Source organism: Muscardinus avellanarius (assembly GCF_963383645.1).
Source record: "Muscardinus avellanarius genome assembly, chromosome: 21".
Taxonomy (NCBI): Eukaryota; Metazoa; Chordata; class Mammalia; order Rodentia; family Gliridae; genus Muscardinus; species Muscardinus avellanarius.
The window spans coordinates 7,611,327-7,672,017 of record NC_137807.1 but is presented as its reverse complement, the minus strand read 5'-3'; the positions used below and the strand labels follow the sequence as shown (position 1 = coordinate 7,672,017).

The 60,691-nt window shown below is 48.1% G+C and overlaps 1 protein-coding gene across 1 annotated transcript; it reads right to left on the bottom strand.

Moving 5' to 3' along the window:
* Positions 1-3,959: 3,959 nt before the first annotated feature.
* PTPN11 (protein tyrosine phosphatase non-receptor type 11) lies at positions 3,960-58,347 on the bottom strand (the record flags this gene model as incomplete). The annotated part of the gene is made up of 16 exons (XM_080717764.1): positions 3,960-4,029; positions 6,747-6,859; positions 13,024-13,175; positions 13,626-13,693; positions 15,154-15,308; positions 16,766-16,897; positions 20,301-20,459; positions 20,805-20,884; positions 22,498-22,594; positions 36,415-36,528; positions 39,171-39,287; positions 40,062-40,254; positions 45,572-45,763; positions 47,606-47,728; positions 48,035-48,138; positions 58,315-58,347. The coding sequence occupies 16 exons, from the start codon at positions 58,345-58,347 to the stop codon at positions 3,960-3,962; spliced, it is 1,902 nt and encodes a 633-aa protein (XP_080573890.1).
* Positions 58,348-60,691: the final 2,344 nt, after the last annotated feature.

Sequence of the window (60,691 nt, the reverse complement as noted above, 5' to 3'; positions counted from 1 at the left end):
AGATAACTTCCTCACCGCAAATATAAAATCCTATGCTTAAATTTTAAAATGCTCGGCCAGCTATGGAATACTGTGCGTATTTAATGTCCACCAACGACACCTGTCCCCATCACCTCTATTCCCCTATTCCTGACTAGTCTGGCCCTCGGCCTTGTGACTTCCTCATAAACCACCTTCTTAGAACTTTCATTTCCACTATTTCCTGAAACCCATACCTTGAGCTACCTCCATCCCCCAGCCCCCTGCCCAGTGAGCTCACCTGAGAACCTGCCTTCACCTAACCCACGACAGACGCCAGCGACCTAGGGACTATGGCCACGAAGCTTCCTTGGTGTCAGTTCCCATGGCAACGGGACAGCTTGCCGACTTCCTGGAGGGAAACCTAAGTGGGATCGATGCGCCGTAACATACGAAGCTGGCCAAGATCAGGTATTTCTGTTCCAGGTGCAGAAACCGCTGGCCGTAAGCTACTGGCAGAGATTGTAGGCTACAACGCAGCAGATGTGTCTGGACAATCAAACCCTTGTTTGCTGGTGAAAGACTTTGCCCCCGAAGTCCAGGGTCAGAACATAACTGCAAAATGGACAGCGATTCAGTGCGATGACACAGTAAAAAGGGCAGGACGTGAGATCCTGGTGCAGGTGCGGAGCTGGCATCTCTTTCTTTTGCAGGCTCAACAAGACAGCAGTCATTACAGCCCCCAGTGGGTGACACCTTCCAGCCACACCTGTCTCAAGCAACTCTATGGTCAATGGACGTGGGGAGGGCCGATGGTCATCTCGTCTGTGCAAACGGCGGCCACTGCAGTCTCGTCCTTCCTTCAGGAGCCAAAGCAAGAGGAATCTGGGTAAGAAGACCAGGATGTCTCGACCGGGCTGCCGCCGCCTGTTATCAGTTACAAAAGTCAACCTGTGATGCTTTTACTGAAACTCTCAGTGAAAGATGATTGACACGCGAGGCAAAGAGGGCCGCCTCTGGAGAAGGCACTTACGGTAGAGCATCGGCAAGTCCCACTGCGCGGTCAGGACAAGCGGGAGTCCTGCCGGCACCGCGCCGCCCGCTGCGGCCTGAAAGCAGTGGCGTTAAGGAGCCACGGTCTGCTGCTCTGTCCTCAGACGCACTGTCCCTCCCTCCCACACATCCATCCTGACAAGACCAGTTTTCCCTAGTGACAGTTCGGAATATGTGCTCAAAGCTGGAAGAACTGGTTCAGGGGCTTCTTGAAGGCTCAGACTGGCCTGCAGCTTACCTCAGCTACTGGAAGCTTCCCAGGTCACGAGCAGCCTGACGCTCGCTGACCAGAGCTGGCTCCCACCGCACTGGCCATGACTAGCTGGGACCGGGAACCCCCAGTGCACTGCACCCCACTTCACGCCCTCCTCCCGAATCCGGGCTGGGCCCGTGGCCTGTTTAACTAAGAAAAAGCAGAGGGAGGCTGAGGTCTTTCCAGGCCTCAACCTGAAGAGGCCACTCCTGCCTGGGAGTGCGTAGGCGCGCCAAGCTGCTGTGGCAGAGGCCTCCCGCCCTGCTGGCCGTGCAGACGCCACGGAGGAGGGGACGCTGTGCAGAGAGGAGCGCGGCCCCGTGTCCCAGCCAGCCTGCCAGCCACAGGCACAACAGCAGAGCCGCTCGGGCCGAGGACGGGGACGGCGTCAGCCACACTGGGTAACGGAAGCCCCGGGCACTCAGAGATGCCTGTCTTTCTAAACACAAAACAGTCGCTCAAAAGCAAAGAAACTACGGCAGCTACTTTCCCATCACAGCCTGCTCTGTCAACAGCTGAGCAGTACCTGGTCATCACACCTCTTATCCGAATTCTTACATTTCCATGAGTTTTCCCCTAGGACTTGGTAATGGTGATGCAAATGGTAGACAGTCAACTCCTGACAGCCTCAGACACTGGCCGAACAGTCATTGGCCACAGAAGAAGCCACCAAAGTGAACTGCCCGCCACTGTTAAGTGCTACCACTGAATGTGCCCAGAGTCCACGTGCTGGACGCGAAGCCCGAATGCATCGGTGCGCAGGCGTGACCTCGAGGGGGCTGGAGTCGCGAGGGCGCCGCACCCCAGCTTTCTCTGCTCGCCCGCACCACGGACACCTTGCGCCAGGTCACGATGGAAGGCCCTGAGCAGCGTGGCCCCTCAGGCCTGGCCCCTCCAGGGCGGAGGGGCAGCCTCTGCTCGCCAGAAGTGAGCCGGCCCGTGATGCCGTGCCAGGTCACGTACACAGACTGCGACGGTGAGTGCGGGCAACCGCAGTCGTCTCACTCCTCCGCCACGAGGCCGGCACCGAAGGTTTCCACATCAGGTCTTCTTCCAAGTGTCACGCCATCCCCCACGAAGAGAAAATACTTAAACTGCCGAGGTCACAAAAAGGAAAGAAAATGCCTGTAACTAGAATTTGAACCCCCATGATCTGCGAAATTAGCACAATTGAACTTTCTCCTTTTAAAATAAAAATTCTATAAAATGTAACACTGTCTACATTGTAGAGATGATTTCTTCTTATCTGAGGAAATGGACTGCTGAGTTAGAATACAGTGGTCTTTAAATGGATTCAGATTTTGCTTATCAACAGGTAGTCAAGCACAACACGAGCCTTCCAAATCCAAATTCCGTCTTCACATAAACTTTCGCATCTGTTCTTGATCTTTTAGGGAGAGGGTGAAAGTCCACATCTAGAGAAGAAATAAATAAATTAGAATTTTTTTTTTTTTTTTTTTTTGGTGGTACTGGGGTTCCTGGAAGCCCTTCTACCTCCGGGCTACACTCCCAGACCTATTTTATATATCTGAAACAGGGTCTCTTACACAGCACGGCTGGCTTCGAATCTGCGTGATCCTCCTGTCTCCGCCTCCCAAGCGCGGAGATTACAAGCGTGCGCCACCACGCCTGGCCAATAAATTAGAATTTTAAAAGAACATACATCTAAAAGCTTGGCAAAGTATGTGTTTGTGCGCACGCATGCGCGTGCTGGGGACAGAACCCTGGGCTTCCCAAGTAATTCGTAACTGTTTGCAAAGTATTCCATAACTGCTTTTCGTTTTGGTTTGGTTTGGTGCAGGGGATTGAAGCCGGGGCATTCTACCTGCAAACTATACCCCGGCCCTGTTTTATTTTTATTTGGAAACGGGCTCACTGAGCTGCTGAGCCTTCAGAATCGAATTTTACAAAAGACTCTCTTTGTTCTCACCCTATACGTTCTTCTCCAAGCTGGATTTTGCCTACAGTTCATTAAGCATTAAAATCAAATGCAAAATTGTGCAAATGGTAGATCTACCTTCAAATAGTTTTTCAACTGGAGATGTAGCTAGTGCTTTGAGTCCCATCAGGATTTGTCTGGTCTTGAAGGCCAGGTGGGAAGAGAACTGGGTATCCAGCCTCCCGTCCTCCCGGCACATGGCCAGTGCTCCCCGGCACCGACAGACCTTGCCCGGCACAGCCCGGCTAGCAGCTCTGTCAACGCCGCAGGAACATGGCTCTGCTCTCCCTACCACCACCAGCCGCCTTCTGGCCTCACCCCTTGTACAATTAATTCTGCATTTGATTTTTAATGCTCAATGAAGTGTAAACTAAATCGAGCTTGGAGAATGACGTAGAGGGCAAAGACTGGGGAGACTGGTCTGTGCAACCCGACCCGGTACACTTTGCCAAACAGTCTCAACTGCCTCCTTCAATGTGCCACAAATCATAGAAACAGTTCGTCAAGAGAGCGTTGGCTTTTTTTCCCTTTTTTTGTTTTGTTTTCATGGTACCAGGGGTTGAACCAGGGATATTCTGCCTCTGAGCTACAGCCCCAGCCCGATTTCATGTTTCACTTTGAAACAGGGCCTCCCTCAGCTGCCGAGTCTGGCTGCAGACCCACGCTCCCATCTCGGCCCCCCCAACCCCCCGTCCCGGGGCGCCGTGAGTTGGGCGCCAGAATCCCGGTACCTCTCTGGCCGAGCCCCAGCTGGCCTCATCGGAAGCTCTTCTGCTGCTGCAGCAGCCCCACGTTCTCGTAGACTCGGGCACTGTCTTCTCTCATTCTGCACAGGAAAAGCAGCACTTACAAAGCGCAGGCTGTGCGGCGCGGACTCACCCGAGACTTGGCACTCGCCACATTCTCTGGGAACAGACACCTCCTGCCCCCAGAGCCGATGTTCCCGGAACGGATATGACACGACACACAGCGGTAGCCTACGTAGTGAAGAGGCAACAGGGCCCCGGAGCCCCTGTGCGCCCGGGGTGCAGAGGGCTGTCTCCAGGCGGGCGGGCTCGGGGTATGTGTGTGGGAGGATGCAGGAGGCGGCGCCTGGGTTAGCCTATGAAGGAGACGTGACACGTACGTAAAGAAACCACTGTCGTTTCCAGTATCGAAACAGGCACAAATAGAAGCCGAGGCGAGAGCACAGGAGCAGCCGAGCCACGGCTGATTAGCGGGCCTCTGGGGTTCGGCGCAGGTCACCAGGAGACACAGGCGTCTCGGGGCCTGGTGTGGCGGGCCCAAGCACCAAAGACCCAAGATCAGAGCGCTCCAGGCAGGCAAGGAACCCAGCGGCTGCAGGTGCCGGCCTGAGAAGGGCTCCAGATGGGGCGTCAGAAGGCAGAGGCCTGTCAGCCACAGGCCTGCTGCTGGCGGGCGGGGGCTGGAGCCCGATCTGTCGCCCGGCATGGGAGGACGCTTTGGCACGGGAGGACATTTTGCTGGAGTTTTGGTTGCACTGCAAATTACTGCAGGTCATAATTTAAAATATCAACTTCACCAGGTCAGCCCACTGGGACAGAAAAAAAGCAGGCAGGGAAAGGGGCAACTGGGGAGGAGAGCACCGCTGAGGGAAAGGGGCGACTGGGGAGGAGCACACTGCTGAAGCGCAATTCCATTTCAATGTAAAACAGAAAGCGGATGTAAATACAAGCCTCTGCCTATTACCAAGACCTTTAGATACCGGTACTAAAGCCAGCAGGGCTTTAAAAATCCACATCAGAAGTCAAGAGAGACAAGACTCGTAGGGGAAAGTAAAAAGTAAATGTTATACTGGAGTGACTTTAGAATATATAAAAAATAACAACTTCCAATCGCTAGTCACATGATTGATTTCATAAATGTTTTCCTATCGTGTTTTGATTTAAACAAAACTAGGCAAAGTTTTTCTGGAAAGAACCAGAGTAAAAATTTTAGGCTCTGCAGGCTTTCTATACATTTCTTTTGTCTGTTGTTGGTTTTTTAGTTTCTTTGGTTTTTTTTTTTTTTGGTAGTACCCGGGATGGAACTCAGGGGCATTCTACCTCCAAACTACACCCTCAGCCCTATTTTTTATTTTCTATTTTAAAAAGGGTCTAGCCAGGTGTCGTGGCTCACGCTTGTAATCCCCGCGCCTGGGAGGCGGAGACAGGAGGATCACACAGGTTCGAAGCCAGCCTTGCTGGCCTAAGAGACCCTGTTTCCAAATAAAATATAAAATAGGTCTGGGAGTGTAGCCCAGAGGTAGAAGGGCTTCCAGGAACCCTAGTACCACCAAAAAAGGAAGAAAAAAAAGGGTCTATGTTGAGGAGGGCCTCACTAAGTAACTGAGGCTGGCCAAGAACCTGTGATCATCCTGTCTCAGCTTCTCAAATATTGGGATTACAAGCACATAGCACCATGCCTGGTTGAATCCAGGGACATTCTATCTCTGAGCTATACCCCCAGCCCTTTTTTAATTTTTGAAACAAGGTATGGCTAAGTTGCTGAGGCTGGCCTTAAACCTGCAATCCTCCAGTCTCAACCTCCCAAGTACGAAGATTTCAGACATGTGCCACCATGCCTAGCTTGTCATATATTACTTTTTAGAATATTTTTTGTTGTTTTTGTTTGTTTGTTTGTTTGTTTGTTTTGGTGGTAGTGGGGATGGAACCCAGGGGCTTTCTACCTCCAGGCTACACTCCCAGACCTATTTTATATTTTTTTATTTGGAAACAGGGTCTCTTTTTTTTTTTTTTTTTTTGTGGTACTGGGGTTCCTGGAAGCCCTTCTACCTCTGGGCTACACTCCCAGACCTATTTTTACATTTTCATTTTGGAAACAGGGTCTCCTAAGCCAGCGCGTGCAGCTGGCTTCGAACCTGCGCGATCCTCCTGTCTCTGCCTCCCAAGCGCGGGGATTACAAGCGTGCGCCACCACGCCCGGCTGGAAACAGGGTCTCTTAAGCCAGCTGAGGCTGGCTTCGAACCTACGCGATCCTCCTGTCTCCGCCTCCCAAGCGCTGGGATTACAAGTGTGTGCCACCACGCCCGACTTAGAATATTTTTGTTTAAACTTGGCTTGGACTGCTGACCCCTGGTTTAAACACCCAGAACAGATCCTTGTTGGCTAGAATAAATCTCCAGGTCCCAGTTGTGCTGACACATAAGCAGCCACAACAGATCGACTTCTCCACTCAAGAATCTTGACACGGCAGAAGCAATGCCTCTTCTGTGTCCTCTCGTAACAGTCCCCACTCCTGCAAGAGGAAATTGGGTTCTTCTCGGAGGACCACCATCTGATGTGCGGAGCATCCCACAGAATCCTGCCGAGCAGAGGCCAGCCATCGAATGCAGCTAATGAAGACGTATCTTTGATGCCCTCGACGCGACCCACAGACACTGCCAGCCACAGATCCGCCAAGCGTCGGGCAACAACAGTGTGAGGTGAAAGGCACACGCCGCTGCAAGGACCTGCAGTGAGTGGGCTCAAGTCTTCTTACAGCACCGCGATCAGGTAAGAAGCGCCTTCATCACTACTTACTCTGCACAGGGCGGCGTTGGGGTGCAGGGCGGCAGGGGGCTCTGGTCACCGCTCGTCTGGTCTGCCAGGGAATACTTAATATTGGTATATTCGTGACCTTTCCTCTTGCTTTTCTGAAAGTTGCAAAAGTACAGAGGTAAGAAACAGACTTTTTAAAAAGAATAAAGCAAAAAAAAAAAAAGGCATTTTGCTAAAGCAAAAAATAAATAAATAAATAAAACAGGTAAGATCCTTGAGAATGCTCCTATGAGCTGAGCACGGTGGCACATAGATGTAGTCCCAATACTGGGGAGGCTGGGACAGGAGGCCTCCATCAAAAGCAGAAGTGACTGGGATGTAGCCCCAATCCTCGTACGCCTCAATCATAGCTTGAAGTAGCCCCAGCAACTTAGCAAGACAAGCAACTCAATCAAAAATAAAAAGGGCTGAGGGTATAGCTTGAGTTCAACTCCCAGTACAACCTCCCCCCAAAAAAAAGTGAGAGAAAGAGAGAGAACACTGATCTGTCAACCAAACTGCGAGAAAATGCACTTACTCAATGTAAGTACACCACATGAGTGAAAGGTCTGCTTGAACTGTGTAATTCAAAACCAGAGAGTCGTATACGACCACTTACTACACTGAACCAAACACGCCTGGCCTCCGAGCTCTGAGGGATGCACGCTCCCTGTGCCATGCCGGCATCCAACATTGCAGAGCTCATTTGTAATCCATCTCATGATTTTCAGGTTAAAAGCCAGGAAAACGGCTCCGGAAGCACACTCACTCCACGGAGACGCGGCACGCAGGCAGGAAGGATGGCGGCGCTCTTCCAGGAACCACAACGCCGCCTCCCCCTCCACCCAGAAAAGACCCCAGCACGTTTAAACTTTGTTTCTTTAATGATGCCCTAGGGTAAATAGGCAAACAACAACAACAACAACACAACTAAAAACCTCCTATGAATGTAATCTCAGCTCAGACGTGGAAGGAATGTGTCTGGTAGGACTCCTGGCTGGCTGAGTGGTCACCTTTCCTATTCTTATATTCACCTAGCCAACAGCCAATCCTAAAAACTGAATTCATCAACGGGGCATCGTGATATAATGCTGCCTTCGTTTTAGGATTGCTTGAGGCAGGACAGAGAGCAAAAAGGGCTAGGAATACAGCTCAACAGGACGGTTGTATCAAATACTGATTGCTGGGGGAGGGGATCCCATCTGCGGCAAGAGGAAATCCAGTCCCATCGCTTTTGGTGCAGGCTTGGTTAGTGAAAGCAGGACTAACTGGCAAGTATTCAGTCACAATGATAGGGCGCTGTTAGGATTAGCTAGAGAATGTCAGAGCTGACCTAATGAAGTCGTGAGGGATGCAGTGGACTCACTGGTAGGAACCCAGGGGTGTTCAACTTTTGAGCTATAATCCCAACCCTTTTTATATTTTATTTTGAGGTTGTTAGGCGGTTTGGGTTTTGGTTTTGGTAGAGGATTGAACCCAGAGGCAGTCTACCTGCAAGCTACACCCCCAACCTGATTTTCTTTCTTATTTAGAAGCAGGGTCTCACTAAATTGCTGACAGCTTCACTAATTTCCAAGGCTGGATTGGAACCTGCCATCCTTGAACGGTCTCAGCCTCCCAAGTGCTGGGGTTACGAGTGTGTGCCACCACACCTGCCTTATATTTTATTCTGAAACAGGCTCTCACTAAGTCCCTGAAGAACCTTGCTAAGTTGTTAAAGCTGTTCTTGAATTTGCAATCCTCCTGTTTCAGCCTCCCAAGGATGGGATTAAGGCGTGTGCCAACACAATGAACTTGGTATTCTTAAGAATGTCCAACAGAGGCCAAGCTTGGTGGCGCACGCTTGTATTCCCAGCACTTGGGAGGCTGAGACAGGAGGGGCACAGTTCGAGGACAGCCTCAGTTACTTAATGAGACCCTTTGCAACTCAGTGAGACCCTGTTTTCAAATAAAGAATAAAAATAGGGCTGGGGGTACAGCTTGGAGGTAGAATGCCCCTGGGTTCCAACCTCTGTGCCACCAAAAAAAAAAAAAAAAGAAAAGAAAAGAAAAAAGAATGTCAAACAGAACAAAGGAATGTAATCTATTCATATGGTGAAATAATATGCAACAGTGAAGAGGAACAAGAGGAAGTGTGTGTGTGCATCAAAACAGATTCCATAACAGTGTGCGTGGAAAACACAAGCTGCACAACAATAAGACAGCAGGATACCAGCCGGGTGAACATCCCAAACACATGAAAAAGTGTTACACGCTGCTTAAAGAGGTTTGTATTTAAAAATGTAAAAAGAAGCCAGGTGCCAAGGTGCACACTCGTAATCCCAAAACCTGGGAGGCTGAGACAATTAAACCGCAGGTTCAAAGCCAGGCTCAGCAACTCAACAAGACCTCCAGCAACCTAGGGAGACCTTGTTTCAAAATTTAAAAGGCTGGAGATGTCGCTTGGAGGTAGAATGCCCCTGGGTTCAATTCCCAGTGTCACAAAAAGAAAAAAGTAAAATCAAAAGAAGCCTAAGATTTTTTTTTTTTTTTTTTTTTTTTTTTTGTGTGTGTGTGTGTGTGTGTGTGTGTGTGTGTGTGTGTGTGTGGTACTGGGGTTCCTGGAAGCCCTTCTAACTCCAGGCTACACTCCCAGACCTATTTATATTTTTTTTATTTTGGAAACAGGGTCTCTTAAAGCCAGTGCGGTTGGCTTCGAACCTGCGCGATCCTCCTGTCTCCGCCTCCCAAGCACAGGGATTACAAGCATGAGTCACCACGCCCGGCAAGCCTCAGATTTTTAGCACTGGAATCTTGATTTAAGAAAGAAACAAATTTTAGCTGGGCGTGGTGGCGCACGTTTGCAATCCCCGCGCTTGGGAGGCTGAGACAGGAGGATCGCGCACGTTCAAAGCCAGCCTCAGCTGGCTTAAGAGACCCTGTTTCCAAATAAAATATAAAAAAATAGGTCTGGGAGTGTAGCCTGGAGGTAGAAGGCCCCTGGGTTCCATCCCAGTACCACGAAAGAAAGAAAGAAAGAAAGAAAGAAAGAAAGAAAGAAAGAAAGAAAGAAAGAAAGAAAGAAAGGGAGAGAGGAAGGAAGGAAGGAAGGAAGGAAGGAAGGAAGGAAGGAAGGAAGGAAATAAATTTTAGAAAGATACAATATAGCCAGGTCAAGGTGTTAAGAAATAATCTTTAGAAAGATACAATATAGCCAAACATGATAGGAAACAATCCTTTAAAAAGATACAGTGTAGCCAGGCAGTGTTCCACATCTGTAATCCCAGCTACTCTAGAGAATAAGGCAGGGAGACTACAAATTCAAGGCCAGCCTAGGCAAGTTAGTGAGACTTTGCCTCAAAATAAAAATAAAAAGGGCTGGATGTAGCTCAGTGATAAGAATGTTCCTGAGTTCAATCCCCAGGATCTCCAGAGAGAGGAAAAGAAAGACACAGTATAACTAAAAATTAAATATCAAGGGGTTAGGGATATAGCTCAGAGGTGGAATGCATATCTGAATTCAAGAGACCCTGGCTTTGATTCCCAGCACCACCCCCAAAATAACTAATTCATTTAACTTAATTTTAAATGAAAGACTAAAAGAAAATATTATCTTAGCCGAGTGTGGTGGCGCACGCTTGTAATCCCAGTACGTGGGAAGCTGAGACAGGAGGATCGCACAGGTTCGAAGCCAGCCTCAGCTACTCAGTGAGGCTCTCAGCAACTTAGTGAGACCCTGTTTCCAAATAAAAATATAAAACAGGTCTGGAGGTGTAGCATGGAGGCAGAAGGCCACTGGGTTCCATCCCCAGTGCCACACACACACACAAAAAGAATATTATCTTAAAACTTATTCTGAGCCGGGCGTGATGGCACACGCTTGTAACCCCAGTACTTTGGAGGCTGAGAAAGGAGGATCACAGTTCGTGGACAGCCTCAGCTACTTAGTGAGGCTGTCAACAACTTAGTGAGACCTTGTTTCAAAATAAAAAATAAAGATAAGAGTGGGGGTATAGCTCAGAGGAGAATGCCTCTGGGTTCCATCCCCAGTACCACCAAAACAAAAAACAAAGAAAAACCTTATTCTGAAGCCAGGGTAAGTGGCCCATGCTTGTTATCCCAGTACTTGGGAGGCTGAGAGAATGATCACAGGTTTAAGACCAATTTGTCTCAGCAACTTAGCAAAACCCTATTTTTTTGTTTGTTTTTTGCAGTACTGAGGATGAAACCCAGGGACATCCTACCTCTGAGCGACACCCCTAGCTCTATATTTTATTCTTTTTTTTTTTGTGGGTCTGGGGATGGAACCCAGGGGCATTGGACCTCTGAGCTATACCCCCTGCCCTATTTTTCTTTATTTTGAAACCAGGTCTCACTGAGTTGCAGAGGGCCTCACTAAGTAGCTGAGGCTGTCCGTGAACTATGATCCTCTGGTCTCAGCCTCCCAAATGCTGGGATTACAAGCGTGTGCCACCACGCCCAGCTTATATTTTATTCTTTATTTGGAAACAGGGTCTCACTGAGTTGTAAAGGGCCTAAGTAGCTGAGGCCATCCTCGAACTGCGATCCTCCTGTCTCAGCCTCCCATGAATACTGGGATTACAAGCATACACCACCACACCCATCTTGCAAAACTCTAAAAAAAAAAAAAAAAAAAAAAAACAGGATATGGTGGTGTACACCTATAATCCTACTACTTGAGAGGAAGGCTGAGACAGGAGAATCACATGTTGAAGGACAGCCTTATCAAGTAGTGAGATTTGCATCAACCTATCAAGACTGTTTCAATAATGAAAATAAAAGCCAGGTGTTGTGGCGTAAGCTTGTAATCCCAGCATCTGAGAGGCTAAAACAGGAGGATTGGGTTGGTAGACAGCCTCAGCTGCTACTTAGTGAGGCCCTTTGCAACTCTGTGAGACTGTGTTTCCAAATAAAGAATAAAAAATAGGGTTGGGGATGTAGGTTTGAGGTAGAATGCCCCTGGGTTCATCCCTAGAATCAAAATTTTAAAAAATAAAAAGAAAGAGAAAATAGGGCGGGGGGTATATCTTAGAGGTAGAATACCCCTGGGTTCAATTCCCAGTACCACACAAAAAAATTAAAAAAGCCAAATAGGGCTGGGAGTATAATTCAAGAGGTAGAGCACCCACTGGTTCAATCCCTAGTACCAAGAAAACAAAATGAACAAAGATATCCTTATCTTGAGCCAGGCAAGGCGGCACAGGCCTGTAATCCCAGCCCTTGGGAGGCTGAGAAGGAAGATCGAAAGTTCAAGAAAAGTATAGGCAACTTAGTGGGACTCTATCTCAAAATTAAAAAATTTAAAAAGTCTGACAATATGATTCAGTGGTAGAAAATACCTGGGTTCAATCCTTAGAACAAAAAAAGAAAAAAAAAAAAAAGCTTATTCTAAAGTTTGAAAATCTTAACTCATTTTAAAAATAAAAACATAGCCAGGCATGGTGGCATACACCTGTAAACCTACAACTTGGGAGGCCAAGACAGGAAGACGGCAGGTTTGACAGTCTCAGCAACTTAGCAAGGCCATCTGCAATTAGTAACACCCTGTTTTAAAAATAAAAACTAAAATAAGGCTTGGGCTGTAGCTCAAAGGCAGAATGCCCCTGGTATTAACCCCAGTATCACAAAAAATAAAATAAAATAGGAAGGAAGGAAGAGAAGGAGGGATAGATGGGTAGATAGATGGTTGGATGGATGGATAGAGAGGGAGAGGATCTAAAAATCAAGTGTCAAGCTGGGAGTGGTGGCGCACGCTTGTAATCCCCGTGCTTGGGAGGCGGAGACAGGAGGATCGCGCAGGTTCGAAGCCAGCCACGCTGGCTTAAGAGACCCCTGTTTCCAAATAAAAAATATAAAATGGGGTCTGGGAGTGTAGCCCAGAGGTAGAAGGGCTTCCAGGAACCCCAGTACCATAAATAAATAAATAAATACCAAGTGGGTTAGCCAGGCATGGTGGCACACATATGCCCACACTTGGGAGAATGAGATAAGAGGATTACAGGTTCAAAGTCAGCCTCAGCAACTTAGCGAGACCCTGTTTCAAAATAAAAAATAAAAGCAGCCCAGAGATAGAATGCCCCTGGGTTCAATCCCCAGGTCCAAAAAAAAAAAAAAAAAAAAAAAAAAAAACCCAAAATAAAAATCAAGTGGATTTAATATCTTTAAGTCTTCCCCCCCAAGCACGTGCGAGCACACACACAGAGGAACAGACAGCTGTGATCTTCAGGAGAGAAGCGCAAGCTGTGCAGGAAGGAACGGAGCCCCCAGGCCCAGGCCACACCTGCTCCTCTTCAATCCTGCGCTGCAGTGTTTCGATGTAGTGCTGCACGGCCATGTAGATGAAGCGGTACTGCGCCTCTGTCTGCACCATCCCTGACCTCTGGGACCGCACCATCTGAATGGTTTTGGGAACGTCGATGTCACAGTCGACGCCTACAAAGTAAACACCATGAAACAGCAGGAGACACCGCAGAGCCCAGGCGGGGTTGTTTCACACACAGCTTTTAGCAGACTTGAGGAAAAAGAAGAATCAATGTTCACTGCTCCAGCCCGACTCCTTCCCGGGCTCTGGCGTGGGGCTTCTGAGCATCCCTGACGGCAGAAGGCCGTGGACAGGGCTCCCTGACTTCCCAACAGCCTGCCCGTGGCTGGGGGAGACAACACTGCACAGGCCACTGAAGGCCGCAGCGATGGGTCGCAGTCTGTGCCACGAGTTCAAAGAGCCATCACTTGGTTCTCAGGTGAACAGAACACAAGTGGAAGCCTTTGGCCCAGATTTTATGCAAAGTTTTTCATTCCAATTCTCCAGCACTCTTTTCCTGGCACTCTTCTTTCGTAAACTACAAACAGGAACCGTGACGTCTTGCCCTCCCAGTGACCTACCTTTCTCTCTGATGATGTCGATAAGGATATCAATCACAATGAAGGTCCCTGTCCGGCCAATTCCAGCACTGCGGGCAGAAGGACAAAACGGGGAAGTGGAGTCACTCATGGGGTTTCGGACTCAAAACCAAGCTATCAATATTAACGGAAACAATGTCCGCTCTTGTTAGTATTTATAAGATGGTTTATTTATAGCTGCAAACATTCTAGCAAAGAGCACAGGGCTTTGTAGCCGGCTCGGCCCACACTCAGTGCCCGCTTCTCCAGTCCAGCGCCGGAGGCAAGTTCCTTCTTCCCTCTGACCCTCTGTCCCCTCGTTGTGAAATGTCTCCTTGAGGGTTGGTGTGAGGCTCAAACATGAACAGTTCTAAAAAAGCGCTTAGCTCAGAGGCTGGCACCAAAGGAGTGCTCGATCAAGAGCAGCTTTAAAAAAAAAACTGAACAGGGTAGGCCTGGTGGGGCACGCATCTGTAATCCCAGTACTCAGGAAGCTGAGGAAGGAGGATCACAGGTTCAAGGCCAGCCTCAGCAATTCAGCGAGGCCTTGTTTCCAAAAAAATAGAATAGGGCTGGGAGTGTAGCTCAGTGCAAGATGCCTCTGGGTTCGATCCCCAGAACCACACACACACAAAAGCTGAGTGCAACCTCCCACACATCGACCTGCCCGCGCTCTGAGTGAGATTTAGGAAAGCCAACTTCCCTCAGCATGATCACGGGGCCCTAACTGGGGCTCCGCAGCCCACAAACCCTGCCATGGAGGCCTGGCAGCTTGCAACAAGGGCCCGGGTGGCAGTCAGAACCTCCTGAAGTAACCAAGTGCCGTGCTGGGGAAACACGTTTCATTTCCATGGGAGAGGAGAACAGAGTCATAATCAAAGGCATGAGTCCTAAACTCCTGCACGGAAAAAGAAAACCAAGCCGGGCACGGTGGCGCACGCTTGTCATCCCAGTGTTCTGGAGGATGAGACAGGAGGATCGCTTTTCGCGGCCAGTCTCAGCTACTTAGGCCCTTTGCAATAGACCCTATTTCAAAATAAAGCATAAAAATAGGGCTGGGGATGTAGCTCAGAGGTAGAATGCCCCTGGGTTCCAATGAAAGGACTGAAAAAAAGAAAAGAAAAGAAAAGAGAGAAAGTAAAAGAAAACCAAGCAAAAATAACTAGATCAAAGGATTTTCGAGAATGAGGCCTGTGTCCACCCCCACCTGGCAGTCCTGCAGGGCCTGTAGGAATTCACCTTGAAGTCAAAGTGTCCCTTAATGCAGTCTAGCCATGCCTCAAGCTTCCCTAGGGTTAAGAGCTGGGTGGGCTGGCCGTGCTGGCGCACGCCTGTAAACCCAGTACCCAAGAGGCTGAGGCAGGAGGATTCACAGGTTGGGGGCTAGCCGCAGCAACTTAGCAAGACCCTGTTTACAAATAAAAAAATCAAAAGTAGGGCTGGGGGTGCAACCCACAGTAGACTCTCCCTGGGTTCAATCCCAGCACCACTACAGCAGAAGAGCCGGTGGGTAGTGGAAGCGCATGCTCACCTGCAGTGCACCACGACAGGGCCTGCGTCCATGATGCTCTCCTGCTTGTGGTGCACCTCCTCCAGGAAGTCCAGCACGCCCCCGGGGTCGCTGGGCACGCCATGGTCCGGCCAGGTCCGAAAGTGGTATTGCCAGACCGTTCTCTCTGTATTCCCCTGGAGTAGAGCCAAGAAAAACCAGAAAAGAATTAAATAAATCAAGGGGCTAAAGCACAGCCAGGCTCCAGGCTTTCTTAGGTCCTACATGAGCCAATGGCCCCTACGCCCCTTAAAGGTCCTTGTTAAGCCGGGCGAGGTGGAGCATGTCTGTAATCCCAGTGTTTGGGAGGCTGAGACAGGAGGATTGTAGGTTTGAGGACAGCCTCAGCAACTCAGCAGGACCCCTTTCCTTTTTCTTCTTCTTTCTTTTTTTATTCTTTATTTTGAAACAGGGTCTCACTAAGTTGCAGAAGGCCTAAGTAGCTGACGCTGTCCGTGAACTTGCCGTCCTGTCTCAGTCTCCCAAGTACTAGGATTATAAGCGTGTGCCACCACGCCCAGATTCAAAATAAAAACTTGTAAAAAAGGGCTGGTGGTATAGCTTGGAGGTAGAACACGCCCGGGTTCAATCCCTGGTACTAAAACAAAAGAAGAAAGCTTTGGCAATCAGGAGACTAGACTGAGGCGCAGACGCCAGGCGTCCGCGCTCACTGTGGCCCTGCACACCCCCAAGCCCCGCTTCCATGTGCAGGTGGAGTGATCACTTCTCTCCCACTAATGCGCAGGATGCAGTGAGCTCACAGGAGCACACAGTACGGGGCTCAGCGCACCGCAGCCGCCTGGAGAACAGCGACACAACGGCACCGATGACAGAGCCAAAAACGCCACCTTCCGGGAGCTCCCAGAGCAGGCCACTGAGGCAGCGCTCTTCACTGCTGCAGCTTCTCCCAGATACCTGGAGGCAACCCAAGGAGCTAGGTGATATGTTCAAATGGGATTTAGAGAAAGAGAGGGCACCGGTGCCCACTGCCAGGGAACACTGGGATCTGAGTCACAGTGAAGGCCTTGCCCTGCATTTACACGTGTTCCATTTGCTGCTGTCACGGGGAAAACTGCCTTGATGCCACCCAGCAACACAGACATCAGGTGGTTCTGTGCTCACAGAGAGGCCAGTCGGGGAGAAGCCTGGGGCAGGAGCGCGGCCACAGGCTGGGACTCAGGGCCTCTGCGCTGCTGCTCCTCCGGCCGGAGGCCTGCCCTCTGCCTCCCTGGGCTGCCTGCTCCCTTCAGGTCTCAGCTCAAGCCTCTCCGGCCCAGAGGCCCTCCCTGTCGGCTCCACCTTGAGTACCCAGGCACTGGGGGGGGGAGGGGGGGGGACACCTGCACCTGTCACAGATCGGGACGCTGGCGGTCAGCGCCCTTAACTCCGCTCTCTGCCTAGGCTCCTTCAGGGCGGGGACCGTGCCCGTCTTGTTGGCAGTGCACCGGCAGCGCCTGCACTGTACCAAAGGCTCCCAGCTCCCATCAGCGGCTTCTGAACCAGTGAGGCCACATGCAGGCAAACATGCACCACCGCGAGACCGTGTACACATACGAACGGTTCCCGAGGCTCTAAAATACGACAATATACTTACTTGTCCGACCTTCGAAAGCTTAAGTTCTCTTAACGTGTAGTCATGAGCGGCGCTTTCTTTGACGTTCCGCACACGCATGACCCCGTATTCCTTGAGAGCATACTCATCAGGCCAGTACTTGACACATTTGCTCTGGAAGGGATCAGAGGAAAGAGCGTTATGCTCTGGGAGCTCTGCACAAACCCTAAGCAGCAGTAAATGCGTGCTGCAGTCTCGTTTAATGACCACTAACAAGGCCCATCTCGCTCAAAAAGGAAAGAAATGTTGGCCGGGCATGGTGGTGCAGAGGAGGCACGCAGGCTCAGGCTAGGCTCAGCAACGTAGCGAGACTTCCAGCATCCTTATCAAGACCCTATTTCAAGATAAAAAGGTCTGGGCGTACAGCTCGAAGGAGAACACCCCTGCAATCAATCCCCAGCCCCATAAAAAAGGCAGGGGAAGAGTCCAAAAGAGGAGAACAGGTGCTCAATGAAGCAGGCAGAGTGGAAAGAGAAAGAAGGGTCACAGCAGAGTGACCGATGCAGCCGCAGGTCACAGAGAGTCAGTGCTTTTTATGTAGCTCTAAAGAAAAGGGATGCAAAGAGGCAGGGGTCAACTCCCCGAGAGCCCTGCCTAGCAACCACTGGGCTTCGACCCTAGCGATCTGCAAGTCACTCTGTGGGCAAGGCAATGAGGACTCTGGGGTGGCCGGGCCCACGGAGCCAGATGCCTGGTTCCTTTCCCCAGTGCAGGAGGCTCCGTGCCTGACCTAACCAAGTGGGAACAGCTCCATCACAGGCAGCAGCGAGGGTGCCGAGCCAGCTGCTGCTTCTAGACCCAGGCCCGTCTGCTATCTCCTGAACAGGCCACTTTCCCTAAACGGGCAACACCAAGCCTGTGATGGTGCTGGCTTCATGCACAGGTGGGCCGAAAAATATGGTACCCAGGAAATCATTCCTACTGCCAGAAGGGAGCTATTTTGCCCAATGAGAGACGGGGTTGTATCTGTTTGGTGACAGATCCCAGGCAGGAAATGCTTTTGTGTTTTGTTTTGTGGGAGAAGTCACCCACACCGTTCACATTTTAAAAGCACCAAAACACAAATATCAAGAGAAATTTACTTTGTATATTAGGAAGACAGAAAAACTAGAAAGAAGCTGGGTGTGATGGCACTGGCCTATGACCCCAGTACTCAGAACACTGACACAGGAGGATCACAAATTCAAGGCCAGCCTCAGCAAGTAGTGAGACGCTCAGCAACCTCATGAGACCCTGTTTCAAAATAAAAATAGAACCAGGAATGGTGGCGCAGGCTTGTAATCCCAGAACTTCAGAGACTGAGACAGGAAGATGACAGGTATGAGGACAGCTTCAACAACATAGTAAGACTCGCAGCAACCGAGTGAGACACTGTTTCACACTAAAAAGTATAATAGTGCTGGGAGTGCGGCTCAGAGGTATAACTCCCCTGGATTCCATCCCCAATACCACCAAAAAATAAATATATATGTTTTATATATATTTATGGCTGGGGGTGTAGCTCCAGAGGTAGAATGCCTCTGAGTCCAATACCCAGTACCACTACCAAAAAAACAAAATAAAATAAAATTAGAAATAAGAGCACAACTATAGACATCCTCAATCAGTGATTAAGTGAAAAGAAATAACAATGTATTTGAAAAGTCTGACAGAAGGATATTGAACTCTTGGGCATGGTGGCACACACCTGTAATCCCAGTAACTTGGGAAGTTGAGACAGGAGGATCATAGGTTTGAAACCAGCCTCAGCAACTTAGCAAGACCCTATTTCCAAATAAAAAATAAAAATATAGCTGGGAGTAGAGCTCAGAGGTTGGATACCCCTGGTTAATCCTAGCACCAAAAAAAAAAAAAAAAAAAAAAGGAGAGGAGGAGAAGGAGATGGGGCTGAGAGTGTAGCTCAGGGGCAAGGCACTTGTCCAGCACACATGAGGCTCTAGGTTTGATCCCCAGCACTATAAAAAATAAATAAATAAAAGTGATAGAAATAGATGACCTCTTACTTATTGTTATTCTTTTTTTTTTTTTTTTTTTTTGGTGGTACTGGGGGTGGAACCCAGGGGCTTTCTACCTCTGGGTTATCTTCCCAGATCTATTTTATATTTTCTTTGGAAACAGGGTCTCACTAAGTTGCTGAGAGCCTCACTAAGTAGCTGAGGCTGGCTCCGAACCGATGGGATCCTCCTGTCTCAGCCTCCCAAGCGCGGGGATGACAAGCCTGCGCCACCACGCCCGGCTCTACTTATTGTTATTCTGAATTCAACTTTCCCTCCAGTATTTGGTAGCTCCAAACACCTCTTGACAAATTTGATACAATTTTTATTTTCCCCACATAAACCCTTCTAATAGGAATTGTACTCATTGCCAATCGATATGGCGACTGTTCTGCTCTGTTCAGAGGCCTCCACAGAGACACAAAATTAAAATATGACTCTGAAAAGAACACCACACCTGACTCAAAGCATCTGCATACCGCTGCAGCCCTCCTCCCACTTTTCAAACTAATTACACACTGAAGAAGAGCGACTGAAGGCACAGCAAAGGAACCGGTCCAGAACGCCACAGAGCGGGAAAGGGAGTAGAATCAAGGTGCCAAGACTCAGGGGGCCGGGGCAGCTGAAAGCAGCCTAACAGCTAAGCTAAGCGGCACACTGCAATCCAGGACGTGGGAGGCTGAGACAGGAGGATTGCAGGTGTGTGCCAGCCTCGGCAAGGCCCTCGGCAACTTGGTGAGACCCTGCTTCAAAACAAAACATAAGGCTGGAAGCTGGGCGTGGTGGCACACACTTGTAATGCCAGCGCTTGGGAGGTGGAGACAGGAGAATTGCACAGGTTCGAAGCCAGCCTCAGCTACTTAGTGAGGCTCTCGGCATCTTAGTGAGACCCTGTTTCCAAATAAAACATAAAATAGGTCTGGAAGTGTAGCCCGGAGGTAAAAAAGCGCCTGGGTTCCACCCCCAGTACCACAAAAAAATAAAAATTAACAAATTAAAAAAATAAGGCTGGATGTATAGGTCAGAGGTAGAACTGCCCCTGGGTTAAATCCCCCGTAAAAAGCCAGGCCTGGTGGCGCACACATAATCTCAGGACTGGGAGGCTGAGACAGGAGGACCACAGGTTCAAGAACAGCCTCGGCAAGCAGTGAGACGCTCATCAACCTAGAAAGACCCTGTTTCAAAATAAAAATAAAACAGGGCTGGTGTAGCTCAGAGGCAGAAGGCCCCTGGGATCAATCCCCAGCTACCACACACATACACAAAAAGAGATACAGAAAATCATAGCAGAGCTCGTCCTGATCAGCTTTCCTCTGCTGCCTTTTTTCCAGAGAGTCAGTCATAAAGAGCTTCATCTGTTACTTCGGTTTCTCTCATGGCCCACCTGAACCGTGCTTTATAAAGATGTGAATCAGGGCTGCAGGTGCGGCTCACAGGAGCACTTGCCTAGCACGTAGGCGGCCCTGGTCCCATGCCCAGGGCTGCAGGGGAATGATTATGGGAAAAGAGGAGGCCCAGCCTACCTTCCCTCTCTCCACTTCTTTCGTTGTCATGACAATCACTCGGGAGTTCTCTTGGAACACCATCCGCCAGAAGTCGTTCACTGTGTTTTGCAGGCAGCCTTGGGTGGCGATGTAACTCTTTTTGGGCTTTGAATTGTTACACTTGGTTTCAAATTCAGGCTGGAAATTCAGAAAGAAAACCCTTCAAATACTTGAAAGTTGCTTTCAGGACACAAGAAAGGATGTAGCTAGCAACTGATGGCCAGAAAACAGTGGCGGCCAGGTGTGGGGGCACACGCCTATAATCCCAATACTTGGAAGGCTGAGACAGGAGGATCACAGGCTCCATAGAGGACAGTCTCAGCAAGTAGGGAGACTCCATCAACCTAGTGAGACCCTGCTCAAAATAAATCAGGACTAAGGGTTTGGCTCAGAGGCAAAAAGCCCCTGGGTTTAATAAAAGTAAAAAAGGAAGGAAGAGAAGGAGGGAGGCAGAAAGGAAGAGAGGAAAGCAAGCAAGTTTACCATGATAATGTTTGCGTTGATATAATCAGAAACAGGCTCGTTGGGATCACCATCGTGTAGGACAACCCTGGTGTGATCAACTGGAGGAAAAACAGACGAGCCGTGTGAGTGCTCAGACAGCTTCGAGACCCGTTGGTTAATGCACAACCCAGTCCAAGCACTGTTCATTTCATGATAAAACCACATATAAAATTAAACTTCAGCCGGGAATAGTGACACACGCTTGTAATCCCAGTGCTAGGGAGGCTGAGACAGGGCGATCACAGGTTGGAGGTCAGCTTCAGCGAATGAGTGAGGCTCTCAGCAACTCAGAAAGGCTCCATTTCCAAATAAATAATAAAATAGGGCTGGCGTACAGCCCAAATGTAGAAAGCCCCTGGGTTCCACCACCAGCACCCCCAATTAAACCTAAGTATGCACAGTGGTCATCTGAATGCCACGTGACGCGGCTGAACCCCCCCAATTAAACCTAAGTATGCACAGTGCTCATTTGAATGCCACGTGACGCGGCCGAACCCCCCCAATTAAACCTAAATATGCACAGTGCTCATCTGAATGCCACGTGACGCGGCCGAATGCTTTCTTTAAAATGTCGCTGTCCAGGCCAGGCGCGGTGGGCACGCTTGTCATCCCCGTGCTTGGGAGGCGGAGCCAGGAGGATCGCACGGGTTCAAAGCCAGCCTCAGCGACTTAGTGAGACCCTGTTTCCAAATAAAATATAAAAAAGGTCTGGGAGGATAGCCCGGAGGTAGAGAGCCCCTGGGTTCCACCCACCAAAAAAAAAAAAATGTCTTTGTCCAGATGTAGTGGTGCACGCCTGTAACCCCAGTACTTGGGAGGCTGAGACTGGAAGATCATAGGTTCACAGCCAGCCTCAGCTCACAGGTTTGAGGTTAGCCTCAATAACTTAGCAAGGTACTCAGCAACTTATCGAGAACCTGTTTCAAAATAAAAAATAAAATAGGGCTGGAGGTGTATCTCGGAGATAAAATTCCCCTTGGGTTCAATCCCCAGTACCACAAAAAAAATTTTTGTTTTAATAATGCACTAAGGGTACACAGAATGCTACCACAGGGGAAGCTGGGGACTGGGTACATGAGAATCATCTAAACTGTTTTTGTGCGCCCAGCATGTTGGCGCACGCTTGTAATCCCAGCACTCAGACCTTGTGTAACTTAGACCCTGTTTCAAAATAGAAAATAAAATAGGCCTGGGGTGTGGCTCAGAGGTAGTATCAATTTAAAAAAAAAAAGGACATGACCATAGACCAGGCCTCGAGGGCAATTTCACCTGGTAATCAGCACCCTAGGAACTCAGTGAATAGGCTGTCAATCCGTACCACAGTTGGTTCTTCTGGAAACTCTCTGGGATTTAGGAGGCTAAGGCCTAGGATCTATTCTTAAGAGCGCATGGCCCAGCCGGGCGCGGTGGCGCACGCTTGTAATCCCAATACTTGGGAGGCTGAGACAGGAGGATCACGCAAGTTCGAAGCCAGCCTCAGCTACTGAGTGCAGCTCTCAGCAACTTAGTGAGGCCCTGTTTCCAAATAAAGTATAAAATAGGTCTGAGAGTGTAGCCTGGAGGTAGAAAGCCCCTGAGTTCCATGTCCAGTACTACCAAAAAAATAAAAATAAAAAACAACACATAGCCCCCAAGACATGGTGACTGGGACTGAGAATATGTTGGTACTTACAGGGTAGAATGTTTTTATATCTATTTTTGTTTTTATTTTCTTGCCTCTGACCCTCTTTTCGGCTGTAGAGAAGTTTGCATTCCTGTTGCTGTAGTGTCTAGAAAGAAAGAAAATATTATCATGCATCAAAAGCACACACAAAAAAAAAAAAAAGAAAGAAAAAAGGAGGGAAGTGGGGGACCTGGCCTTGGCTCTGTGTTCTGCCTTAAAGAACCCATCCCACAGCAGGTTCAAGGCCAGCATCAGCAGCGTATCCAATTTTGTAATGGGAAATCGCAAGTGGGAAAACCAAGAAAACCAAAGAGCCAGGCATGGCAGGACACACCTGTAATCCCAATACTTGGAAGGCTAAAACAGGAGCACCACAGGTTCAAGACCATCCCTGGCAATTTAGTGAGGTCCTCAACAACTTAGTTAGACCGCGTTTCAAATTAAAAAAAAAAAATAAGCCAGGCGTGGTGGTGCATGCTTGTAATCCCAGTGCTTGGGAGACTGAGACAGGAGGATCGCACAGGTTCGAAGCCAGCCTCAGCTACTGAGTGAGGCTCTCAGCAACTCAGGGAGACCCTGTTTCCAAATAAAGTATAAAATAGGTCTAGGAGTATAGCCCGGAGGTAGAAAGCCCCTGGGTTCCACCCCCAGTACCACAACAAAAATAAAAAAATAAAATAAGGCTGGGGTTTAGTTCATAGGTAAAATGCCCCTGGGGTTCAATCCCCAGTAACACACATACACACACACACACACACACACACACACACACACACACACACACGGCAGGCTAAAGAAAAACAATTTTGCTACAAAGAATGCCAAAATAGCTACTCCTTTAAGATTTCTAGGAGGAAAATAAGAGCCAGCCAGGCTTGGTGGTACACACCTATAATTCTAGTATTTGGGAGGCTGAGACAGGAGAATGGCAGGTGTGAGGACAGCCTTCACAATTTAGGGAGACTCCACAACCCAGCAAGGTCCTGTTTCAAAACAAACATTTAAAAAAGACCACGGGGGTGGGGGTGGGGGGTGGGCATGGTGGCGCTCGCTTGTCATCCCAGCATTCGGGAGGCTGAGACCGGAGGATCACGGTTCGCGGACAGCCTCAGCTATTTAGTGAGGCCCTCTGCAACTCAGTGAGACCCAGTTTCAAAATAAAGAATAAAAAAATAGGGCAGGGGGTGTAGCTCGGAGGTGAAATGCCCCTGGGTTCCATCCCCAGACCCACAAAATAAATAAATAAATAAATAATAATAAAATAAAAAAGATTGGGAGAAGCTGGGTGTGGTGGCCCATGCTTGTAATCCCAGCATCGGGGAGGACTGCAGTTCCCGGGCAGCCTCAGCAACTTAGTGAGGTCATTTGCAATTCAGTGAGACTTTGTTTCAGAATAAAGAATTTTAAAATATAGGGCTAGGGGTGTAGCTTTGAGATAGAATACTCCTGGATTCCATCCCCAGTACCACACCAAAAAAAAGAAGAAGAAAAAAAAAAGACTGGGTGTATATAGCTCAGAGGTTCAATCCCCAAGACCACAAAAGGGGGAAAAAAAAGAGAGAGAGAGAAAGTCGGTAATTCACAAGATGGCAGCCCTGTGCTATTTCCATTTTATTTATCTGAATTTGAAAGACAGGTAGAAAAATCAAGATTTTAAATTAGTAGTTGACTCCTGGTTTCAAAATGCAATAGTTAGCCTTGACTCACAGCTCATACATGTTTAGCTGGCTGAAACCCGGAGAGAAATCAAATACAGTGCATGCAAATCTTTCACAGAGAACCCATCATTAGATTTTTTAAAATGGGCTCAGATTAAGTAATGAGAGCCGTCTGTTCTCTGCGGCTGGCATTTCTTTGAACTGTGTGCCAGCCTTACCGAGCGCTGCCGCAGAGTTAGGAAGAAGCTGGAGGCTGACTTTTAGACAGGTCATTAAGGTGAGGTTCGAAAAGTTCAAACACTGAACCGAATCAATCACTTAAAAATCAGCCAGATGAAGTGGAATGTCGACAAAAGACTGCAGTGGACTGAGGGCTTGGAAATGATTGGCAGCTTGGTGAAAACAAGGGAAGTGGGAGGGTACTGTGGCCTTGCTTCAGAACCAAACCGCAGGCCAGAGCATCACCGGAGGGGACGTGCCCTCCAGCGCCGCCCAGCTGCCACCTTCCCTGCCTTCAAGACCAAGGCCAGGCTCGTGGGCAAGACGTGACAGGCTTTCTCATCACCAGGTCAACCCAGGTCTGCTCCAGCCTCAACCCCTCTGCTCCCCCGCACTACGGAACCCGGCTGTGCCGCAGTTTCCCAGTGTGGAAAGTGGAAATGATCCTCATCACCTGCCCCACAGGGTTGGTGTAAGGGTTAAATGAGATATGAAGAAAATGCAAAACACAGCCTGGACCAGGAGGAAGCCCACTAGCTGGAGCTGGCTCTTGCTATGAAATTATCATTACTATCACACGAACTACACACCTGGCTACTGTGTGTGGTCTGCGGCCCCAGCATCAGCACCACACAGGAGCTGGGGAGAAAAACAAGGGTTCGCCCACCCTGCCACGATGGTTTCTCAACACAGACTCTTTCTTTCTTTCTTTCTTTCTTTCTTTCTTTCTTTCTTTCTTTCTTTCTTTCTTTCTTTCTTTTGGTATTGAGGATGGAACCCAGGGACATTCTATCTCTGAGCTACACCCCCTGCCCTATTTTATTCTTTTATTTTGAAACAGGGTCTCACTAAGTTGCAGAGGGCCTCATTAAGCTGCCGAGGCTAGGAGCAAATAAATAACCCATTTTGGAAAAGTTAGAAAAAAGAAAAGATTGGCCGGGTGGGGTGGTGCACATTTGTAATTCAAGAACTTGGGAGACTGAGACAGGGGGATTGCAAGTTTGCAGTCAGACTGAGCAACTTAGTGAGGCCCTCTGAACTTAGTAAGACCCTGTTTGAAAATAAAAAATAAGCCGGGCCTGGTGGCGCATGCTTGTAATCCCAGTACTTGGGAGGCTGAGACAGGAGATTGACAGGTTCAAGGACAGTCTCAGAAAGTAGTGAGATTCTCATCAACCTAGTAAAGACCCTGTTTCAAAATAAAAATAAAATAAGGCTGGGGTGTAGCTTGGAGGTAAAATGTCCCTGGATTCAATCTTCAGTACCACATAAAAGAGAGAAAGCCCTTCTTAATGACTAGTTCGATCTTGGCTACTGTAACGGAGTGTCCCCAAGAGTCATCTGACACAGAGGAAATGCTTTGCCAGGTTGAACTCAGCAAAGTCTCACTGATACCCGCGGCACTCTGTCTAGACCCTCCCTGGGTCTATCAGAGGCTTCCCTTACCTGCATCAATTGGGTTTGAACCATCCATAGTCAAGGCAGGCCTTTGAGCCCCACGGACTCCCACAAAGGACAGCCCGGGCGCCCCTGGCGTCCCAGGCACAGCTGGGCAGCAGCTGTCATGGATTCATAAAGGCTAATGGTGCATCTCTCCTCCCGCCCCTTTCCTAGGCCCCCCAGCCTGTCCTCAACTGTGCCCGGGGCCCAAGATGCCCAGACACATCTCGTTTCCCACAGAAGGAGGCAGCTGTCCATCCACAGTGAAAACTGAAAACCACAAGAACTCTGAAGCCGTGCCGGTCCACACTGCCTGCAGAGTCTCCCGGCTGCAGCTAGCGGGCACTTCCTCCCGGCACCAGGCGTGAGCAGCATGTCCAATGAGCCCCGCCTCGACGCTCATCTTCCCCGCCCACCCGCCCTCTGCAGCAGTTAGCTCCTGGGCACAGGCTAAGGGGCTCCATGTCACTGTCTCCGTCCACCTTCCCCCAGGCCTTGGAAGGTCTGGGACAGGCAGCAAAAAGGATGATGTAAAGCCAGGGCCACCGCCTGCAAGCTCCGTTCTGCTCCCAGGAAATCCACCCAAAGGGTTTGCACCAAGCCATGAACCTCAAAAGGAACCAGAAGTTAAACTGGGCGTGGTGGTGCACAACTGTGATCCCAGTTCTTGGGAGGCTGAGACAGGAGAAATGGAAGGTTCACGGGCTGACTCAGCAACTTAGCAAGACCCTATTTCAAAATAAAAAATGAAAAGGGCTAGGGGCATAGCCTGGAGGTGGAACCCCCTGGCTTCAATCCCCAGTACCAAAAAAGGGAGCAGAAGCTGATGACGGTCACCATCCAGACAGCACGAGTCCCCGCAGAGTCAGAGCCAGAGACTGCAGCTTTCCAAGCACCAGGAGCCGGGCGTGGTGGGCACGCTTGTGATCCCAGCATTCGGGAGGCTGAGACAGGAGGTCCCAGTTCGCAGACGGCCTCAGCTACTTAGTGAGGCCCTTTGCAACTCAGTGAGACCCTGTTTCAAAATAAAGAATAAAATATAGGGCTGAGGGTGTGGCTCAGAGGTAGAATGCCCCTGGGTTCATCCCCGGTACTACAAAAAAAAAAAAAAGAAAGAAAGAAAGAAAAGCACCAGGAAACTGTTGGGTGCGGCAGCACATGCCTGTAATCCCAGTACATGGGAGGCTGGGAGGAGGATCGCAGGAGGTTTGAGGACAGCCCCAGCAAGCAGTGAGACTATCATCAACCTAAGGAGACCCTGTTTCAAAATAAAAATAAAAAATAGGGCTACGGGTGCAGCTCGGAAGTAGAACGCCCCTGGGTTTATCCCCAGGTCCCCACACACACCATCAGGAAAGTGAGTTATAGACTGTCTTGTTGCAGTTCTCTCACCCCCACCGTGAACTCTCCGGAGTGGCCGGCAGCACTACCAGCTGTGGACGGGCCACGTTTCACCAGGTAGAGCCATTCTTTCCATCATGGCCGCTGAACATCCCTGCTCCCCACCCCAGGAGGCTGGGCGGGCGAACTCCAGATCCCACCCTCCCCCTCCCCGGCCAGAAGAAATGCAGGGCCAGCAAGGACAAGGAAGTAAAGGGGGACATTTGGCTTGAAGGGGAGAAGACCAGGTCCTGTCTGGAACGCTTGTGTTTAAAGAGAGATGACAGGGGGGAAAAAATGCAGAATACACAACCCAAAGGACACAACCTGAGCACCAGAGCAACAGAAGATCGGAACAGGAGATCGGAACAGGAGGAGGAAGGCACCCCAGGGAGCAAGGGGTTCGCAGCCCAGCGAGCCACAGAGCAGGCAGCGGGGACTGCACAGGCCCAGCCTGCGGCTGCAGGACTCAGAAGCCAGGACAACTGTGCCGGCCGGTCCCAGCAACTGCCTTAAATGCAGCACATGGAAGGAGGCGCCAGAGAAAGCACAGCTGGAATTGCCACTCACGTCCTTCCTAGGCGTTGTCTCAGCCTCTACGTGAGGTCACATTAAGGTAAGGAAGGCAGGCGCCCACCAGGCATGAAGGCGCAGCCTGTGTGCCAAGCCCTGGAGGCTGAGACGGGAAGATCGCAGGCTTGAGGTTACCATACAGTAACTCAGAGACCCTACTTCAAAATAAAAAGTAGCCTGGCGTGGTGGCGCACGCTTGTAATCCCCGCGCTTGGGAGGCTGAGACAGGAGGATCGCACAGGTTTGAAGCCAGCCTCAGCTACTTAGTGAGGCTCTCAGCGCCTTAGTGACACCTTGTTTCCAAATAAAATATAAAATAGGTCTGGGAATGTAGTTTGGAGGTAGGAAGCCCCTGGGTTCCACCCCCTGTACCGCAAATAAAATAAAGAATAAAAAATAGGGTTAGTGGTATCGCTCAGAGGTAGAAATCCCCTGGGTTCCATCCTCAGTACCCCAAAAACAAAATAAAATAAAATAAAATAAAAATAAAAAGGAGTCAGGTGTAGTGGCGCACACTTGTAATCCCAACATTTGGGAGGATAAGACAGAAGGATTGGAGTTCGCAGACAGCCTCAGCTACTTAATGAGGCCCTTTGCAACTCAAGACCGTTTCAAAATAAGTAATGAACCTGGGCTTGGTGGCACATGCTTGTAATCCCAGCATTCAGGAGGCTGAGACAGGAGGATCGAGGTTCACGGACAGCCTCAGCTACTTAGTGAGGCCCTCTGCAACTTAGTGAGACCTTTCCTTAAAATAAGGAATAAAAAATAGGGCTGGGAGTGTTGTTCAGAGGTAGAATACCCCTGGGTTCCATCCCCAGTACTGCAAAAATAAAGAAATAATAATAAATAAAAAGGGCTGATATGTAGCTTAAATGTAGAATGCCCCTGGGTTCAACCCCTATACAGAAAGAAAAAGAGAGAGAAAAGAAATGAAGGAGCTGAGTAGAAGCCGAGGCTGCGGCGTGGGCTGCGAGGCAGGCGACAGAGGGAGACAGGAGATGCGGGAGCAGGGGAGGTTTAGTAGAAGTGGGCAAGAGCCGAAAAAGGCTCCCTCAGGTCAGAACTGGCCAAGATGTCCAGCAAACCAGGCCAACCTGGAGAAGGCCTGGAAGGGGCAAGGATAGAAGAGAAAGAAATATCCCAGAGCAAACAAAGGACCAAACAACCGGGCACAGTTAGCTTGCAGAATAAAACCTCTGAGGCTGAAACGTTCTCCCCCCAGGAAGGTAGCCGCTCTTCTACTAAGCAAGCTGGAGTCAGGCCTCAATGGAAAATTCTGCTTGCAGCACAAGCCTGCCACCCTGGAGCATTTTAAGCCCTGGCGGGGGCTGTCACTCCCTACGGTGTGGCTTAGTCACCAGGGGGAAGATTTCCGCTAGAGATCACCAGCAAGAATTATTATTCCAGACACGGCTCTGGGGTGCAGTAAAAGTCTCGTTTCCATAAAACTCAACCGGCTCAAAGTAGAATTTACGGCTCCCTAAGCAGGACATAATCACTTTGAAGAAATCAAGCTGGACTGCGGATGGAAGGTCCTCTGGCTCCTCCCACAGCCACGCAGGCTAGCAAAGCTGCGTGCAGATCCGGAGCATCTAGGCAGCCATGGGTGAAGTGCCCACAACGCTCACACAGACCCACGCTGCTCAGACTGCTTCAGAGAGAGGCTGGGCCTTGGAAAATAAAATTACCAACAAAGAAGCCGGTTTGGTTTGGGTTTTTGTTTTGTGTTTCTGTGGTACTAGGGATGAAACCCAGGGGCATTCTACCTCTGAGCTACAATTCCAGCCCTACTTTATTTTTTATTTTGAAACAGGGTCTCACTAAGCTGCAGAGGTGGCCATGAACATGTGATCCTCCTGCTCTGCCTCTCAAGTATTAGGATTATAGATGTGCACCACCATCCCAGGCTGCAAAAGAAGTTGTAGAGCACTAGAAAAAAGCCAGGCATGGTGGCACGCCCCTCTAATCACAGGACGTGGGAGCCAGAGGCAGGAGGAGCACAGGTACAAGACTAGCATTCCGCAACTTGGCGAGCCTCTGTTTCAAAGTAATAAATAAAAAGGGCTGGAGGTATAGCTCAGAAGTAAAATGCCTCTGGGTTCAATCCCCAGTACCAAAAAATAAAAATAAATAAGGCACTAGGAAAACTATCCCCAGAGGATAAGGTGTCATATGGTTTTATTTATTTAGGACTTGGGTGTTTGTTTTGGTGTTGAGTTATTGCTTTTTATTTTGCTTTTTGGTCAAACAGAAAGCTTGAAAACTAAAATCTTTGTAAAAACTTCAGCACTGGGAAGCTGAATTAGAACTTTTTGGGCATGTACACCCAAGGATCTCCAAGCTAAAGCGTGTGCCCAGCAAGCCTCCAACAGGGCTCCAGACGGAAATGAACTATCAGAGTAAAGCAGAACCTCCCAGATCCAAGCCCAGAGTGGCCCCAGACATCCTGAGTAGCAAAGCTGAATATACACAAAGGGCCTAAATCTAGTACAACTTTCTTACAATTGAAAACAGCTCAGGTTCAACACACCCACAAATACTTCTCCATGTCTACTGTGTACAAGGCTCTCTGCAGGACTCTGGAGCTGCCACGAAAGAAACGGGGCCACCTGTCTCCACGGGGCCCGCTTCTAGGGGTTATTTTCCTAGATAAAAATGCACATAGCAAACAGACAACAGCAGGATCAAAGCATCCCTCTTTTATGAGCTCCCTGTCAGTTTCATCTGAGCAAAGCCTCTCTTTATTCTAACAGATCTACCCAAGTTGTCTGTTTGCAGGAATTCACAGCACATTAAACCAATAAGCTCCCAAATGATTCAGGAACTCTGAGCACGGTCAGGCTATGAAGGGAAAGACTTGAGCCACATGTGCTCAACTCTTTGGCACTGCTGAAGAGTGATGTCCCCGCACCATGTGCAGGCGGCAGCTGGGACTTCAGCATGCCCCAAATAAAAGCTGCGGCCCTCCCCAGACCTGCTCCTCCCCGTCTCTTCCTTCTCAGGAAGGAGCCGCATCCCGCCAGCCTGAGTCTTACCCTGGCCTTGAACCCACCACACCGCACACCAACTCTGCCCTCACATACAGTCTACTCTGTGTGTGTGTGTGGGGGGGGGGGTTGAATCCAGGGGCATTTTAACTCCGAGCTGCACCCCCAGCCCTATTTTATTCTTTCTTTTGAAACGGGGTCTCACTAAGTCTGAGGCTGGCCTCAAACCTGCGATCCTCCTGTCTCAGCCTCATAAGTACCGGGATTACAAGCGTGCGCCACCATACTCAGCTCGACAGTTCTACTTTCAAAACAGTTCCTGAAGCCTCTGCCACTGCGGCAGCCCTGGTCCAAGCCCTGTCACCTCTCTCTGGGCTTGGGTCGCTGCAACAGACTCTTTTCTGGTCCCCCTGCCTCTCCAGGGCAGCCACAGTGATCGCGCCACTCCTGTGCTGAGAACTCTCCAGGCTCTGACCTCCCTCTCAAGCACAGGCCTGCCGCTGACCAACAGCGCCCTGGAGGTTGCGGTGAGCAGCCCAGCTGCAGCTCCGCCTCCTCTCCCGGACTCCCTCTCTCCTTAGCTAGAGAGTGGCCCTGGCTTCTCCATTCCCTTCAGCTCTGCCCACAGCACACAGGGCAGCAGAGCCCCATCGACACACGCCTTTCACAGACCACACTTTACTCTCTCCACAGCACTCACGTCCTACTGAATACGTGTTTCTTGGTTTGTCTCCCAAATGACTAGAAGCGCCAAAAGAAGGATTGGTTCTCTGCTATGTCCCAGAACACAGACCACAGCCTGACAGAGTCTGTGTTCAATAAAAAATTTGCTGAATTGATGAATAAGTCACTGCCACTGGTAGTGTTTAACGTTTTTGATAGATATTTTGGGAGACGTGCCCAGCGTGTTATAACCTTCATCTCTGAGAACAGTGTCTCCCACACAGGATGGTCCGGGCAGACACACTGGCTCCATGGGATCGCGTCCTTGGCACTACTTGTTGGTCCCCAGACTGATGACTTCAGAGCCAGGGAGACTCCTGAGACTCAAAGACAGAAAGCTGCTACCTGCGGGCTCCGAAAGGCAGTCAGTCCAGCCAGGTTCGTAAGTGAAGAAGCAGAACGAGCTGCAGAAGGAAGAGAATGAAGCGGTGCCTGGGGAGCAGGGGAGCGGAGCAGAGGGAAGCAGGGGGCCGGCAGGGCTGTGGGCAGCGAGGTCTCCTCCAGGGCAGGGGTCCTGAGCCACAGCCAGATGCCAGTGTCGAGGCTCAGCCCTCGTGCCCTGGCAGATCAGGCCCAGGACTGAGAGGGAGGAGAAAGCACAGAGAGGGCCAATACCCAGTAAAGGCAGCCACAGACTACGCACCTCGCCATAACGCAAAGGGCCGCCAGGCTTCGAATAGCATGTACACCGCAGGCACGGAGCTGCCTTCCTATTTATTTACTGTGTCTCCTTTGGGCAGAACTTTCTTTCAACAAACCTGGAAGTATTATTCACCTCTCTGCATTCGTGAGCAGAGGTATGCAGAAGGCAAGAAATGTTTACACAGATTAGAAGTGGGCAAATGCTAAGAAAAAACAAAGACATTCATAATGTCTTGGGCATGTAACAAGTCCTAAAAGAAAATCATCAACCTGGATTTATTTTTGCAGCAAAGGAGAAAACAACCAAAGAGCTTCACAAGGGGCTTCGTATTTGATTTTGTTGGGTTTGTGGTGCTGGGGATCAAAGCCAGGCCCTTACGCGCCTGGCCACTGATGAGTGCTCTACCGCCGAGCGACGCCCCAGCCAAAGGGGCTTCGTGTTTAGGATGCATCTAAAACAAAAGTAATTTATAAATGCGCTCTGGGTAAATATACCTGAAACAACACCAAGAATCTCACATAAAACCAGGAACTGGGCATACAGATAAACAAAATATGGCTGCTGGAGTTAAGTTGCCCATGACATTGAAACTTGGGTCTCGGGTTCATTGTGAAGCCCATCAAGAGCACACTGTAAGGAGGACACGATCCCAAATTTATCAGCTTTCCAGAAACCACTAAGGGACAGCCACTGACGGAGCAATCCTTGCTGCTGTGCGTCAAGCTTCTGTTCCAGGGACTTAGGTTATAATGAGTGTCTGCTTCCAAGCATCTCACTTTTTGCTAGGATGCTTTGTTCTGTCCTCAGCCTTATTCCCCTGGCTCCAGCCTTCAAGAGCAATTTTTTAAAACTGACTGAATTTGGGAAGCAGAAACACAGAGATCTAGAGAGCAGGCCATCAGCTCTTTAACTGTAGCTGCAGTTGCCATGAAACCTTAATGCCCTGATTCCGCGGGCGAGAATTTTACCACCGAGTCTGACCTCTTCAGGGAACCTGTAAACATACACGTGTGATCTCACTGTTTTCTGTTTCCCAAAAAAACCAACAAAATTTTCCACTGTCTGTTAACAACATATAAGACAGGCTCACCCTGACATATCAGAGTAAAGCCATCAGGTCAGCATTTTAATCAGTGTATTTTTCCATGGCCAGAATAGGAGGAGAAAGGTTCCTTCTTTCCAAAGTGTGTGTGTGTGTGTGTGTGTGTGTGTGTGTGTGTGTGTGTGTGTGTGTGTGTAGGAATACTGGGGACTGAACCTAGGACCCTGCACATTTTGAGACATGGTCTGGCTGTGTTGCCCAGGTCGGCCTTGAGCTCACAGCCCTCCAGCCTCAGCCTCCCAAGTATCTGGGATCCAGGTACATGTCACAATGCCCAGCGCAAGATCATATCTTAACCCACCAATGGGACCAAGACAAGTACCCCACTGCCATAGGCTCCTGAAGAGCTCTGAGCCATTCCTTAAGAAACACTCTAGGTGAACCTGGGGTTAAGGCCTGACCACTGGGCTGGATGAGGTGACGCACACTTGTAATACCAGTACTTGGGAGGCTGAGAAAGGAGGATCTCAGGTTCTCAGCAAATTACTGAGGCCCTCCGCAACTCAGTGAGACCCTGTTTCAAAATCAAGAATAAAAAATAGGACTGGGGGTATAACTCAGAGGTAGAATGCCCCTGGGTTCCATCCCCAATACTACCAAAAAAAAAAAAAAAAAAATACATAAAATAAAGTAAAACAGGGCTGGGGTATAGCTCAGAGGTAGACTGTCTCTGAGTTCAATCCCCAGTGCTCTATGTTAAGGCTGGGAGTATAGCTTAATGATAGAATGCTGGGCTAGCATGTGTGAGGCCTTAAGTTTGAACCCAATTACAGTAAGATAAAATAAATAACCACTGGGTGTGGTGGCGTACGTTTGGAATCCCAGCATTTGGGAGGCTGAGACCGGAGGATCGCAGTTCGTGACAGCCTCAGCTACTTAGTGTGAGGCCCTCTGCAACTCAGTGAGACCGGTTTCAAACTAAAGAATAAAATATAGGGCCGGGGTGTAGCTCAGAGGTTGAATGTCCCTGGATTCCATCCCCAGACCCGTAAAAACAAAATTTAAAAAAAAGAAAGAAAAAAGAAACAGGTCTAGGTTACAAAATAGCTCACTAGTTCTTCTAATTAACCAAAACTTTAAAGTCTTTTTCAAATGTTACATATGCTAAGCAAAATCATTTTTAATATATAGTAAAACTTAAGAATGAAAAACAACCATCCTTTTTGTAACATAAAACATAAAAAATGTAATAACAAGTGACTGGCAAAAATAGGAAGAGATGCATACACAAGGCTCTTCTCTGCAACCCCCTTCACAGTACATCCGGAACTGACCCAAATGCCCATCAACAGGCTGAATAAGCCACGGTACAACCACAGAATATACTACTAAGCAGTTAAAAAACAAAGCCAGAGCCGGGCGTGCTGGCGCACACGTATAATCCTAGTACTTGGGAGGCTAAGACAGGAGGATCACAGGTTCGATGACAACTTTAACAGGTAGTGAGACTCTCATGAACCTAGCAAGACCGTTTCCAAGTAAGAAATAAAACTGGGGTTAGGGGTGCAGCTTGAAGGAAGAATGCCTCTGGGTTTAATCCCCAATACCACACACACACACACACACACACACACACACACACACACACACTAAAAAACAAAAAAAACAGCGGAATAGGGCAGAACAGTAATAACAAAATGATGTAAACATTAGCTAAATATAAACACTCATTCAACAAACATCACAAAGTGGTGGCTGTGTGTCAGATACAGTAATGCATAGTGAGGATACAGGAGAAAAATACACTAAAATCGTGTGTGTGTGTGTGTGTGTGTGTGTGTGTGGTGCTTGGGATGGAACACAGGAGCATTCTACCTCTGAGCACCTCCAGCCTGATTTTTTATTCTTTATTTTGAAACAAGGTCTCACTGAGTTGCAAAGGGCCTAAATAACTGAGGATGTCCACGAACTGATGTTACAAGCGTGCGCCACCACGCCTGGCTAAAATCTTTGGGGTTTTTTATTTATTTATTTATTTATTTATTTAGGTGGTACTGGGGATGGAACCCTTCTCCCTCTGGGCTACATTCCCAGACCTATTTTATATTTTATTTGGAAACAGGGTCTCTTAGGCCAGCGCAGCTGGCTTCCAACCTGCGCGATCCTCCTGTCTCAGCCTTCCAAGTGTAGGAATTACAAGCGTGCACCACCACACCCGGCGTTAAAATATTTGTTTTTAAGAAGTTTTCTATCAAATGGATGAGGAGAGAAACAAAGAGATTACCATAGCAACAGGTGAGTGACATGTAAAAATGCAACAGGTACCCCAGTACCAAAAAGAAAGTCTTTAACCAGGCATGGTGGTGCATACCTGTAATTTCAGTACTTGGGAGGCTGAGGACAGGAGGACCACAAGTTCAAGGTCAGCCTCAGCAACTTAGAACCTCAGCAGCTTAGCAAGATTCTGATTCAAAATAAAAAAGAAAAGCCGGGCGTGGTGGCGCAGGCTTGTAATCCCAGCATTTGGGAGGCTGAGACCAGAGGATGGCGGTTCGCAGACAGCCTCAGCTACTTAGTGAGGCCCTCCGCAACTCAGTGAAATCCTGTTTCAAAATAAAGAATAAAAAATAGGGCAGGGGGTGTAGCTCAGAGGTTGAATGCCCCTGGGTTCCATCCCCAAACCCACAAAAAATAAAAAAGAAAGAAAGGGCTGGGTTGTAGCTCAGAAGTAGAATGACCCTGGATCCAATCCCCAAAACCACATATACTTTATAAAAAAGAGCGCAAAAAGAACACAGAACATTTTTCTGCCTAAGAGGGTTTCAGGAAAGGAATCCGGTCACTTAACTTGCCAGAGTGATCGGATTTGCACACGCAAATTCAAGCTCTCCTGAGGCACCGCTCTTGGACTCATTCTCTGCAGTACGCTACGCATCTTTCCAAAGCCCACAGTGAATGCTGGAGCTCTTCTGAGGAATTAGATGCTTTTGTCTCTCTGGGGTTTTGCCAGCATCCAAACCCATGGAGCCAAATGGAGCCGCTGGCTCCTCCGAGAGCGCGTCGCCGACCCCTCCGAGAACACAAGGCCCTCTGTTTGGGAGAGGCCCCTCGGCAATTTGCCCCACGTCCGTCGAGGGCTGCCTTGAGGAAGGATGGCAGATTCGCCTTTCAGATCCAATTCCAAGCATGAGGCCAACTTCTCTTCCACTAAAAATAGGACTTAATAACTCACGCTGAAACAGTTTCCCAATAACTTACCTCAAACTCTTCCCAAAAGCCTTGTTTGACTTTATCCGTGGTCTCCGCTAATTTGCTTAGCTCTCGAACCCGGCTCTCAATTTCAGCAGCATTAATTCGAGTTGTGTTGAGAGGCTGAGCAAGTTCGGTAGTTGTTGGGGAAGAAACAAAATGTTTTTGAAAAATATGTTAATGCAGAAAAAAGATATTCACAAGGCAAAGGCAGGGGAGTCAGAGGACGCTGTCGTCCACATGGAAATTTTCAAATGAAGTTTCACTTTCTTTTCTATTGTTAGGAAATGTATGGTGTAGGGGTGTGTGTGTGTGTGTGTGTGTGTGTGTGTGTGTGTGTGTGTAATCTGCTTTAAGGCCAGGTGTGGTGGTACTCGTTTGTAATCCCAGTACTACTTGAGGCTGAGACAGGAGGATCGCAGGTTCAAAGCCAGCTTCAGGAACTTAGCAAGGCTCCCAGCAACCTACTGAGGCCCTCTTTCCAAATAAAATTGGGCTGAGAGTGTAGCTCAGAGATAGAATGTCTCAGGGTTCAATCACTAGCACCAAAAAGAAACTTAATTTTAAGCTGGCTATGGTGGCACACACCTGTGTTCCCAGTATTTGGGAGGCTGAGACAAGAGGATCACGGATTCCAGGACAGCCTCGGCCACTTAGTGAGACTCGCAGCGACCTGTGAAACTGTTTCAAGATAAAAACAAACAGCAGCAGGCGCGGCGGCGCACGTGAGAGGCAGAGACCCCAGTATGCAGTTCGCAACAGCCCTTTGCAACTCAGTGAGACCGTTTCAAAAATAAAAAGACGAAAAACTAGGTCTGGGGGTGTAGCTCAGAGTTAGAATGCCCCTGGGTTCCATCCCCAGTACCACACACACACAAAAAAGATAAAAAAGCAGAATCAGGCCGGGCATGGTAGCACATGCTTGTAATCCCAGCATTCAGGAGGCAGAGATAGGAGCATCGTGGTTCGCGGACAGCCTCAGCAATTTAGCGAGGCCCTATGCGACTCAATGAGGCTGTTTCAAAAAATAAAGACTAGCCAGGCGCGGTGGCGCACGCTTGTAATCCCAGCGCTTGGGAGGCTGAGACAGAAGAATCACACAGGTTCGAAGCCAGCCTCAGCTACTTAGTGAGGCTCTCAGCAACTTAGTGAGACCCTGTTTCCAAATAAAGTATAAAATAGGTCTGGGAGTATGGCCTAGAGGTAGAAAAGCCCCTGGGCTCCACTCCAGTACCACACAAAAAAAATAAAATAAAATAAAGACTAAAAACTAGGACTAAGGTATAGCTCGGAGGTAAAATACCCCTGGGGTTTCATCCCCAATAACGCAAAAAAAATAAAAATAAAAAGAGCTGGGAATGGTGGCGCATGATTGTAATCCCAGCATTCAGGAGACTGAGACAGGAGGACTGTGGTTCATGGACAGCCTCAACTGCTTATTGAGACCATTCACAACTAGGTGAGACCATGGTTGAACAATAAAAAGACTAAAAAATAAGGCTGAGGGTGTAGCTCAGAGGTACAACGTCCCTGAGTTCTGTCCCCAGTAGTGCAAAAAGAAAAAAAGATAAAAAATAAAAAGGGCTAGGGTATAGTTCAGAAGTAGGATGCCCCTAGGTTTAATCCCCAGTATTACCAAAAAAAAAAAAAAAAAAAATGTAGCCAGGTATGGTGGCACATTCTTATAATTCCAATACTTGGGCGGCTGAGACAGGAAGAATCACAGGTTCACAGCAAGCATCAGCTACTTAGTGAGGCTCTCTGCATCTTAGTGAGATCCTGTTTCAAAAAAAAAAAAAAATAGGGCTGAGGGTGTAGCTCAAAGGTAAATGCCCCTGGGTTCAATCCCCAGTACCACACACACACACAAGAAATGTGTTTTAAGGGGGCTGGAGGTATAGCTCAGTGGTGGATCTCATTTTTTTTTTTTTTTTTTTTTGCGGTACTGGGGAAGGAACCCAGAGGCATTCTACCTCCGAGCTACACCCCCTGCCCTATTTTTTATTCTTTATTTTGAAACCAGGTCTCACTGAGTTGCAAAGGGCCTCACTAAGTAGCTGAGGCTGTCCCTGAACTGTGATCCTCTGGTCTCAGGCTCCCAAAGCATGCACCACCATGCCCGGCTGTAAATCTCATTTTAGCATGCGTAGGGCTCAGTCTCCAGCACCAAAAAGAAACCCAAAAACCAAAAATACTTCATAATAATTTTGTAGGTGCACATGGAAGCGATATAACACCTGGCCTTGGCTTCCAAATAGAGGCGGTGGCAGTGTGTGGAGCACCAAATAAAGGTTTAGCGAGATGATCACGGTTGAAGCTGCTGGAAGTCCACGGCACTGATGCTACGATGCTGTCGACTCCTGTGCGCATCCGTGCGTTAGAGGCCCGGTCCCAGCCCGCGGCCCTGTCAGAAGGTGGCAGCGCCCTTAGGACGTGGGGCCTACTGAGGGGAAGATGGCCGACTGGGATGTGCCCTGAGAAAGACAGTGGGACTCTGGGCTGCTCTTGTCCCTCTCCACTCTGCATACTCTGTGAAAAAACAGTCCTCCTCCTGTGCTTCCGCCGTGCTGTGCTCCGCTGCCACCGCCCCAAGAAACAGGAGCGAGTGACTGTGGACCGAAACCTCTGGACCCAGGCCAGATGCACCTCTTCCCTCACGGGCGGCCTCTCTCGGGCACTGTCACAGTGACAGCACGCTGAGCAGCATTCCGCATGCTCCGAGCGTCTACGTCAGGTCTTAGATTCTAGGAGGAAAGGGGGCTCACCTGCTTGAGCTGTAATACTGTGCCCAGTGTTTCAACCATAGGATTCTTCTTGTAATGCTCCACCAGATCCGTCAAAGAATCGAACCGTTCTCCTCCACCAACATCATATTTCAGTTCCTTTCAAAATAAAAAAATGATGTTTACCATCTTCACCTTAAATTACTGTTTTTCCTCCACTGCTGTGGTCACTGCAGCTTTACTGACAGTAGCCAGTATATGAAAACAACCTAAGAGTCCACCTGCAGAAAAATAATAAAAATGTGATATACATATACATACAATGTATACATAATCACAAGGGAATATTACTCAGCCTTTAAAAAAGAAAGCATGCTTGTAATCCCTGTACTTGGGAGGCTGACAAAGGAAGATCGCAGGTTCAGTCAGCCTCAGAAACTTAGTGAGGCCCTGTTTCAAAAATAAAAGAATAAAAAGGGCTAGGGGTGAAGCTCAGAGATAGAATGCCCCTACTGTATTTTTTAGGGGCTAAGGACAAGAAAAAAAAGTCTGTATGTGTTTAATACATCTTTACACCAAACACTTCTGACCCCCAGTTGGTTGAATCCACAGAAGCAGAGCCCACGGATCCAGACTGTGACCAGCCTGCGAGGCGCAGGGGCCGTCTCCAGAAGCAGACTGGCAGCCGCCGACTGCAGCTGCTGTCACGCAGAAGCAGATTCGATGCTGCGGGGCAGAAGGCACCGAGGCACCACTGGATCTGCCAGAGACGGGGAACGAAACAGCAGCGTGAAATGACGGAACCATTTTACTAAATGACATCCTCCGCGAGCAGACGGCGTGGCCCGCAGAGCTACGGAGATGTGCCTGCGGAGGAAACGGCGCCCATCTTCCCAGCGGGGCAGCCAGCCCGACGCAGCGCAAGCGCATTACCTGACAGCGGATCATGACGTGCGTCACTTTGGACTTGCCGTCGCTGCTCTCCCCTTTGTCGTCGCCAGTGCGGACAGAGAGCACGAAGTCTCCGGGGTGGCTCTGGCTCTCCCGAACAAGAAAGCTGCCATGTTTGCCCTTCTCAGTTAGTAACTTCTCCGCTTCCTTCCCAGACAGGTGACCATGGAACCACCTACAGTTTTAAAAATAAAAAAAATGAAGTGAATTCAGCCACAGGTTCACAGTATTTTTTCCACAAAACTACACTATGTAAGTCAGCTCTCTGACTGGTCCCACTGGGCAGAATCTGCATCCCAAGCAGGCAGGAAAAATGACAAAGATGTTAAGAACGGCCGCTAAATGTCTTCAATGAGAACGAACAGTCATTTGGAGATAAACATCCTCATTCTTTCCTATTTTCTTTCAAATTCCTATTTGAGGTACTGTAGATGGAGCCCAGGGGCATTCTACCTCCGAGCTACATCCCCAGTCCTGTTTTTTATTCTCTATTTTGAAACAGGGTCTCACTGAGTTGCAAAGGGCCTAAGTAACTGAGGCTGTCCATTAACTGAGATCCTCCTGTCTCAGCCTCCCAAGTGCTGGGATTACAAACATGCACCACCACGTCTGGCTAAATTCCTATCTTTTATTTATTTTTTTTTTTTGTGGTACTGGGGGTGGAACCGAGAGGCCTTCTACCTCTGGGCTATACTCCCAGACCTATTTTATATTTTTATTTGGAAACAGGGTCTCACTAAGTTGCTGAGAGCCTCACTAAGTAGCTGAGGCTGGCTTCAAACCTGTGCAATTCTCCTGTCTCCACCTCCCAAGTGCGGGGATTACAAGCGTGCAATTTGCAAGCTGGGTGTGGTGGCGCACGCTTGTAATGCTTATAATCCCAGCATTCAGGAGGCTGAGACAGGAGGATCACGGTTCACCACCAGCCTCCGCTATTTAATGAGGCCCTCTGCAACTCAGTGAGACCCTGTTTCAAAATAAGAATAAAATATAGGGTTAGGGGTGTAGCTTAAAGGTAGAATGCCCTTGGGTTTCATCCCCAGTACTGGAAAAAAAAAAAAAAAGCAATTTGCAGCCAGGCATGGTGGCGCACACTTGTAATCCCAGCATTCAGGAGGCTGAGACAGGAGGATCGCGGTTTGCTGACAGCCTCAGCTACCTAGTGAGGCCCTCCGCAACTTAGTGAGACCCTGTTTCAAACTAAAGAATAAAAAATAGGGCAAGGGGAATAGCTCAGGGGTCAAATGCCTCTGGTTTCCATCTCCAGACCTGCAAAACATAAAATAAAAATAAATAAAAATGCAATTTGCCATTTTTTCATTATCCAAACCTAAAATGGCCAGCTATTTAATCACAGCCATTAAAAATATATAATAATAAAAAAGTTATGACAGCTGGGTGTGGTCACACACGCCTGTAATCTCAGTACTTGAGAGACTGAGAAAGGAGGATCGTAGGTTCAAAGCCAGCCTTAGCAATGAGCAAGACCCTGTTTCAAGATAAAAAATAAGGCCGGGCGTGGGGGTGCACGCTTGTAATCCCCGCGCTTGGGAAGCAGAGACAGGAGGATCGTGCAGGTTCGAAGCCAGCCGCGCGTGCTGGCTTAGGAGACCCTGTTTTCAAATAAAAATGTAAAAATAGGTCTGGGAGTGTAGCCCGGAGGTAGAAGGGCTTCCAGGAACCCCAGTACCACCAAAAACAATAAATAAAATAAAAATAAAAAACAAGAGCCAAGCATGATGGTGCACGCTTGTAATCCCAGTGCTTGGGAGACTGAGACAGGAGAATCGCACAGGTTCGAAGCCAGCCTCAGCTACTTAGTGAGGCTCTCAGCAACTTAGTGAGACCCTGTTTCCAAATAAAGTATAAAATAGGTCTGGGAGTATAGCTCATAGGTAGAAAAGTCCCTGGGTCCCACCCCCAGTACCACAAAAAATAAGTAAATAAATAAAAATAAAAATAAAAAAATAGGGCTGGCGGTGTAGCTCAGAGGTAGAATGCTTCTGAGTTCAATTCTAAGTAACACACACACACACACACACACACACACACACACACACACACAAAATTATAATACGGCTGGGTGTGGTGGTGCACACTTATAAATCCCAGTACTTGGGAGGCTAAAACAGGAGGATCGTAAATTCAAAGCCAGCCTCAGCAGCTTAGCGACACTCTCAGCAACTCTGTGAGACCCTGCCTCTAAATAACATATAAAATAGGTCTCGGAGTACAGCTCAGAGGTAGAAGGCCCCTGGGTTCCATCTTCAGTATCAAAAATAAATAAAATGATGATACAGTCAGGCATGGTAAAACATGCCTGTAATCCCAGGTTCAAGGAAAGCCTCAGCAACAGAGACTATCAGCAACATAGTAAGACTGCTTCCAAAATAAATGAATAAATGAATGAATGAATGAATGAATAATAAATTAATAAATAAATAGGAATGGGCATGCAGCCGGAAGGTAGAATGCCACTGGGTTCAATATTCAGTACCACCAAAAAAAAAAAAAAGAAGAAGCAGCAGCTATAGCAGACACAGAAAATCAGGACGAGCGCTTGGTCTTAGTCTGGGTCGGCGGCTCGGTCAAAAGGGCTCTTCATTGTAAATGAAGGCACCCCGAGATCTCCCTCTGTCCAACCTGTCTGTCAGTGGCCTCCAAACGTGCTGTCCACATCCGTGGATCATACACTAGGTCACCATGTCCAACTTTTTTTTTGGGGGGGTGATACTGGGTTTCCTGGAAGCCCTTCAACCTCCGGGCTACACTCCCACACCTATTTTATATATTTTTTTAATTTGGAAACAGGGTCTCCTAAGCCAGCCAGCGCGGCCGGCTTCGAACCTGCACGATCCTCCTGTGTCCTCCCAAGCGCGGGGATTACAAGCGTGCGCCATGTCAAACTTTAATGACAGAATGTGGAGTGGGGTGAAGGATTTTGCTAAAAAGGTGAATTTCAAAAAGCCGGGCGTGGTGGCGCGTGCTTGTCATCCCAGCATTCAGGAGGCTGAGACAGGAGGATCGCGGTTCGCGGACAGCCTCAGCTACTTAGTGAGGCCCTCTGCAACTCAGTGAGACCCTGTTTCAAAATAAAGAATAAAAAATAGGGGAGGGGGTGTAGCTCGGAGGTAGAATGCCCCTGGGTTCCATCCCCAGACCCACAAAAAAAAAAGAAGGTAAACTTCGGTGTCCCACAATTAGAGAACAACAGATCAGTGTGAGCGGGACCCAGAAATCTGCACGTACGACCCGCATGCCGGAGAGTGCGGATGTAGACTAGCCAAGGATGCCCAAGGACAGACTTCGAGACAATTCAGCTCTGAGTTATGAGAGAAAACATCTTTCACAGTCACGTTAACGACGGGCTCCTTCCCTCGGGCTCTAGGTAAGAAAGCAAGCACTACCGCAGCCGGTGACAGGAAAGGCTCTCATCGCTAAAGGAACAGACAAGTTTCAACCGTAAAGAACAAGGTACCAAAATAAACCTCACAGAGTCGGCTAATGATCGCTTGCTTGGGCTACAGTGGTAGTGGGAGAAAGAAATTATCAGCAAATAATAGCCCTGACATAAAGGAGTAAACTGGAAACTGTACCTGAAGATACAATTTTCCTAATCAAGAACTTGCGACTAGAAGATCACAGGTTCAAGGACAGCCTCAGCAACATACAGAGGCTTTTGGCTACCGAGGGAGACCCTGCTTTCAAACAAAAAATAAAAAAGGGGCTGGTGTAGCTTGAGGTAAAATGATCCTGTGTTCAATCCCCAGTACCATGAAAAAACAAAGAAAAAAAAAAAAGGAACAACGTAACTGGGAGAGCCAGAACTAGTACTGAGTCAGAAAGGAGGTTGGAGATGTAGAAACCAAGAGGATCAGGCCCCGGCATGCATCCGCTCATTTCAAAATGGAGGCCTTCCCTGTTTCCCATCTCTAAAGAATACAACTCCCTCTAAGCAAGCCGCCCCTCAGCGCCTGCCGCTCCACTTCTGGGCCTAAGCTGACATCTGTTGGTGGCACTGCCGAATAACTGGCCGCGCGGCACCACGGAGAACTGCTGCCACCTTGGCACTGCTCTTAGCATTTGTTCTCCCGCGGAAATCTCCCAGAGATAATCAGCTGATATTCAGTATTTCAAAATTACTGCATAGCCGGGCGTGGTGGCGCACGCATGTAATCCCCACGCTTGGGAGGCTGACAGGAGGATCGCACAGGTTCAAAGCCAGCGCAAGCTACTTAGTGAGGCTCTCAGCAACTTAGTGAGACCCTGTTTCCAAATAAAATATAAAATAGGGATGGGAGCATAGCCCGGAGGTAGAAGGCCCTGGATTCCACCCCCAGTACCACCAAAAAAAAAATTAATAATAAAATTACTGCATAAGCCGAGCGTGGTGGCTCACTCTTATGATCCCAGCACCCTTGTAATCCCACAGTTCGCGGACAGCCTCAGCTACTTAGTGAGGCCTCTGCAACTTAGTGAGACCCTGTTTCAAAATAAAGAATAAAAAATAGGGCTGGGGTGTAGCTCAGAGGTAAAATACCCTTGGGTTCCATCCCCAGTACCTCAAAAAAAATTACTGCATATACCGAGTGCACACAGAAATGGTACCAGACCTGGAATGAAGGAAGTAACACTGACTGAAACTTTCGTTAAGACAAGGGAACTCAGAATAACTGGATCCTACAAGTCTTGCCTTAATAGTACTTTAGCCAGACGTGGTAGCATGTGCCCGTAACCCCAATACCTTGGGAGGCTGAGACAGGAGGATCACAGGTTCAAGGCCGGACTCAGCAACTAGCGAGGCCCTGTTTTATTTTATTTTATTTTATTATTATTATTTTTTTTTTTTTTTTTTTTTTTTTTGGTGGTACTAGGGGTGGAACCCAGAGACTTTCTACCTCCAGGCTATACTCCCAGACCTTTTTTTATATTTTATTTGGAAACAGGGTCTCACTAAGTTGCTGAGAGCCTCACTAAGTAGCTGAGGCTGGCTTCGAACCTGCGCAATCCTCCTGTCTGAGCCTCCCAAGCGCGGGGATTACAAGTGTGCGCCACCACACCCAGCTCGAGGCCCTGTTTTAAAATAAATAAAATAGGCCAGGCGTGGTGGCGCACACTGTAATCCCCGCGCTTTGGAGACAGAGACAGAAGGATCGCGCAGGTTCGAAGCCAGCCTCACTGGCTTAAGAGACCCTGTTTCCAAATAAAAAAAATTCGGTCTGGGAGTATAGCCGGGAGGTAGAAGGGTTTCCAGGAACCCCAGTACCAAATAAATAAATAAATAAATAAATAAATAAATAAATAAATAAAATAGGACTGAGGGTGTGATTAGCTCAGAGGAAGAAGGCCCCTGGGTTCAAAACCCAGTAACATTAAAATAATGATGATACTGCTTTAAAGAGAGTCTCGCAGACACAGACCCCACAACGCGCTCGTGCAATAGGCAGGCCCGGGAGAGCTTGCAACTGCGCGGTCACCGAGAGGCCGCGGACCTTTCAGAGGTCGGGTCTGCACAGTTGAGCGGGTACTTGAGCTCGATGACGTCTCCGTTCTTCTCCTTCAGTTGCCCGTGATGCTCCATATAGTACTGGACCAACTCCGCCAAAGTGGCGAACTTCTCCCCTCCGTACAGGTCATAGTAGTCTCCCGTGTTCTGGATCTTGATGTGGGTGACGGCTCCATTTCTTCTAAATAGTCCATTGGAAAGGAAGAGGGAAAATAAATAAATAAAGAACTATTCTAGTAAAAACAGACCTACGGCTTGGCATGGTAGACAGTACTTGGGAGGCTGCGACAGGAGGATCACAGGTTGGAGGACGACAGCCTGAGCAATTTAGTAAGTCTCTCTGCAACTTAATGAGAGCCTGTTTCCAAATAAAATTAAAATATGGCTGGGGGGGTAGCTCAAGAGGTAGAATGCCCCCTGGGTTCCATCCTCAGTATCTCACACACACACAAACAGCCTCAGCAACCTAGTAAGACCCCGATTAAAAATAAAATAGGGCTGGGAGTATAGCTCAGAGGTAGATTGCATCTGCGGTCAATCTCCAGTAAAACACACACACACAGAATGAATAATTAAATCTATATGTACCAGCACAGAACTCAAAATAATTTTTTTCAAAAGTTACAAAATAGCTAGGCATAGTGGCACACATTTGTAATCCCAGTACTTGGGAGGCTGAGACAGGAGGATCACAGGTTCAAGGTCAGCCTCAGCAAGTAGTGAGACTTTCATCAACGTAGTGAGACCCTGTTTCTAAAAAAGTATAAAATAGGGCTTGGAGTGTAGCTTAGAGGTAGAATGCCCCTGGATTCAATCCCCAGTACCAAAAAAAAGTTGCAAAATAAATCGGGATTAATGGCACAAACCTGTAATCCCAGCGATCTGGAGGCTAAATCAGGAGGATCAAATTCAGAGACGACCTGGGCAGCTCTGTGGCTGTCCCAAAATAAAAAACAAAAAGAGCTGGAGATGCCGCTCAGTGGCAGAGGCCTCGTCCTCCTTCCTCGGTATCACAGACGCAAGGAAAGTTGCACATGAGCTGGAGGACTCGGCGACACAAGCCTGTTACCCCAGCGCTCGGGAGGCGGAGCCAGCAGGACTGCAGGTTCACAGCAGCTTAGAAAGACACTCCGCAAGCCGAGCGGCCCCGCTGGCCATCCAGCGCTCGGGAGGCTGAGGCCGGAGGGCTGAAGTTCGCAGATGGCACCAGCTACTACTTAGTGAGGCCCTTTGCAACTCACTGAGGCCCTATTTCAAAATAAAGAATAAAAAATAGGGCTGGGGGTGTAGCTCACAGGTAGAATGCCTCTGGGTTCCATCCCCAGTACCACACAAAAATAGAAAGAAAGAAAGAAAGAAAGAAAGAAAGAAAGAAAGAAAGAAAGAAAGAAAGACAGCAACCTAGCAAGATAGCAAGATCTGGTTTCAAAACAAAAATAAAAAAGACTGGGAGTATACCTCAGAGGTAGAACACTGGGTTCAATCCTGGTAACACACACACACACACACACACACACACACACACACACACCCCTGCAAAATGTTACATACAGTATGGAACCATTTGCGTGAACTCGGAAAGCACGCGAGCCAGCTTTAGATTGTCGGGACTGGGTACAAATGCCGGCGAGTTTCAAAACATGTTCAGGAAAGCTGTCGGGCAAGCGCTGGACCGGCTTCCTCTGGGGAGAGCGGGAGGAAGTGGGACTGGGCGGGGGAACAAAGGGCGCAAAGCTTCCTCCTGCGCTTTGCTTCTCGACAAAGGAAAGGGAGCGAAGAAACCCTTTCAGAGCCCTTTCCCATGGAGAGAGCAACCGCAGGGAAAGGGGAACCGCAGGAACCGGGTTCGAGCCTCGCGGAAGCAGGAAGCGGCTTCGGAGGGGGCCCCTGGGTGGAGGCCGCCCCCACCCGTCCTGCCCCGCTGCCTCTGCCCCCAGCCCGCACAGGAGCGGGCCAGCCAGTGCGCGGGTGCGGCTTCTGCTACCAGAACACGCCCGTTCCCTCTGCTCCTTCAACTTACCTAACAGAAAGCGTGAAGTCGCCGGGGTTACTTTTACTGGGCCTTGCCAAAAAACTGCCATCGACTCCTCTTGTCAACAGTAGATTTTCTGCCTCCACGCCGGTGATATTGGGGTGAAACCATCTTGAAAAAGAGGGGCAAAGAAACACAGAGATTGTCAGCACCGCACCATCACAGCTAGGCTGCTTGTGAGCAAAGAGGCTAAGAAAAGTGCAGAGCAGCCGGGAGCAGCGGCCCATGCCTGTAATCCCGGTACTTGGGAGGCTGAGATGGGAGGGTCACAGGTCAGAGGCCAGCCTCAGCAATGGAGCAAAACTCTCAACATCCCAAAGTGACTGTTTCTAAATAAAAATGAAACAGGGCTGGGGTGGAGCTTGGAGGTAGAATGCCCCTGGGTTCAATCCCTAGTGTCCCACCCAAAAAACCCACAAAGCAAGGCTTTTTTCTGCCCCCCCCTTTCCGTGTAAGTGCTGGAGATCTTGTTGCCGAAGGAGATTTAACAAGGGGCACAATGAGTGGGGCTGGGCCTGGGGCTGCTAAAACAGCACAGTGGTGGGACCGGCCCAAAACGGCTGGCCGCGTGATCAGGAAACCACGGATGAGATGGGCAGGCAAGTCAACAAACTGCTCAATCAATAAGTAAACAGAGGGTAGGGAGCCAGGTCCTCACTGCTGGAGAGGGAGACACAAGTACAGAAAGGAGAAGCCAGAATAAACACAGGAGTGTCGACTGCTGCGCGTGTGCATGGGTTTTCAAAGGGAAATGGGGCTGGGGGCCGGCTCTGTGCTCAGTGCCCGCGGCCCTGGGTTCAGTCCCCAGCAGCAGCAGCAGCAGCAGCAGCAGCAGCGGCGGAGAAGCAGGATATCTGCTTCTGCGGATGTGCGCACGAATACATATTGATGAAGACACACAAGTGCATACGTTCCTAGCTCCTTCGGAAAAGCCTTGGAGAGCCGGGCGTGGTGGCGCACGCTTGTCATCCCAGCATTCAGGAGCTTGCTGCCAGCCTCAGCTACTTAGTGAGACCTTTGCAACTCAGTGAGACCCTGTTTCAAAATTAAAAATAAATAACAGGGCTGGGGGTGTAGCTCGGAGGTACAATGCCTCTGGGTTCCATCCCCAGTTCCACAAAAAAAGGAAGAAAGAAAGAACGAACGAACAGGACAAGCCTTGGAAACGACACCCCAGTTCCGATCAGCAGACCCAACACCCTCATCTTTGTGTCTAACTACCATCCGCCAGTAAGAACTGGCTCTCTGGAGAAGTGTCTGACTCCCGGACTGAGGCAGTACGAGAAAGAAAATGGGCGTAGAACATCTTACTGTGCGGGCGTGGTGGCTCACGCCTGTAATCACAGTACTTGGGAAGCAGACACAGAAGGGTCACCAGTTCGAAGCCAGCCACAGCAACTTAGCAAAATCTTGTTTTAAAAGAAGGGCTGGGGGTGTAGGTTGGAGGTAACATGTCCCCGGGCTCAATCCCCAGTACCTACGAAAAAGAAGAACATCTTATTGTGCGCCATTAGGAAAGCATTCCAACGGAAACATGTCGGCAGGGCACAAGAGCCAACTTGAAGGGCTGCCCACTGGCCCAAGCAGGGACAGCGCATACCTCAAAATAAACAAGAGCGTGAAGGATTATAACCCACAGGGGAAAAGGAAACTTAGCGTCCACGCAGATAAGGTTTTGTTTTTTGTTTTTTGTGGGTTTTTTGTATATACCCAAAAGTGCAATCTTTGGATGACAGGGTAACTGTTTGATTCTGTTTCGGTCCTGGGAAGCACACCAGTACTAAGGCAAAACTTCTGCTTTGAAGCTACACCCCAGCTCTATTTGATTTTTATTTTGAAACAGGGCCTCACTAGGTTGATGGGAGTCTCATGTTGCTAAGACTGTCCTCAAATCAGCCATCCTCCTGTCTCAGCCTCCCAAGTACTGTGATCATAGGCATGCACCACCACACCCGCTGATCTGATTTATATGTCTAAAGGACCCTTCAAACTACTGTGTAAAAACAGGTGCAGAAGCACACGGAGCAGTCGGAAGCCACTGTTATAACCCAGGCAGAAGCCGGGCGTGGTGGCGCACGCTTGTAATCCCAGCATTCGGGAGGCTGAGACCTGGAAGATCGCGGTTCGCGGACAGCCTCAGCTACTTAGTGAGGCCCTCTGCAACTCAGTGAGACCCGGTTTCAAAATAAAGAATAAAAAAATAGGGCAGGGGGTGTAGCCCGGAGGTCAAATGCCCCTGGGTTCCATCCCCAGACCCGCAAAAAAAATAAAAATAAAAAAATAAAATAAAATAACCCAGGCAGGACATGACGGTGTTTAGGACCCAGGGCAGCACCAGGAAGCGTGAGGAGGAGTCCAAGGAGGTCTACACCTGCCACAGCCAATAGGTTTGCTTCTGGAGTACACATGCGGACGGACGGGAAGAAAGAAGGAAATAAGAATAACTCCTGGGTTTGGGGCAAATAGGTTGAAAGTACTGTGTGGGGAAATGTGCGAACAATGCGAGAGAAAAATAAGTGTTAAACCCAGTACACATGAAATATGAGAATATTATCATATATATGACTAGTAGTATTATTTCCTAATAGTCATTTGAGTGTCTGGTACATAGAAAGCAATAAATGTTAGGCATTATTATTGAAAATCATAATAAATACAAGACTGTTTTGACAATAATGAGAAAGGACAAGAACCCCAAACCAGTCTGATTTTGACATTCCTGCTATCTGCATTAACTAAAAAAAATTTTTTTTTCTTTTGCGGTACTGGGGATGGGACCCAGTTACCTTTGAGTTACACCTCCAGCTCCATTTTATCCTTTTTTTATTCTTTACATTTTATTTCTTATTTTTTATTTTTATTTTTAGCGGGTCTGGGGATGGAACCCAGAGGCATTTGACCTCTGAGCTACATCCCCTGCCCTATTTTTTATTCTTTATTTTGAAATAGGGTCTCACTGAGTTGCAGAGGGCCTCACTAAGTAGCTGAGGCTGTCCGTGAACCACATCCTCCAGTCTCAGCCTCCCGAATGCTGAAATTACAAGCGTGCGCCACCAAGCCCAGCTTTTTTTTTTTTTGAAACAAGGTCTCACTAAATTGCAGAGGGCCTCACTAAGAACCTGAAATCCAGCCGGGCATGGTAGCGCACGCTTGTAATCCCAGCATTGGAAGCTGAGACTGGAGAATCACAGTTCGCGGACAGCCTCAGCTACTTAGTGAGGCCCTCTGCAACTTAGTGAGACCGGTCTCCAAATAGAGAATAAAAATAGGGCAGGGGGTGTAGCTCAGAGGTCAAATGCCCCTGGGTCCCATCCCCAGACCTGAAAAAAAAAAAAAAAAAAAGAACCTGAAATCCTCCTGTCTCAGCCTCCCAATTCTGGAATTCCAGATGTCCATCACGAGGCCCAATTTATTTGATACTATTAATCCAGCATCCAATATGTGTGCATTCAGAATGGTTACTTCAACCACCCAACATAAAAGCGAAAGCAGAACTCTAGTCCACAGCTTCTTTGACGTGTGGTTCCCACCTGGGTGCCGGAGCCTTAGGAAACCAGAAAGACATAGCATTTGTAATTTTTCAAGAAGTTTAATACAACTCTTACATTACTCATTTGTCTACCCACATAGGCTAATTAAAATGTCAAATCTCTTTCACTTTTGGCTTCAAAACAACTTTGCTACCTTGGCGTGACACTCTAAAGCTAAGTACGCCTTCTACCATGCGAAAAAATAGAGAACCGAATGGTTGTGTAATACAGGATTGGAGGCGAAATCTTTCAGATAATGGGTTTATGAGGTTCTGGTTTCTAAAAAACAAGGAGACAGGCCAGGCACGGCGGCGCACATCTGTAAACCCTGGACTTGGGAGGCCGAGACAGGAGGACACAGGGCCGAAGTCAGCCTCGACAACTAGCGAAACTCTCACCCGCCTAGTGAGACTGTAAATAAGAAAACTGGGCTCTGGGGTGTAACTTGAAGGTACAATGACACTGGGTCCAAGCGTCAGAACACACGTGCGCACACACGCGCACATGACAATCCTCCACTGGGTGAAAATCTTGCAGTAGCAAAACCTTACGGATGGGAACAAGGGCACTGATGCAGACGCTCTGGGTTCAAATCCCAGCGCTGAGCCCAGGCCAGTTATTTACCCTCTCTACCGAGTCACCTAATAAAGCGGGGAAGTGACAGTACCTATGTCACAGAGCTGCCAAAGGTCAAGTGAGCTAACATCGCCAATGTCATGTAATATCGTGTAATAATGCCCAGACAGCGCCTGGACTTCGGTAGCCAAAGACAATGGGAACTGCCAATCCCTATCTTCTCATCCCTCTCTCAATAACGAAGGGAGCTGAGCAGTAATAGGTTCGGTTAGGGCACGTGGTTAGCAGGAGTGGAGCCCTGGTTCAATCGCCAGCACCCCCAAAACATTTCAATTTATTTATTTATTTATTTATTTATTTATTTATTTATTTATTTTGGTGGTACTGGGGGTGGAACCCAGAGGCTTTCTACCTCCGGGCTGTACTCCCAGACCTTTTTTTTTACACTTTATTTGGAAACAGGGTCTCACTAAGTTGCTGAAAGCCTCACTAAGTAGCTGCCGAAAACATTTTTAATAAAATTAAACAAGCTGGGCATGGTGGCGCACACTTGGAATCCAGTTCTTGGAAAGTTGAGCCGGGAAGATTGAAGGTCTGAGGACAGCCTCAGCAAGTAGCCACACTCGCAGCAACCTAATAAGACTCTGTTTCCAAATACAAATAAAGTAGGTCTGGGGACACAGCTCAGAGGTGGAATGCCTTTAAATTAAATAAAAATTACACAAGCCAGGCACCGTGTCACAAACCTGTAATCCCAGCACCTGGGAAGCTGACAGGAAGATCACAGGTTCACAGCCAGCCTCAGCAACTTAGTGAGATCCTGTTTCCAAATAAAAAGCAAAATAGGCTTGGGGTATGGCTAGGAAATAGAATGCCCCTGGGTTTAATCCCCAGGACCACACAAAATAAAATAAAAACTTTTAAAGACTTGGGGATGTAGTTCAGTGGGAGAGAGCTTACACAGCAGGAGCGAGGCCTTTGGTTAAATCTCTAGAACAGGAAATAAGAGGCAGAGCTAAAGCCCTGTCTGCATCATCGAAGCGGAAAGATCACAGAACAAAACCAATATTGCCATCTTTCAGGGAGGTTCTTCCATGAGCTATACCCGCAGCCTTATTTATTTGTTTGTTTATTTGCTTGTTTATTTATTTATTTAGTGGAACTGGGGATGGCTGGAACCCAGAAGCATTCTACCTCCAAGCTACACTCCCAGTCCTATTTTTATTCTTTATTTTTGAAACAGGGTCTCACTGAGTTACACTAAGCAGCTGAGGCTGTCCTCAAACCACGATCCTCCTATCTCAGCCTCCGAAATGCTAGGGTTACAAGTGTGAGCCACCACACTGGGCTATTTTTTATTTTGAAACAGTATCTCACTAAATTGCAGAGGGTCCCACTAAATTGCTGAGGCTGGCCTTGAATGTGCTATCCTCCTGTCTCAGCCTCCGAACCACTGGGATTACAAGTGTGTGCCGCTACATCCTGCTTACCTGAGTGTTTTTCTCCACAAAACGCGGATGATAATAATCGTGCCTACTTCAAAGTATGTGAGAATCAATGGGTTAATGTGTGTAAAAGAGCCATACAACTATTATAGCTTACTTGCTTGTTACCTTATTCAATGCATAAAAAGATTACGTATATTCCATCACAGATCGTACCTTTCAGCAAAATGAAATTAATCCGGTATTATATAAACAATTATTTAACACTCCACCTCGAATCTTACCGGCATATACTATTGGTACCACCAAGTCCTCTTTTGCCCGTGCTTGTGTGATTTCTCCTTTGCTGCTTTGTGTGTCAACGTTGTCTTTTCTACGCAGAATGCAATCGGATTTGTTTTTATTCCATCTGACTCCGCCATTAATTGGGGGACTTGATCGTTATTGAACACTGGAGCGCAGCTTTGGTCTCCCACTTGCAGACGGCTTTCAATTTGGGGCTTTCTGCTCTCTGTCTTTGGCCCTTTGCCTACTTTAGATATTTGCAGGTAGAAACACTGCTTCAAATTGTAATCTGATTCTAATTACTTTTAAATCATAGTGATGGCAATCTTGTAGCATTGCAAAAGTATCCTCAAGCCTACAATTATCTATCACTGAAGGGAAAAACTCTGTGTCTCCTCTCCAGGGAAAGCAGAGACCTCACTGCTGCTGCTCTCCCACCATCCTGCCTGCTCATTATTACTCATTAAGAGAAACACTGCAATCTCGGCAGCTGCTACACTTTAAGCCGGTCACCTACCCCATCATCTGTTCCCAGAGTGCTGCCACTGTCTTTTTTGTTTTTGGTGGTGGTGGTGGTACTGGGGATGGAACCCTTTCTGCCTCCAGGCTACACTCCCAGACCTATTTTATATTTTATTTGGAAACAGGGTCTCTTAGGCCAGCAAGGCTGGCTTCGAACCAGCACGATCCTCCTGTCTCCGCCTCCCAAGAAGGGGGTGATTACAAAGTTGGGCCACCACGCCCGGCCATTTCTTTCTTTTTTAAAAATGGGTTCTAGCCAGGCGTGGTGGCGCATGCTTGTAATCCCAACACTTGGGAGGCGGAGACTGGAGTATCGCAGGTTTGAGGCCAGCCTCAACTACTTAGTGAGGCTCTCCACAACTTAGTGAGACCCTGTTTCCAAATAAAGTATAAAAAAATAGGTCTGGGAATATAGCTCGGAAGTAGAAAAGCCCGTGGGTTCCACCCCCAGTACCAAGAAAAAAATAAAAAGGGTTCTAGCCAGGCATGGTGGCACACGCTTGTAATTCCAGTACTTGGGAGACTGAGACAGGAGGATGGCAGGTTTGAGGTCAGCCTCAGCTACTTAGTGAGGCCCTTGGTAACTCAGTTCAAAATAAAGAATAAAAAATAGGGCCTGGGGGGTGTAGCTTGGAGGTAGAATGCCCCTGGGTTCCATCTCCAGTACTACAAAAAATAAAATAAAATAAAATAAAATAGGATTGGAAGTGTAGCTCAGAGGCCAAATACCCCCTGGTCTAATCCCCAGTACCACAAAATAAATAAATAAATAAATAAATAAATAAATAAATAAATAGCTTTACTTATATGTATGTTTTTGAAGGTTGAACCAAGAGGCTTTCTACCTCCAAGCTATATTTTGCTTCCATCTCCACTTCCCTTTTTATTTTGAAACATGGTCTCATAGGTCTCACAGGTCGCTGAGTCTTGCTACATTGCTGAGGCTGGCCTCCAATCTGCAATCTTCCTTTCTCAGCCTTCCACACTCAGCTAATTTTTTTTTTTTTATAAATATTGCCAAATTAGAGTAGTGCAGATCGACAGACCAGTACTTGGGAGGCTACGACAGGAGGAGCGCAGGTTCAAGGTTAGCGTTAGCAACTTGAGGTCCTTAGCAACTTAGTGAGACCCTGCTTCAAAGTAAAAAAGGGCTGGGATAGCTGGGGGTAGAATGCTCGCGGTTCAATCCCCAGTACCGAAAAAAAGAAAAAAGAAAAGAAAAAGGAAGAGAAAGTGCCAAATGGCCCTCAAAAGAAGGCTCAGCAAGAACTGTATGTGAAATCCAATCCTCCCTCATTCTGCCTGTACTACACGCATCACCAAACCAGTTGGCCCGTGTCTATATGAGTAATGGGAAATGGTTTCATTTACATTTGCATTTCTCTGTAAGAATGAACATTTTCATGTCCTGGTTTTTGTGTTTGTTTTTTTGCGATACTGGGGATGGGACCCAGGGGTGTTCTATCTCTGAGCTACATCCCCAGCCCTACTTTCTAATTCTTTATTTTGAAACAGGTTCTCTCTCAGCTGCGGGGGTCTAAGTAGCTGAGGCTGTCTGGGAACCCGCACCCTCCCGTTCCAGCCTCCCGAATGCCGGGATTACAAGCGGCCACCACCAGGCCTGGCTCGTTCTCGTGTTTTTTAACCTCTTGTTTTTCCTCTCCTGAGATGTCAGTTTGGCCCTGCTCATTTCCTACTAAATTTTTTCCCTATTGATTTGTAGGCACTCTCGATAGAACCAGAAAACGGTCCTTTGTTATAAGTATGGCAAATATTTGTCTTAGCTGGTTTTTTTTTTTTGTCCCTTTCTACTTTGTGTTATTTTTTTCCTGCAGAAGTTCATCGTGACATAGTTAAATTTATCCGGTTTTTCCATTATGGCTTCTGGGTTTCCTGCCACGCTTAGGAACTGACAACTCATAGCACTGTTGAGCTGTGGAAATAAGTTAATACCCAAAAAAAATGCTCATCAAGCCTGGTGTGGTGGCGCACGCTTGTAATCCCAGCATTTGGGGGTTTAAGACAGGAGGATCATGAGCCGGGCGTGGTGGGCACGCTTGTCATCCCCGCGCTTGGGAGGCAGAGACAGGACGATCGCACAGGTTCGAAGCCAGCCTCACTTGCTTAAGAGACCCTGTTTCCAAATAAAAAAATACCAAAAAAAAAAAAAAAATAGGTGTCTGGGAGTGTAGCCCGGAGGTAGAAGTGTTTCCAGGAACCCCAGTACCACCAAAAAAAAAAAGGACAGGAGGATCATGGTTCTCAGACAGCCTCAGCTACTTCTTAGTGAGGTCTTTTGCAACTCAATAAGACCCCGTTTCAAAGTAAAGAAAAAAAAAAATAGGGCTGGGGGTATAGCTCAGAGGTAGAAAGCTCCTGGATTCCATCACCAGTACCGCAAAAAAAAATGCTTAGCATAAACCAACCTTCAGAGTTTCACCTTCAGACCTAAGTTTATTTCCAGCCACTAGAAAACCATTAAAGCCAGGAATGGTGACACACACTTGTAATCCCAGTTGGGAGGCTGAGACAGGAGGACTGCAGGTTCAAAGCCAGCCTCAGCTACTTAGTGAGGCTCTCAGCAAATTAGTGAGACCTTGTTTCCAAATGAAAAATAAAATTGGGCTGGAGGTGTAACTCAGAGGTAGAATGCTTCTGAGTTCAATCCCCAGTACCACAAGAAAAAGGAAAACTGCTCCAGTAAACCATTACAATGCCTGGAATCGCAGTACTCGGGAAGCTGAGACAGGAGAATCACAGGCTGAAGGCCAGCCTCAGCACCGTGACAAAGCCCTCAACTTACTGAGGCCCTGTTTCAAATGAAAATAAAATAGAAGCCATGCGTGGTGGCGTATGCTTGTAATCCCAGTACTTCCAAGGCTGAGACAGTCTGGGAACAGTTTCATCTACTTAATAGGCCCTCCACAATTCACTGAGACCCTATTTCTTTTTTTTTTTTTTTTTTTTTTTGCGGGTCTGGGGATGGAACCCAGGGGCATTTAACCTCTGGGCTACACCCCCTGCCCTGATTTTTATTCTTTATTTTGAAACAGGGTCTCACTAAGTTGCGGAGAGCCTCACTAAATAGCTGAGGCTGTCTGCGAACCACGATCCTCCAGGCTCAGCCTTCCAAATGTTGGGATTACAAGCCACCACGTGACCGGCATGAGACCCTATTTCAAAATAAGAGTTCAAGGCCAGCCTAGGCAACATAGTAAGAAACCCCATCTCAACTCAGAAAGAGAGAAATCTTTTCTACTTTATGAGGGAAGGGTTTGTTTTTTTTTTTTAAATGCCAGCCAGGCATGGTGGCGCACGCTTGTAATCCCAGCGATTGGGAGGCTGAGACAGGAGGATCGCACAGGTTCAAAGCCAGCCTGATACTTAGTGAGGCTCTCAGCAACTTAGTGAGACCCTGTTTCAAAATAAAGTATAAAAAACAGGTCTGGGAGAATAGCCCAGAGGTAGAAAAGTCCGTGGGTCCCACCTCCAGTACCAATAAATAAATAAATAAATAAATAAATAAATAAGGCAGGCATGGTGGCACACACCTATAATCCCAGTACTTGAGAGGCTGAGTACTCTGAGTACTTGAGAGGCTGAAGATTGAACACTCATCAACCTAGTGAGAAACCTGTTTCAAAATAAAAGTAAAATAGGGCTGGGATATAGCTCAGAGGTAGAACGCCTCTGGGTCCAATCCCCATGACCGCAAAAATAAATAAATAAAATTTTTAAAAAGGGCTGGGGTACAGCTCGGATGTAGAATGAATGAATCTCTTGGGATTGAATGGGTTCAATTCTGAGTGGAGAGGGGGGACAGACAGACACACGCGCACACACACAAATATTTATAAATAATAAAATTTAAAACCTTATACATGTTTAAAACCTCAACTATAAAAATAAATTATAACAAATATGACTTCTCTGTGCTTATATTTCTTTCAGCAATTATGAACCAGTCCTGATGACAAGAAAAAGTTAATATATTGGCTGCTATACATGATGTCTGATTAAAATCACAGCTATATGTAGTGAATGTTTTGCCATGTGCCAGTATGCAAAGTAAAACTCAGAAAATCAAACTCTGTGTGTGTGTGTGTGTGTGTGTGTGTGCGCGCGCGCGCGCGCGCGCGCGTATGCACGCATGCATGTGGCTGAAGATTGAACCCAGGGCATTCTATCTCTGAAGTACACCCCAATTTTATTTTAAGTTGCTGAGAGCCTCGCTAGAAGCTGGCTTTGAACCTATGATCCTCCTGTCTCAGCCTCCCAAGTACTGGGAATACGGGCCTGCGCCATGACACCTGTCTGAAATCAAACTTCTAACCATTACCTTCTGCTTTTTATCTCCAGGTGACACTGGCATTCCGATGGTCTTGTAACTACGTGTTCTCAGCCAGCATATTTCACAGAGTAACACTTCCTGGGCCCTGCTGATGCCGAGGGTGGAGAGGCACCGTTCAGGCAGCTTCCGCAGCCTTCTGCGGCCAGGAGAGGCCGGCGAGCCCACCTCCACCCATCGGCAGGCTCAGCAACGGGAGATAAGGCAGGTGAGCAGCGCCCTACCCTTTTATTAAATAAGCTGCATTATTTCATTTACAACTTATAATTATACCTATCCTGTTATTAAAAGCAAACAGATGAGACTTGTTATCTTCAGGGAAACTTGGTAACCACCATTTGCCCCACAGGCTGGACAGAGGACGGGCTTAATAAGCACTAGTCTCCACTGTCGTGACAGTTATTATTACGGGTGGCTGTCATACAGGATGGACGGCTCTCAAGTGTGATTATGTTATTCACACAGGCCATTCTGATGTAGGTGGCCTTGGGTTACACTGCATTTCACACACTTCACTTCTTTACAACTCTGGAGCTATCACTATTGTGTGTGTGTGTGTGTGTGTGTGTGTGTGTGTGTGTGTGGTACTGGGGATGGGACCCAGGGGCTTTTCTCCAGGCTATACTCCCAGACCCATTTTTATACTTTATTTGTAAACAGGGTCTCACTAAGTTACTGAGAGCCTCACTAAGTAGCTGAGGCTGGCTTCGAACTTGTATGATCCTCCTGTCTCAGCCTCCCAAGTGCGGGGATTACAAGCGTGCGCCACCACACCCGGCTTATGGCTACCTTATTCCAAAGACTGCATAATTAAAAACTGAAATTCCCATTCCTTACTTGAACTCCTTGAGCTTTTAATATATTCCAAACTCTCCTTCCTTAGTTAGTTTTTTAGAAAGCATTTGTAATTACTAAAATCTTTTTTTTTTTTTTTGGGGGGGATACTGGGGATGGAACCCAGGGGCATTCTACCTCCAAGCTACACCCCGGCCCTATTTTTTATTCTTTATTTTGAAACAGGGTCTCACTGAGTTGCAAAGGGCCTCACTGTCTGCAAACCGTGGTCCTCCTGTCGCAGCCTCCCGAATGCTGGGATGACCAGCATGCATTAGCACGCCCAGCTTAATTACTAAAATCTTTTCGCTTATTATATGTCTAATATTTCTGTTCACTGGCAATTTTGCAATTGGCAGCGTGCTTACCACTGCAAGTAGCAGTCAGGATTAATTCACCCCTGAGATTAGGCTGGGGAAGGTAGTGAAGAATGGCGAATGCGTGCACATTTACGGGGCTGGCCTCAAGGGTTATAAGCACTTGGAATATAAGGTACTGAGGCAAAAAGAGTCCGTACACCTCTGCCCCCCACATACCTCCTACCTAGCAAAAACTCTGATAGAGATTAGACTGCATACCAACCTAACAAAAACCGTAACGTTGAGACACCTGTGTTACCTGAAAAGGGGGAAAGGTCTATCAGTATGACTCCACCTGAGTCTATCGACAGGACGAGACAAATGTTCAGCCTTCACCATGTACACAGAGGCACTTAATACACAGCTGTCGGCTGAACTGATTTTTGTGGCAAATGAAGCCTAAAGACACTGGGGAGAGCTGGGGTGTAGCGCAGTGGCAAAGCGCCTGCCGTGCAGGTGCAACCCCTGGGTTCAATCCCTGGTTCCAAAAAGACCCTCAAAAAAACAAAAGCCGGGTGTGGTGGCGCACACTTGTAATCCCAGTACTGAGAAGCTAAGACAGGAGGATCACAGGTTCAAAGCCAGCGTTGGCAATTTAGGAAGGCGTCAGCAACCTTGTGAGACCTTGTTTCCCAATAATAAAGAAAATCGGCCTAGGGGTGGAGCTCAGTGGTGGAATGCCTCTGGATTCCACCCACAGTAACCCCAAAAAAAAGACACCGAGGAGAGGGGGAGTGGGAGTGGTAACTGGGTGGCAGAGTGGTAACTATGTGGTCTGTGTGAACCCTTGGCCTCATCCTCCATGGCCGCCAAAAAGCTAAATTAAATCTAAAAGACATGAGGGGAAAAAAAAGAGGGGGTGGTAGTGGTGCATGCCTATAATCTCAGTATCTGGGAGGCTGAGACAGGAGGATCACAGGTTTGAGGTCAGCCTCAGCAAATGAGTGAATCCCTATCTCAAAATGAAATAGGGCTGAGGTATAGCTCAGAGGTAGAATACCCCTGGGTTCAATCCCCAACACCACACACACACACAAAAAAAAGCAAAAATAAAAATAAAAGAAGGCATTGAAGGGGGGGGGGGGAACAGGCATGGTGGCACATGCCTATAAATCCCAATACTTGAGAAGCTGAGACAGGAGGATCATAGGCTCACAACTAGCCTTGGCAAATTG